The sequence below is a fragment of the Phaseolus vulgaris genome, unplaced genomic scaffold (genome assembly GCF_000499845.2).
Source record: "Phaseolus vulgaris cultivar G19833 unplaced genomic scaffold, P. vulgaris v2.0 scaffold_13, whole genome shotgun sequence".
Classification (NCBI taxonomy): Eukaryota; Viridiplantae; Streptophyta; class Magnoliopsida; order Fabales; family Fabaceae; genus Phaseolus; species Phaseolus vulgaris.
The window spans coordinates 498,123-570,211 of NW_027174082.1; the positions used below are offsets into that span (position 1 = coordinate 498,123).

The 72,089-nt window shown below is 37.0% G+C and overlaps 3 protein-coding genes across 10 annotated transcripts; 1 reads left to right on the plus strand and 2 right to left on the minus strand.

The window, feature by feature from the left end:
* Window positions 1-1,833: 1,833 nt before the first annotated feature.
* Window positions 1,834-34,769, minus strand: LOC137816936 (uncharacterized). 8 transcript variants are annotated; one of them, XM_068620111.1, is made up of 11 exons: window positions 34,580-34,769; window positions 34,361-34,434; window positions 29,341-29,550; window positions 20,252-20,333; window positions 20,000-20,075; window positions 13,298-13,378; window positions 12,342-12,478; window positions 10,203-10,455; window positions 3,612-3,675; window positions 2,641-3,287; window positions 1,834-2,137 (listed from the first exon to the last, which is right to left on the minus strand). In XM_068620111.1, exons 3-10 carry the CDS (start codon window positions 29,528-29,530, stop codon window positions 2,671-2,673), a joined length of 1,500 nt encoding a protein of 499 aa, XP_068476212.1. In that variant the 5' UTR covers window positions 29,531-29,550; window positions 34,361-34,434; window positions 34,580-34,769; the 3' UTR covers window positions 1,834-2,137; window positions 2,641-2,670. The 8 variants fall into 8 exon arrangements, with proteins under 8 accessions (XP_068476212.1, XP_068476213.1, XP_068476216.1 ...); XM_068620112.1 differs by having other exon boundaries at window positions 34,361-34,439; window positions 34,580-34,743; XM_068620115.1 differs by having other exon boundaries at window positions 29,341-29,553; window positions 34,580-34,725.
* Window positions 34,770-41,208: 6,439 nt separating this feature from the next.
* On the minus strand, window positions 41,209-42,175 carry LOC137816928 (uncharacterized). The gene is made up of 2 exons (XM_068620103.1): window positions 41,855-42,175; window positions 41,209-41,727 (listed from the first exon to the last, which is right to left on the minus strand). Exons 1-2 carry the CDS (start codon window positions 42,173-42,175, stop codon window positions 41,209-41,211), a joined length of 840 nt encoding a protein of 279 aa, XP_068476204.1.
* A 5,682-nt stretch (window positions 42,176-47,857) lies between these two features.
* LOC137816904 (uncharacterized) lies at window positions 47,858-59,149 on the plus strand. Its single transcript, XM_068620075.1, has 11 exons — window positions 47,858-48,045; window positions 48,121-48,254; window positions 48,355-48,436; window positions 50,140-50,210; window positions 50,316-50,417; window positions 50,511-50,600; window positions 57,659-57,733; window positions 57,831-57,863; window positions 57,960-58,034; window positions 58,546-58,602; window positions 58,689-59,149. Exons 1-11 carry the CDS (start codon window positions 47,991-47,993, stop codon window positions 58,863-58,865), a joined length of 951 nt encoding a protein of 316 aa, XP_068476176.1. The 5' UTR covers window positions 47,858-47,990; the 3' UTR covers window positions 58,866-59,149.
* Window positions 59,150-72,089: the final 12,940 nt, after the last annotated feature.

Sequence of the window (72,089 nt, forward strand, 5' to 3'; positions counted from 1 at the left end):
TATTACAAAATCACTTATTCAAATTATAATACAATAAACATGAATGAAATGAAATTTTATTCACCTCATCTATTGTAAAATGGGTATCATAGTCCCTTCAACCAATTCACGTTGATGCACAAAATTCATTAATTCTTCCATACTACATATCATTTCTACTTCATCAAATCTTTTTGTAATCAATCCAACCTCCATGTCCATACTTACACCTTCATTCATAAAACATAAATTTTTATTTTATTTTAGTTTTCATAAATTCACACAAGTATTTAAATTAAAAATAACATTCAGTTTTTCTTCCAGATTGTGTAATCCATAAAGCATTTGACAACTTAAAAATGACTTCCGAATTGCATAATCCGTAGGTCAAATTTTAACAACAAAATGAATATCAGATTATGTAATCCATAAGTCATATTTGAAGTTCTAAAATGACTTGTGGATTGGGTAATCTGTAATTCAAATTTTAACAACAAAATGAATTCTAGATATGTAATCCGTAAATCATATTTGAAGTTGTAAAATTACTTTCGAATTGCGTAATTCATAGTTCATTTAATACCAGATTACCCAATCTGGAAGTGTAAGTTTGGGAGGTTCCAGATCCAATATACATACAAATTATAAAATCCATAACGCTTTCATTTTCCGTGTAAGACACCGAATTGTGTGATCCGTTGATCCAGCGGATTTACTAATCCAAAAATGAGTATTTAAGGCACAAGAAGAACTTACCAGAATGACGAACCAACCAACCGTGTCACTGTCGGCACCAATACAATCGTTACCATCGTCGTTATCACAACTACCACCACAACACACCACCTCAAGGAGCACTACACCACCACCACCACACCAAACACCTTTTTCACTCGTGGACAAAATGTAAAACAAAACTTTCATTTTTTATCTTTTTACTGAAGGACAATTTTGATATTTTAAAAATTTATGAAGGTGTCCGAAAAAGTCATGGAGGTGCAGGAAGAAGTTGTCTCAAGAATTCTGTTTTTAGAGCAAGTGTTCAAGCGATGTTGCGTTCTTGTTATTTATCTATCAAGTTGTTATTAATATTAACCTTGAATATTTGAAGCGACAATATTGGTAGGAAATAACAATTGGAATGAAGAGCTAGTAGTGTTGATGTGTGTTAAGTCAATAGACGATGCCATGATATATGATTTAACTGTTTTAATAATAATAAACATTATAAAATATGTTATGGTATAACAAAAATCACGTACTATAAAATTAGACAAAAATAATAGAGAATATGAGCAATATCAAACAATTAAATAATGATAATAAAAATAATGTAAGTTTTGTAAAATTATTATTATCTTTCATTCAAGTGTATTTCTTCCTACATCCCCATCAAATGCGTAAAAAGACCAAATGCCCCCATCTAATCTGGTATCATTCCAGAAAGTTCTTTCCAAAATATATCCAAGAAAATTTATTTCAGAAGACACATTCTGCATATTATACATGTTCTAGAAATCTTAATCCATAAATCTTTTTCGGAAAATGTTTTCCAAAATTTCCAAAAAATGCGTTTTGAAATACTTATAAATTCCAGGAAGAGGTGCCTGGAAGGATTCCAAAAAAAAGCTAATCCAGATGTCATTTAAAAAATGGGTAAAATTGTATTTTTGAATATTAATGGGGTGTAGGAAGAACTTTGTCATTTTAAAGGTTTTTTTCTCACGCACCAACAAAATCGTATACTTGTAATTGTAATGAAATTATGTGTTCTTCCTTTTATGCTGTTTAATTTCACTTCGTTTACTATACCTTTCTCTCCGAAGCTTTTATTTCCGTTTTGAAATTAACATATTTTAACAATTAAAACTTCTATAATTTTAATTTGAATATTTTTACAACTAACATAATTATCCATTCTGAAAATACAAATTTATATTTCAGATCTTTCGATCCAAAATACAGATTTCGTATTCCATATTGCAATTTACAAAATACAAATTTATATTCCAGAACATACAATTTAGAATACACTAATCAAAACTTTTAATTTTCAGATTCTATCTGGATTCCACGTTCCTGTCAAAGGATAATTTGATACGTTTCAAAGTACCAGGGTATAAGAAGAAACTCATGGAGATGCAGGAAGAATTCCCCCCTGAACAAAGGTTGAAGTTTGTTTAGAGACGAGGTTACGATAAATTATAATCATTCATACAAAATAAAAAATTAAATAATGAAAGGATATAATAATATAAGTTATGTTCAAAACAATTTACATTATAAACAACTTCTTTAAAATTTGACTTTTAATTTCTACTTTTTACAAATTGTGACAGTTATTAAAAAAATATAACTTCAACTAAATTATTCTGAATTACAATTAAATAACTACTTGTTTATGTTATACTCATAGAAGATTAAAATTATAATTGACATCTTAAAAACATTTAAATAATTATTAATTAATTTCAATACTCTAATAGGTATTAATATTATAATTTAATCAGTTACTATAATTATAAATATAAATACATATAACATAATATACTAAATAAAAAAAGGATATATTTACTAAATAACACAGAAGAGTACAAATACAGGCATAGCAGAAAAAAAAGTTAAGGGTATGAATTACAGAAATGTATGTTAAGAACCTACCAATGTGCTGAGATCCTATTGATGTCATCCTCACCTCCAACTGCGATGGTGGCGTTCGTCTGACCTGTCCTTAAATCGAGAAGAAAGATCACGGTCCCTGTCATATACGCGGTCCAAGGACGAAAATTGCCTCTCTGAAGAATAATGAAGAGCATGGAAAGAAAAAGGCTTTGGGGGTTCTTCATCATGTAAAGGACTTCTACTCCAGTCAGATTGGAATCTTGAGGATGAAGGACTTCTTGTACCAGAATCATGGCCAACAAACCTAGGATGAAAGCTAAACTTGGATGAACTATGTCCTGGATCCCCTGGTGGACCATCATCCGTAAGATCCCCTCCCAATCTATTCTCCCGATGATGATGATGATGTCCTCGGCTGCCATAATCAGAACTATAATTCGATCTGTGCAGTTGCAATGATAAGTTTCTTGAAATATCTGAACTTGAGGGTTCAACCCCAGAGCCCCACAGTCTCTCATCAGCATTATCTGGAATAGGGGCATTTATTCCTGGAAATTTGACAGTCATTCTCCGCTTTGGTTTTGAAGAATCAGATTCAGTTTCCATAATTTCCCCATCCTCCTGATCTGCAATCTCCCGGTCGGTGTATATCATAATGCCTGAAGGCTGATCCTCATCATCCACATCTAAATCGAAATAAAGGTTATAAAGTTAATTAATTTCATATACCAACTCAAGCAAGATGAAAAGGGAAAGGGATAATCAGTACAGTAAATAGCAAGCGAAAGTGATAAACATAAATTATTGTAAATAACAGTACTAGTTCATTAGGCTGGTGAACTACCTCAGCAGATTTCTCAAACCTATCTAGTAACTTACGATTGTAGCATTAAATTTAAACTTAAATTCAATGCACCTAACCTAGAACACACGATGATCATTTGGGTGTGATCAAAGGCAGAGTATTGTGGAAGAAAATAAGAAATTGAGATGAAAGAAATGCATTTTACCAAGATATCCAGGTGGGTATCCTATTTCTCGCATTCTGTTAAGCCATGGAGGTGGATCAAGCTCCTGCATAAGACAATCTTATTATTAATAAATTTCATAAAGACCGACAATTCTGACACATCTAAAAAATCCCTATAATGTATGGTTTAGTTATACTCCAACATTAGTGCAAAATTCAAACTGCCTATCACGATACAGCCCAATTATGGCATCCTGCCACTTCTTAGGTTATGAATTTATTATCTTAGAAACCGGTTTATGCAGATTGTCAATTACACCTAACATTCAAAGCATATGTTTTATTCCAATATTTTGCTTCGAGATAAATAGCTACTTAACAACTTAGGGGTTGGGTAAGTTGATCTCGTTCAATAGACAGAGTGTTTTGTTAAAAGATAGTGTACACACTACATAAACACGAAAACTAAGTTGATGTTTTAAGGGAAATTTTGCATATTAAAGGAAAAGAAAGAATAGGGTAAATCCCTTGTGTATATTGAACACATAGGGTTATGTTTATATAGGAAAAAGAAACATATGGGCTAAGCCCATTACATAAATATGAGATATCTAACAATATCTATAATATCTCATAATATCAAATAATATCTAATTATATCTAATAATATCTAACACTCCCCCTCAAGCTGGTGCATATAGATCATATGTACCCAGCTTGTTACAAATGTAATCAATCCTAGGTCCTCGTAAGGGTTTAGTAAAAATATCTGCTAATTGATTATTTGAATTAACAAACTCAGTCTTGATATCTCCTGATATAATCTTTTCTCGAATGAAATGACAATCAATCTCAATATGTTTTGTCCTTTCATGAAAAACTGGATTTGAGCTAATATGAAGAGCAGCCTGATTATCACATATCAGTGTCATTTGAGTAACCTCTCCAAATTGCAATTCTTTAAGTAACTGTTTAAGCCAAATAAGCTCACAAGTAGCCGAGGCCATAGCTCTATATTCTGCTTCTGCACTAGATCTTGCCACAACACTTTGTTTCTTGCTCTTCCAAGAGATCAAGTTATCACCAATGGAGACACAATAACCAGAAGTTGACCTTCTATCAGATGGAGATCCTGCCCAATCAGCATCTGAATAACAAACGACTTTAGTATGGTTATTATGACCATATAACAAACCTTTTCCAGGAGAGCCTTTAATGTACTTCACTATACGAATGACTGCATTCCAATGATCTTCACATGGAGAATTAAGAAATTGACTCACCACACTGACTGCAAAGGAAATATCAGGACGAGTAACAGTGAGATAGTTCAATCTTCCAACTAATCTCCTGTACTTCTCAGGATCTGAAAGAGGTTCCCCCTGATTGGGTAGAAGCTTGACGTTGGGATCCATGGGAGTATCAACAGATTTCGAATTCATCAACCCAGTTTCCTCCAAAATATCTAATGCGTATTTTCTTTGAGAGATAACAATACCAGTATTGGATTGTGCTACCTCAATCCCCAAGAAATATCTGAGTTTGCCAAGATCTTTGGTCTGAAAGTGTTGACAAAGGTGTTGTTTTACTTGTGAGATGCCATGGTGATCACTGCCTGTAAGAACAATGTCATCAACATATACTACAAGATAGATACACCCAGCACTCGAGTGACGATAAAAAACTGAATGATCGCCTTCACTGCGAGTCATACCAAATTGTTGAACAACATTGCTAAATTTTCCAAACCAAGCCCTAGGAGACTGCTTGAGGCCATATAAGGATTTGCGAAGACGACATACCAATCCAGAAGACTCCCCCTGAGCAACAAAACCGGGAGGTTGCTCCATATAAATTTCTTCCTGCAAATCCCCATTAAGAAAAGCATTTTTAACATCCAGTTGATAAAGAGGCCATTGTTGAAGAGCAGCCATAGCTATGAATAAGCGAACAGAGGCCATCTTTGCTACTGGAGAAAAAGTATCACCATAGTCTAAACCAAAAATTTGGGTATAACCCTTAGCCACAAGACGAGCTTTGAGACGATCAATAGTACCATCAGGACCAACTTTGATAGCAAAAATCCACCTGCAACCAACAACAGATTTCCTAGATGGTAAAGGAACAAGTTCCCAAGTTCCATTATTCTGAAGCGCATTCATTTCATCAAGCATGGCCTGACGCCAACCAGGATGGGCTAAGGCATCACCTACAGATTTTGGAATTGATACAGAAGAAATAGACGAAAGGCAGGTATAAAAGGGTTGAGATAGTCTATGGTAACTCAAAGCAGTATAATGTGGAGAGGGATTACGAGTAGAACGTATACCTTTACGGATAGCAATAGGAAGATCAGGTTCAACAGTCGGAGGTTCAACTATAGGAGCCGGAGGGGGATGAGGTGTTGGCACCAAAATAGAGTCTGCTGATGGACGATGAGACGGTTGACGACGACTATACACCTGAAGAGTTGGCGGCGGTGGTGAATTGTTAGATGCACTAGGCACAACAAGAGGAATATTAACTTGATTAGATGAAGAAATGGAAGGAGAAGGACAAGACTTAAAGTAAAGGGAAGATTCACTGAAGGTGACATCTGCTGAAATAAAATAACGGTTTAAAGATGGTGAGAAACATTTATATCCTTTTTGTGATCTAGTGAACCCTAAAAAGACACATTTGTGTGACTTAGGAGATAATTTATCAAGACCAGGACTAAAATTATGAACAAAACATGTGGACCCAAAAACTTTGGGAGGTAAAGAGTGGAGAGGGTCATGTGGAAATAAAATAGAATGAGGAATTTTGTTATCTAAAACTGAAGATGGCATGCGATTAATGAGATAACATGCACTAAGAACAGCATCACCCCAAAAACGCTGAGGAACATCACCATGGATTAAAATAGTACGAGTTGTTTCAACAAGATGTCTATTCTTGCGCTCAGCTACCCCATTTTGTTGAGGTGTATAAGCACATGAAGTTTGATGAAGAATACCATGAGAAGCCATAAAATTTTTAAAAGAATGAGAAAGATACTCACGTCCATTATCACTGCGCAAAATTCGGATGGAAATTCCAAATTGATTTTTAATTTCATTGTAAAATATTTGAAATATAGAAAACAACTCAGAACGGTTTTTCATTAAAAATACCCAAGTACATCTTGAATAATCATCAATAAAAGTAACAAAATACTGAAATCCTAAATTAGACTTAATACGACTTGGTCCCCAAATGTCAGAGTGAACTAAGGCAAAAGGAGATGAAGCACGTTGTGAGACACTACGAGGAAAAGAACTACGAATGTGTTTCCCTAACTGACACGACTCACACGATAAAGTAGACACATTAGACAAACTTGGAACAAGCTGTTGCATCTTGGCAAGACTAGGATGACCCAACCGAGCATGAATGAGAGATGGAGAATCCATAATTGCGCCAACATGTGCAGAGATCTGTAGTTGATAAAGTCCATGAGACTCACATCCGGTGCCAATCATCCGTCCCGAACTCCGGTCCTGTAAAGTAACAGAATCTTTGGTAAAAGAAATAACACAGTCAAGGGAACGAGTGAGACGACTAATGGATAATAAGTTAAATGGAGACCCAGGGACATAAAGAACATTATCAATAGATAAAGATGAAAAAAGATTAATAGTACCAACACCATGTGATGGTACCCTATATCCATTGGCCATGGTAACTGAAGGTAAATAACCCGTAGTAGATAAGGAAGAGAAAAAAGATTTATTACCAGTAATGTGATCAGTGGCACCTGAATCTAGAACCCAAGGGCCATGGGAAGTGGAGTGAGTGAGGCCAACAAAAGATGTACCTGAATGTGCAACAGAAGCCGTGGAACTAGGGTTCTGACGATCCTCATACCATTTAAGAAATTCATTGAAAATAGCAGGCTGGCTTGGGGTATCAATTGAAGTATGGTCCATGGTAGAAGGTTGCACAGGGGCAATTTGAGCAACCGCAACAGATCTAGGAGGACGACCATGTAAGGCATAACATCTGTCAATTTTGTGGCCAAGTTTGCCACAATGGTCACACTTGTGACGCCCTTTGCCCGGCTTGTGAGGGCGAGTACGATCATTATGCTGAGATACTAAAGCAGAAGAGTCATCAACATGAGACGTTATATCAGCGGTGTGTTTACCTGGCACGCGCAAAAGGGTAGAACAAGTGGAAGTAAAATTGGGCACAATAGGAGATCCCAAAATTTGATCACGAACGTGAGAATAATCATCAGGAAGACCATGTAAACCCAATAACATGAAGAACTTGGATCTTTGTTCTAGTTCTTGAGAAGGAGTAGAAGCAGGAGGTAATAACTCATTAAAATCATGAAGAAGAGCATGAATTTTACCTAGATATTCTGCCATTGTACCATCAAGACGTTTGGGAGCAACAATTGTGAGAAGATTTTGACACACACCATAAAGACATTGAGTATCATTGGTGTATAATAATTTTGCTTGTTCCCAAACTTCTGAACATGTTTCATAGGTACGAAAAATTTGTTTTAAAGATGAGTGAATGGTCGATTTGATAACAATGCATAATTGAGCATCAATTTTCGACCAACGAACAACCTCATTTTCAGCAAGAGTAGGATGAGTAAGATGATCAACATAACCTTGACTCTTAAGCCATAATTTAATATCTGATGCCCAAGTGTCATAATTGGTTCCATCCAATTTGTCAATGGAAAGATGAACATTGACGTAATTAGTATAAATAGATTAATCCGGCATAATGACTAAAGAAGAAGCCATAGTGGCAGCGGAAGCAGAAGAAGCCATAAAAGATAAGGACAAATCCAGTCACCGGTTAATTGGCGGGAGCAACAAAGATGAAGGCTCCGACAGCGATTCCGGCGAGATTCCGGCGAAGGTCCGGCGAAGGTCCGGCGGAGGTCCGGCGAAGGTCCGGCGAGACAGTGGGGGTGGTGGCTGGAAAATTCCAGTGAATAGTGGATTCACCAATAAAAATTGAACCCTAAACCCTAAACTCTAACTTTATGCTCTGATACCATATTAAAGGAAAAGAAAGAATAGGGTAAATCCCTTGTGTATATTGAACAAATAGGGTTATGTTTATATAGGAAAAAGAAACATATGGGCTAAGCCCATTACATAAATATGAGATATCTAACAATATCTATAATATCTCATAATATCAAATAATATCTAATTATATCTAATAATATCTAACACATTTTAAAAGATGGGTTTCTTGAGTAAATCTAAAACAAAGGGTCACGCGGTAGTCAAATCAAATAAAACCAATATGCCAACATTACATAATTCTACTTTATATTTTCTCTCCTCAATTCACCTTTTCATGTTTTATGTTATGATTATAGAAATAAGGTCCAGATTCTTCACAATAATGAATACACAGATTAGATAGGAATGTCTCTATCTATTCTCTTATATATTTATTATTGTAGAATATCAAATCTCTTTCATTTATTACATTGATTCTAATTTTATCAATATAAATAAAACACGTCTTGTCTCAAACAAATTTTCAGTTCAATGTGTCTCTATTTCCTGTAGTATAAATTTATGTATTAGAAGTACTTCAATTTTCACTTAATGGTACATTGAGAGTCAAAGGATTATCTTCCCACAAATTCGTCGTGATGGCTAGTAGCTTCCTGGCATGACTTATATTTTTCTACCAGGATGTAGTGCAATTGAGAAGTTAAGTACAAGGTAGAAATTCTTAAATCGGAAGCAAATGTCTGCTTTGCCAGACTAAATTTTCAGGTGTGTTCACAGATTTTCAAATTTACATTGACCTAAATCAATCCAATATAAGAAAATTGGTTATCCTTTTCTTTAATATTATTTCAGTTTGATTTTGGTTTTTCAATTCAGGTTGTGCTGCATTTAGTTGGTTCTAAATTAAAAATCTCACCCAATCTTTTAAAAGTTAATCAAATAGGTTGTAATCCAATCTAAAGTGGATTTGATCACTGTTTTCATTATTATAATAGTTTTAAGGAGCCACATATTAAACAATGAAACAAAAAATAAATATAATCAATATATATTCAAAGTATCAAATATCACATCTCATAAGCCAATTACTACATGCTTTAGAAACAGAAGTATTATCGAAAAGAAAGATGGAAAAACTAAATTCAAAATTAGTAAATTTATAAAAATATTAAAATAATGACAATTTAGTTATCATCATAGAGAAAAATAAATTGGTAAAATAATTTTATATATATCTGAGATATACGGTAATTTCATAAATAAAATCACTAACAGTTCTTTTGGACTAAATTGGATTGATTTTAAAATTTTGATTGACCCGATTCAAACCAACAAAACAAAATATTGATTATCGTTTTCTTTTTATATTATTTTCAGTTTGTTTGTCTTTTGGCTTTAAAATTTAATTTTTGCAGCATTTGGCTGGGGCATAACAATTCTTTCTTGAAGGATCCACATTAGTTCCTAAACCTTTTCATGACATCAGCAAGTTGTGTTCATGGCTTCGCTCTAGTGTTCTGCTTTGCTGTTTAAGGGAATGGCTGTCTAATATGATGAAGATTGGAAATGTATTTTAATAAAAACATCAAAACAGCATTTTCAAAACTTACCTCCAGGCCCAAAAGTTGACGCGTTGCATCATCCAGAGCACCTGGCCTCAAACCAGCATACTTTCCAGCAGGAGAATTCTGATAATAGCGAGTTGGATTCCGGGAGGAAGAATTCTGATTCCGTCGGGACTTATGTTGTTTGCGAGCATTACTGACAGCAGTGTTATCACGAGGCCTCTGACACTCTCTCAAAGAGTGGTTGTAAGAACCACAATTGAAACACCGAGCAGCATCATCAATAATCTCTAAACCACTACAATATTTAAGGCTCACGTCACTATGACAGAAACTAGCAGTACATTTTATTTTGAAATATAAATAGCCGCTGCACAAATGAACAGCACACTCAAATAAGCAAATGAACATTTCATCTTGAATTAATAACATACCACCAGAACACAATATGCATACAAAACAAATGTTACCTCAAGATAGGAGTGGGTAAATCCATATTACTTTAATTCTATTTTAATGGATTTCAAATCCAAATCCACATTTTTGGATTTTAAATCCAATCCATTTAATTGGATTTGGGTTGGATAACTTTTTGAATTTTGAAAATCCAAAATCAAGGTGAATCTGGATCAATTCAAGTTAAGATATAGGCCATCCATTTAACCAGATTTGGGTTGGACAATTTTTGAATTTTGAAAATCCAAAATCAAGGTGAATCTGGATCAATTCAAGTTATGAAAGGCAATCCATTTAATTGGATTTAGGTTGGAAAATTTTTTGAATTTTGAAAATCCAAAATCAAGAATCTGGATCAATTCAAATTATGAAAGGCTAGGTTGGACCAGACCTGGGTTAGGTTGGACCAGACCTGGGTAAGGTAGGACCGGGTCTGGTCAACTCAGACCCAAGGCCAGAACCATGTCAAGTTGATCAGGCTATGGTCGGGTCAGGTTGAGTCAAATCATACTCAGTCGGATCAGTTGAGCCAGATGAAAATAAGGCCAAGTTGGCTCAGGTCCATATAGGATTGAGTAAGCCCGACCCAAGTTGGGTCCAATTCAGTCTGAGTTGGATTAGGTCTACATTAGGCCAAATCAGGGTAGGACTTCGTCATACCAAATCAAGGCAAGCCCACGTTGAGCTGAATTGGGTCAAGACCAAGTCTACAAGGCTCAAAGCAAACCGAAAGGTCGAGTCCAAGTCAAGTTGAGTCGACAAGGCCCAAGTCAAACGACTCAACCTGGGACCACGTCAGGCTAAGTCAAGCTGAGTCAGCCTAAGTCCACATCGAGTTGAGTCAACTCAGACCCAAGTCAAGCCGAGTCAATGTAGGCCCATGTCCAATCAAATTGAGCAGAAAATCAATGGAAAATCTAAGAACATGACTACTTTGTATTCCCACTCTCACTAGCAAAAATCTGCAAGATTTGCTTAATCATCTACTATGGTCTGTACTCATGGAAGGAGTGGTCATGGCAATAGAGGAAGACAAAGTGGTTGGTTGTTGATGTCCTAAATGCTCTTATTGTAAGAGAATGAGATATACTCAAGAAAACTCAGCTAAAAGATAGTAAAGTTCTCTTAAGACATTTTTTTCATATTTCTATTCTTAAGTGTTTCATATGCCTATATCTTTCAAGACTCTTATCAAATTCCCACAAGAAAACTTAAGCAAACTTCTCAACATCACACCACATTAAGTAGTGTAGAGCAGCAAAAGAAAAGGCAGAAGACGTGTTAATTTTATCAATTTTACTCAAACTTTGCAAAAACATAATGGCTTTTACAAATAATCTTTCCTCTCCTCACCATTTTAAAAATTTAATGACTTAAATAACCTAACACTATAAGAAGGTACTGCTAATAATAAGATGTATTTCAATGCTTACCCTACTCAATAAAAATGGAAACAAGAATCAATATTAGCAGCACAGAAATTTATGTTACATTTCTTTTTCAGAAATACCAAATTCTATAACTACAGTGATCAAACATTTTATTGCTTCTAATCAAAGGTTTTTATGGACGATGCAACGTCACAATATTGGACAAACAAGAACAGTTAGCACACAGAAAGAAAGTAGATACTTCCACTAATCCTACATCGTCATAATACTATATTTCAAACATTGTATGATCACATGAACCATCCATCTTTAAATAATAAAAAGCAACAGTGCATACCCATCCACATTACTTGAACCATCAGCTGAAGTCAATCCCAAAGTATATCCACGGTCATATAGAGGCACTGAATCGTCAGCTAAAGGATTGAAATCTGTGTTCTTATCATTTCTTGTTTGGTTCTCCATCCAGAATGACTGTTAAAGAAATGCAAAAGAATAATATATGGTATTTCCAAAATAATAATAATATGCTGATCAAAAAAAAAAAAAAAATTGCCAAAATAATATTTCCCTTTTCATGTTGCAAGATAAATAGCCTCAAAACGAAACAAAATGTACAACTAGAGAAATACTAATAACCACACTTTTTGTTATGGGTTAAAATTATTGAAAACTACAAAATCATGAGTGGGATACGGACTCATTAAATAAGAGGGACCCACAAAACTGATTTCCAATAAATTTCAACTAAGTAAAGTGTTAGTGTGTTTCTAGCATTTCTCTTGCACATAAGAGCTAATACAATATATGCCCATTATTCCTATAATTATGATGACAAATGGAATAACTATGGCTCAGACAGGTTTCCACAATCACAACCACAACCATCCTAGTCTACTCAGAATGCAGCTTTTAAGTCACTTATAGGGAAAAACAGCATGAATGACAAATAAAAATATAGAAAAAAAGGATGTAGCAAATATAACACTTGAAGAAGAAATGTAAGAGATAAGGCAATTATTACAAAATGCAGTGAAAGCAGACTTCACACTGCAATAATTGTTGTAAACCTATCTCTATTACTACAATTAATTGCACATAATTACATTTGAGAACCAAAACTAAAACCTTTATTCCGGGACTAACCAGATTTTGACAATGACAGAAATTGAAGAAACCAAGAATAGTTCCAGCAATGCTAACCCTTGAAACTACTGAAGAAAAGTTTCCTAGAAGTGAAAGTTTCACAACCTGAAGTTCTACAGATTCTCATAAAAGACTAGGGAAACTCACCACAGCAGATGTCTTTTCAAGCCCAACATGGAGAGCAGGAAAAAATGTCTCCTCACCAGATTCCATTACTTCACTATCAACCTGAACAGAAAGACAATGTCAGCTTTATCATTCTTTAGAAAGCTGTAAAAGAAAAAAACTGCATTTGTTAATAGCACAATTCCACCAATTTCCTTGCCAATATACCATTTGTCTAAGATTCCTCATATTGGATGTTCATTAGATCTCGAATGTTGTCTATAGGCCATTTGGTCTAATATTTTATTGAACTCCAAGGCTATCCAATTGTAAATGTTATAAGGAGCTGATCCTTTATAATCAAGAATATTGTTATAATTATAGAATAAAGAAGTTGATCTTATTTAATTAGGAATATCTAGATTATATATGCATTATTTAGGAACTTTTTTATTTATTCCTGTAACATAACTTTTTAAAAGAGTATCTAATATCCTCTATTTATTGTATTGATGTTTTTTTCTCAATGTAAACAAAACATGTGTGATGTCTCAGAAGCATAGTTTCAGCTCAATGTTTCTCTCTTCCCTAGAGTTTAGCACGGTATCTGAAAACCGAGCTGGCCTTGCAAACAAACTATCTCTAGAGGATTCTTTTTGCAAACCTTTCTCCCAGGTTTTCTTTTACTATTTCGATGTCCTTTCCTCAAGGTTTTTTTTTCTCTCCAACTTTCCCAAAAAAAAAAGTCTCCCAACACCATATCAACCTCTAGAACAGATTCTCTGATAGTATTAAGAAGATGGACTAGTCTAACTATTCCACTTGGGCTTATGAAATCAGGTTATGGTTAAAGATTGATGCCCAACTTTATAGTGCTATTAAATTCACTATTCACACCTCACTCAAACCTATTTTTTTATCCCCATGAGACGTATGCATTAGTTTGAAGTGAAGCTCGTACACTTCCATTGACACAGTTGTATGGCATGAGCTAAGATCTCTTAACACTTTGTGTTCCATGCTATGAAGCTCAGACACTCCTCTTAAATGGCATGTTGGTGTCGGATACTCGTATCGGACACTGACACTCGTATGACACTTGTAGGACATGTATCCGTGAAGTGTCCAATTCAAAAAAGTATTTGTTGGATTAATGACAATTCTAGTACAGTTCTAACACAATTTTATAAAGAAAAAATACATTAATTTTCTAAAAACTCAAATTTATTGTATAAATTTTTCTTATAATTATAAAAATAAGAAACAAATCATTTTGAACCCGTCATAAAAAACATCTTTCAACTCCAAAAAATAATTTGGAACATACTTGTGCACATAAATCTTTATTGTCAATTTATATAATTCATAATTATATAATATATAGATCCATGTCCCCGTGTCCTACATTTTAGAAATTATACGTATCTCTGTGTTTGTATCGTACTAGTGTCCGTGTCTGTGCTACATTGGTTCCAAGTCATTTTGAGGGCCCTATGTCTACTTATTAAGGTCGACTTCATGTTGGCTTACATGATTTTAATTATCTCCTTCCAGATCGGGTTCCCCACTTTGTCCGTTTTGGTCATTCCCCTTTATAACATCTTCACCCACATATTTTGTACACAACCTCACAATTGTTAGAGATAAACTTTTTTCTCATTCATCCAAATGTGTCTTCATCACACTCTAAAAAAGGGTATCTATGCTTGTCTCTTGATCTTCATAGGTATTATGTGTTTATGAACATCTCTTTCTTTTAATGTATTGTGTCTATGAACATCTTTCTTTTAGTCTGTTTCATATTATACAATTATCCATTCTAATGACAACATATGTAGTCACTTTCCCACCATCATCAATCTTCCTTCATCACCACCAAATGAATGCCATAACTTAGGATGCTTCTCCTGCACCACTTAGTTATATCAACGTCATTTATTGTCTATTAATATGCCAATATAGGATCCATCTATGATGGATAGTGATATAGTGGATGCCACGCCTGATCCTTCCCCGACACCATCTTTCATAGGATCTGCTATCATCTAAAAATGATTGGCCTATTGTTATTTGAAAAGATACATGGTCTACATGCAACCTTTCTCCTCACAGAACAAGCCTTGCAATCATGGTTGTCCTCGTTATCTTCTATTCTGATTCCTAAATCTCCCAGTAAAGATTCATCTCAACCAAAGTGGCAACAGCCGATGATTGATGAGATGTGTGCCCTTCAAAGTAGTAGTACTTAAGAGTTGGTTCCTCTTCAAGCTAGAAAATCAATTGTTAGGTGTTGATTGTTATATTTTCGTACAAGGAGGACCTAATGGTAACATTGATCATTATAAGGCTTATTTTTCAAAAGGATGCACAAATCTATGGCAAAGATTATACTATTGACACTTTCTCTCAAGAGCCAAAGTGGCATCTTCTCAATGTCACTTTTCCATTGCAGCTATTCACCACTGGACTAAGTTTTAGCTTGACATCAAAAGTGCATTTCTATATGTTGACATTGATAAAGAAGTCTACATGCAATAACCTCCTAGATACAGAGTGGTAATGATCATTCTATGTTCTACCATATCCCCAAGTATGTATCTAATCTCATTGTACGTGGACAACATTGTTATCACAAGTAGTGATAAGAAGATTATTGCACAACTAAAACAATATCTTGCCCAAAAGTTCCACACAAAAGATGTCAGTTATTTAAGGTATTTCCTAGATATAGAAGAGGTCCAATCCAAGGATGGTTTGGTCATATCCCCAAAAAAATTATGCTCTTAACATTTTAGACGAAACAGATATTATAAAGGATATGCATGTAGACACACCAATAGATACAAGTGTCAAATATGTACCTAACCAAGGACCACCTTTTTCTAATCCAAGAAGATACAAAAGGTTAGTTGGTAAGCTAAATTACCTATTGAAACTTGTCCTGACATCACCTTTGTAGGCAGCATAAGAAGTCTATTTTCAAACTCTCCTTGTCAAGACCATTGGGATGCAGATCCTAAACCATATTAATGTGGTACGCTTCTACAATCTTCTTCACCCTCCCTGAGTTTAGGATGCTCCTCTAGATTGTATTTTCAACTAATCGCACAAGATCATAGGTGAAGTTCAAAACTCACACTAGCACGACAATTTTTATATTTCTTGCTTGGTGCTTAATGGGTAAGGTTCACAACCTAATACTAGAACTCACAAACTTTTGGGCCATAAAAACCCTAATAGCCTCATTCATTCTCTCTTTTTGGTAAGTAATATGAAGACCTTTTTCTTGAGCCCTCTTTCTTCCTTTTTATCATTTACCATCGAGACAAAACCCAAAGCACCTCTTTAAAGCCCCCTTTAACGACCCGAAATAAACCTATGTCACTTCTCATACAACCCCTTTTACCACCCAAAATAAACCTGCTACACTAGAACTATGTAAAGAAATAAATAATACTTTAATAAGGAGGGAGAAAGGAAATATTTTATTAATTACAATCATGATAATTATATCATGAACTACTTTGTCTTTAACAAGCCCACTATTCAAATAAAATTTTCTCAAATGAATGTTTATATTCTAGGAATATTTTCCTAATTACTATATAGATGTTAGGATATTTTTATCACAATAATCCCCTATTTACAACAACAATTATTTTATTGATAACAATCATACCAATTATATTATCATAATCTTTATTAGTAATAATCAAATCCTTTAAATTAGGGAAATCAAATATGTAAAAATGAATAAAAATATTCAAACGATATTTTTACCAATTGTTACGGAGATATTGAGTATATTTTCATTCTAATAATTTGTAACGTATAACACTCCCCCTGAATTTGATAAATGAATATCAACTATTCCCAACATACGATTAGGAATGTCAACCTTTATTTTAGTGATGTGAGTTGGAACCACAAGACTTTTTTCAAGATTATCCTTCATACACCTTGAGCAAAGGCCCGAATTTCAACTTTTAAACTAGAACAAGATCCCCTATCTTGGTTTTTGCTTCTCCAAGTTACTGGACTTTTTCCAAGAAACTTACAATAAATCAAGCAGATATTTTTTTCGAGAGACGAAAATCCCCTTTTTGGAATACACAACTTTTATTCCAAGGAAATACTTTACTTTTCCCAAGTCTACCATTCAAAATGGGCTGCAATTCTTCCTTTAAAACCAATTTCTTTCTTTCATTATCTCTTGCAATAATCATATCATTCACATATACCAAAATGAGTTTACCTATAAGAGTGTTTTATAAATAACGTATGATCTCCTTGCCTTTGCTTGTATCCTAAGGAAATCATTGCTTTCATAAATCTCTACAACCATGCTCTTCGAGACTCTTTAAAACCATAAAAAGCCTTCTTTAGGAGGCACACCTTATTCCTTTCACTATGAGTTTCAAATCCTAAAGGAATCTCCATGTCTACTAATACTAAAGCGGCACGAAAAAAGGCAATATTAACATCTAAGTCCAAACAAAAATGAGACGCTAAAGTATAACGACTCCAACTCTTTTATCTTTGCTATAGGTCCCAGTGTATTCCATAAGTATGAGTGTATCCCTTTGCAACCAATTTGCCTTTAGATTTGTCTATTGTCCCATATGCCTTATGTTTCAAAACAATCATCTAGAGGACTTAGTCATTGTTCTGAAACAATCAAGTTCCTTTTTACAAGTTTTCATGTCAGACATTAAAATAAACATGTGACAAGGAACCAAAATAATCATATCTACTCAAAACAAATTGAATGAGCTTAGAAGGTTCTAACAACCCTATTTGTGGGCTTTGCAAGGAAAGGCATGTTGGTTATGCGTCGATGGTGAGGGTGTAGCACCACAATTTATGTTGTCAATGCACTTGTCAGAGTTGTGATTGATGGAGTGGGAGAGACCTTTCTGGCCCACCACTAACCTCAATAGCAGTGAACAACAACGCTAGAAGCTATTAAAGTCGTCGCAAAGACAGGGCTCCCAAGATCGAAAAGTATGATAGCAACTCAAACTATGTAAGGAAATTAAAAATTATTTTATTGCTAACAATCACACCAATCATAATCTCATCATGTCTATTTGTAATAATCATATCTTTTAAAATAACGAAATAAAATGTTGAAATAAATAGGAAGATTTTAAAGATACTTTTCCTAATTATTGTGAAAATATTGAGAATACTTTCATCCTAATAATATGCTATTTAGAACAGTTACTTATCATAAAACCCCCTTTTACCACCCAAAGTAAATCCTGAGTACCCTTTTGAGCAACTTGCAACAATCGTTAATTCCTCGTTTATTTTTTTAGTTTCATTATTGTTAAAGATCTCACATCGACTAAAAATAAAGTTAGATTATAATATATAAGTGGGGTGCAATCCTCACCTTACAAGTTGGTTTAGTGAGGATGAGTTAAGCATAAACTCAAAGATGGTATCATAGTCATTCGTAATTTATCCTAGTCAAGTTCATTTGGTTTGTTATATTATCCCTTACCAAGCTCCTGTCAAACCACCCACAATTATCTAATTTTATGCTCAAGATGTTCATTCCTCGATGTGAGAAAGTGTGTTGGAAATCCCACACAACTAGGAATAATGTCAGATAAGTAGGGTCAAATCCTCACCTTACAAGCTAGTTTTGCGAGAATGAGTTAGGCATAAACCCACTTGGTAAGAAACACTATCTCTTCCAATGCTCCTCTTATACGTTTCAACACTCCCTCTTTTCTTTTTTATTTCAATATTCCCTTTCATCTCTTTCATAATTTGGTAGGATCTTACAACACTCCTTTACTGCCACTCATCCTTTACATAATTATGTAGGATCTGATGAACCATGTTACAATCTTCCTAATTAGAATTTATATTTTATTTCACTATTTTGTGTAAGATGTAGATTTTGACTATGACTGCAAGGCATTGATAAGCAAAAGCCTAATGAGCCTATTGAGGGATATAAACCAAGGCCATTCAAGGTTAATGTAAAAAAAACAAAAATAACAGATACTTTATATATTTCTATACAAAGTTATAAATCATAAACTATGTAGGAGTCAATTATTTTTTACATGTAAGTGTTACTATACTTAGTGTTTGGTATTAGTTATCAGTGGAAAAGCTTGGTTGTCTTTGGAGAGTTTTTTGAAGGAGTGGACTCCTTGTTAGGGGGAAACCCTGTGTCTAAGTCTATACTCAGATCTGGTCTACAAACCAGATTAGTTAGTAATAAAAGTTCCAATATTCCATGTATTCAATTCTTGAGTCTAACACATTGTTCCGTCCCATATGATGTAATCAACATCAAAAGATAAATATTTACCGGGTAACAATAATTTTAATAAGGGCTTTTCCATCCAAAAAGGAAGATTCACACACAACCCTCACAAATGCCAAAACTATTCTATAATCCTCCAAAATTGGAAACACCATAACTTAAATCACCTTTATAATTTTTAAGTGAAAAGTTAAGTGTATTTGCATCTGGGATCTTAGACAATCATTAGTAATTATTTGGATTACAGCTAAACAATGATAACAGGACAGATGGACTCCAACTTCATTTCAAATTCTTAACTTTAAATTTTTGTTCTTCTTTTATGTTTTCTTTTCATGATATTTTATTCCCTATCATCTATTTACTCATTTATTTATCATTATGGGAAACCTTATTTCCCTATGAATAATAATAATATTAATGACGATGATGATGATGATGGGAATTGGGCTTACATTGGATGACATAGCATGTTTAGCATGCCATTCTGACCACTGCCGTAGAAGTTCCTGAAGCTTCTGTCTACTAGCCCTGGAACCATTGTTCAAACACTAGTCAAAACTTCAATCAATGAAACCAAGCAACGTGATTGGGACATTTGAAGTTTTAATAGCAAAAAATAACAAATAAAATTATTTTTAACTTTGGGCACACAGATAATGTACCATTATGGGTTTTAATAATTTTTCTGACCAACTTGTACAAACCTTGTTAGGGAAGTATATGTAAAATGAACTGATGGTTGATGTTCATCAACATTAATCCGGGCCCTTTTAACACCTGATACAGCTAGTAAATCTTATTAAGGAAACAATATATTAGCAATTGCACACCAACTTGATATAAAACCAATCTATAGTGTATAATATCTAGGAAGAAATTAGACTGATCAGAACTTATGCACACAAGTAATATTCGATCAAGAACCAACAGGGGTATAGCATATCTTGACACTTAGCTCAAAAACAATATTTTAAGGAAGTGTAAAGAAGTCTAGGGTTTACTGGCCTTTTTGCTGCTTTATTATGCTTGCTAAAGCAATTTAGTCCATTTCTTTTCAATCAGGGGAATTACATCAGTTGCCAAAGATATTTCACAAAGGACATGGTTGTAAACCAGTGTTTTCAATCCCAAATAGCAGCACGTAGGAAGCCATACCCAAAAAGTAGTGTAGTGGTATAGCATTATGGCCACTGCTTAGAAATTTTCTAGTAGGTTTAACACATTCTATAGTACGTGTTGCATAATCAGGAGAATTATGTTATAATTAAGTGCAGATTCCATTCTATATTTATTAGGACAGATTTGTTAGTGATTTGATTTTATTTGATTTGTACAGCTTTAAACACCCATTATTTCTGGCTTTCCTTACCTATTATTTCTTTTCTTAATTAGGTTGTAAAACAGTCTATAAATAGATACTGTAATCACATTTGTAAAACACATCAGAAATACATTCCACCTATTTCTTTCAACTGTATGCATTAAATAAAAAATAAATAAGATTAATTGGACTCAAATTGAGTCCAACAAACCAAAATGTAGAAAAAAAAAACATGAAAATGTTTGGGTTGCAGGGCTAAATTCCTCTGAAACCATAAATCCCTAAGACCACTTCAGTAGCTAGTTATCTGCCACAGCCTATTAGAAAAGGAAACATATGGCAGAGGGAGGTCAGGGGAGGCAAGATAAAAAGTATATCCGGTAATGATACAGACCAACACAGAAAATAAGAGAAAGGAGGTAAACGTGGTATTATTGATACTGAAAAAGGGAAAATACAGTAGGAGGCTACTGTCCAGAGCTATGCTCCTATAGAGAATTAGCATTCTCCATTCTGCAAAACTGCAATATTCTTTTTCCCCCCCCCCCCATTCTCATGCTAGGCTGTGCCTATAAGGATACACGCCTCACACACCCACAAATCCCGTAACTAACTATCACCCAACCTTTTCTTTCTCTCTCTCTCTGCCACCTCATCATGCTCTGTTAGCCTTTTCAATTCTGTTTCTCCTAGTGTACACACGCCATATTCTAGGCCTATGTAAACCTGGATCAGCTTGAACATTCTTTTGGGCCCATGAATCATTTTGGGTTCTATCAATTCCACCTTCTTGAGATACAACCTTGTCCTCAAGGTTAAAAGCGGGAAATTGATTGAGAATTGTGAGTTCATCTTCCCATGTTGCTTCATCTTTTGATTTGCCTTGCCACTTGATCAAACACTGCTTCACCTCGTCGTCCTGCCGAGACTCTGTTCTGCTAGCTAACACCAATTCTGGTTCTGCTGTCTCAACAATTTCACCAGACAGACTCTCAGGAAGGTCTTTCTCCACCTGGCAAGTTCCCACTGCTTTCTTCAGTAAGGACACATGAAATACTGGATGAATACGTGAGCTGTCAGGTAGTTGAAGCTTGTAAGCAACTGAACCAATGCATTCCAACACTTGGAAAGGTCCATAAAATCTAGCAGACAATTTAGGATTGATTCGATGAGCTACGGATTGCTGTCTATGTGGACGTAATTTCACAAAAACCCAATCCCCCACTTCAAATTTCTGGTCATATCGCTTCTTATCAGCTTGAGCCTTCATCCTAACTTGTGCTCTGAGTAAGTGGCCTTTTAATTGTCGTAACGCTTCATCCCGGTCCAACAGCTCCTGCTGAACAGCCTCTACCTTAGTTTCTCCGACAGCAAATCGAAGTAAAGTTGGGGGTTTGCGTCCATAAACGATCTCAAATGGGGTGACCCCAATGGACTCATGAAAGGTAGTATTATACCAATACTCCGCCCAATGCACCCACTGGATCCATGTTCGTGGCTGGTCAGCAATAAAACACCGTAAGTACGTCTCTAAGCAACGGTTAACGACCTCTGTTTGTCCATCCGTTTCGGGATGATAAGCTGTACTCATGGTAAGGTGAGTTCCCTGCAACTTGAACAACTCCTTCCAAAAGTTGCTGACAAAGATAGGATCGCGGTCACTTACAATAGACTTCGGTGTTCCATGTAAACGAACCACTTCCTTGGTAAAGTGTTCTGCTACCACTCTAGCTGTGTACGGATGCTTGAGGGGAATAAAATGAGCATACTTGGATAGGCGGTCCACGACCACAAACACCGAGTCAATTCCCTTCACCTTTGGTAATCCATTGATAAAATCCATGGATAAGTCATCCCAAATTTTTTCTGGAATAGGTAGAGGCTGTAATAATCCACCGGGAGTGGTTGCCAAGTACTTCTGCCTCTGACAAACATCACAACTCCTGACGTATTCTTGAACAGCTCGTTTCATCCCTATCCAATAGATGTTGGCAGCCAACTTCCTGTAGGTACGGTAAAAACCCGAATGCCCTCCTTGAGGGGTGGCATGGAATTCGTGAAACAGCTTTGGGATCCACATGGACTGAGCTGAAATTACTAAGCGCCCTTCATAGTATAAAACCCCTTCTCTATATGAGAAACCAGGTTTACTTGTGGTATTTGCTTTGAGTGCTGCAATGATAGTAGCCAAAGCCTCATCTTGATGAACCTCCTCCATTAACTGCCCTCCGTCACTCCACACAGGGTAAGAAATTAAAGAATGCAACTCCCCTGTCTCGTACATTCTGGACAAAGCATCTGCCCCTCCGTTCGTGGCCCCTGGTTTATAAACAATGTCAAACTGGTACCCCAAAAGCTTGGCAGCCCAATTCTGTTGGTCCATGGTGGAAATCCGCTGATGCAATAGCTGCCGCAGACTCTTTTGATCAGTATATACAATAAATTGCCTACCTAACAAATAAGGGCGCCAGTGCTGCACAGCCAAGACAATTGCCATCAATTCCTTTTCATATGCTGACTTTGTCTGATTTCTTTCACTCAAAGCCTTGCTAAAAAAAAGCCACAGGTCTGGAATTCTGCATAAGAATTGCCCCTACTCCACAGCCCGAAGCATCACTTTCAATGATGAAAGGTTGTGAAAAATCAGGTAGAGCAAGAACTGGGGTTGTTGTCATCTTTATCTTCAAAGTGTCAAATGCTAGCTGAGATCTAGGATTCCAGGTGAATCCATCTTTCTTGGTCAGCTCCGTCAGGGGACGTGCTATCCTCCCATAGTCCTTGACAAATTTCCGGTAATATCCGGTAAGTCCCAGAAAGCCTCGCACACCTTTCACATTTTTGGGAGTTGGCCAATTGATGATACTAGCAATCTTGGCAGGATCCATAGTCACCCCTTGTTGAGAAACCACATGACCCAAATACTCTATTGAACACTGAGCAAAAGCGCACTTCTTCCTGTTGACAACCAACTTCTGGTCACGTAAGATCCTCAACACTGTGGAAAGATGCTGAAGATGGGATGGCCAATCGTGACTGTATACCAGTATATCATCGAAGAAAACCAACACAAATCTTCTAAGCATGGCTCGAAACACCTCATTCATTAGGGACTGAAACGTAGACGGAGCATTCATCAGGCCAAAAGGCATTACCAAATACTCGTAGTGCCCCTCATGTGTGCGGAACGCCGTCTTGTGGACATCTTCACCTCGCACCAACACTTGGTGATACCCGGATCTGAGGTCAAGCTTGGAAAAATACATAGCTCCGTGCAACTCATCAAGCAACTCATCAATCACGGGAATTGGAAACTTATCCGGCACGGTTGCTTTATTCAAAGCCCTATAATCCACACACATTCGCCACGATCCATCCTTCTTCTTCACCAGAATAACAGGGCTAGAAAAAGCACTCTGACTGTGGCGTACTAACCCTGCTTGCAGTAATTCTTTGGTCTGTTTTTCTATTTCATCTTTGTGATGATGGGAATAGCGATAGGGTCGAACATTTACCGGACCTTGTCCTTCCAACAGGTTGATTCTGTGTTCTATTTGTCGCCTTGGTGGTAGTCCAACGGGCGTTGTAAAAATTTCTGCAAACTGCTCCAATAAATAGTCGAGCTGCTGTTTCTGAATTGGAGTCAAACTCGTCATCTCAGTGGTCTGTGCAACTCTGTTCTGGGGCACCAATTCAGAGGCAAAAAACCATTCCTCAACCCACTTACGTGTGTTTCCCACAAAGCTTTGTAAAGCTATTTGTGCAGTATGTTTTGTGCTCTGTCCCTGTACCATGACCCACTCTTTGTTGTGTTGGAATCTCATGGTCTGCTTTCCCCAATCCACCACCATTTCTCCTAAGGTAGCCAGCCACGACATGCCCAAAACCACATCAATGCCTTCTAAATCAAACAGCAAGGTATCCACAAATAATTTAATTCCCTCTAATTCAATTTCCACCTGCTTACATTCTCCTCTGGCTACAACCTTATGACCATCTCCCAAGCGAATTCTCATTTCCTTAGTGAGTTCCACTTCCCATCCCATGGTTTGAACCAACCTCTTAGAAATGAAGTTGTGTGTTGCCCCACTGTCAACTAAAATCACAATGGGTACTCCCTTAATTGCACCTTCCAATTTCATTGTCTGGGGTTGAACAGTACATGTCTGCAGGCTCAATACAGTGCATTCACCATCAATTTCCAGGTTCTCTTCTTCCATCTCCGTTGAAATCAAAGCCTGCGCTTCACCTTCTTCCTCAGATTCTTCTAACACCATTATCCTCAATTGTTTATCCGGACATTGGTGAAGGGGGTGAAATTTCCCCCCACACTTATAGCATAACCCTTTCTGCCTTCTTTCCAAAAGTTCCTGGTAAGGAAGATGGCGGATTCCACGATCCTTCTGTGTTGCACGTGATTTTTCTGTCGCTGGTAGCCGCCCCTGTTTTTCATCGTTGTTTTGGATCATTACCCAGCCTTGACCCTGTTCATGGCCCACAGAAACTGGCCCATTCATAGTGGGGTGGGTCGACTTATTGTATTGACCAGACCTATACCCGAATCGGGGACCCATACCTTTCGACCCAGTGGCAACCCGATTGCGACCCTGCAACTCGTTCTCTACTGCCTTCGCCAATGTAATGAGGCGTGAACGTGGCAACGGCCCCATCGCACGCATACTCCTCACTCTCGCACGAATATCATCGCGCAACCCATGGATGAAATACCCAAAATATTGTTCATCTGGTAATTTTGGGATCTGGGCTATTAAACGTTCAAATTCCAGAACGTAGGTGTCCACTGAACCATTCTGCTGGAGTGAAGACAATTGTTCAAAGACATCTCCCTCACTAGTGCTTCCATAACGCTCCAGCAACTCTTGGATGAGTTTCTCCCAAGTCAAACCAAAATCCAGATGCAGCAGAGAATTGAAGAAATGAATTGTAGATCCCTCCATACAAAGATGGGCTAAGTTCACTCGTACCTCAGGACTGGTTTCCATGACATGAAAATAGACCTCTGCTCTAGCAATCCATCCAGCAGGGTCTTCACCAGTGAACATCGGCAGTTCGACCTTCTTCACTGATTGACGAAACTCGTCCAACAGTTCTCCGTTCAGCTTCAACCATCCTGAGCCAAACGTCGGTCTGCCGGAATCTCCTCTTTCCTCACCGTTCCGATTCTTGTTTCCGCTACTGCCTGTCTCCTTGTCTCCATCAGTCCGCTTCAATTGCAAACTCTGGCTCAGCATCGCCAATAGTTGTTCCTGGTTACTCTCAGCCTTCAATTGCATTGTGTTGAGTGTTGCACGTAGGTTAGCAACTTCATTTTCCAGAGCAGATACTTTGGCTTCCATCTTCTTCGGTGGCATTCGTCAGAATTGTCACACCTCCTAGCACTGGTTTCTTCCTCGCAAATCCGGCAGGTCGGACCAGTTTGATACAGACCAACACAGAAAATAAGAGAAAGGAGGTAAACGTGGTATTATTGATACTGAAAAAGGGAAAATACAGTAGGAGGCTACTGTCCAGAGCTATGCTCCTATAGAGAATTAGCATTCTCCATTCTGCAAAACTGCAATATTCTTTTCCCCCCCCCCCCCATTCTCATGCTAGGCTGTGCCTATAAGGATACATGCCTCACACACCCACAAATCCCGTAACTAACTATCACCCAACCTTTTCTTTCTCTCTCTCTCTGCCACCTCATCATGCTCTGTTAGCCTTTTCAATTCTGTTTCTCCTAGTGTACACACGCCATATTCTAGGCCTATGTAAACCTGGATCAGCTTGAACATTCTTTTGGGCCCATGAATCATTTTGGGTTCTATCAGGTAACAGCACATGGTGAAGTGTCACAAGCTGCCATTTGCAACTTGCAGACGAGAGATGCAATCACGCTGAGATTCATGCCATTCCAGCCATGATACATTCCTTGACAACCATTCTTGGAGCAGCCAGGGATAACTCCATGATGTAATAGTACAATACCACCACTTTCACCGCTATTAACTACATTGTTCTAACCCAATCTACAGCAATTATGACACAGCCAAATAACACCACAGCAGACGGGTGGAAAAGAGAAATTCACCATTTTAACTAACTCCTCCAACAATAAGTCATACATGCATAAATTGGAAGACTGTTATAGCAAAGAACTGACAACCTAGGTCAATACAATAGTTGTTGTTACAGTCCTGAGTCGCTGGAGGAATCAAGGAGAAATTTGGGCCAACAATTAGCCCATGGGCCTTGTGTTTGGAAAGTATACAGAAGAATAGGAAGGGAATTGGAAAAAATGTTGAGTTGGCAGAGAGAGAATTAAAAAAGAAAAAGTTACTTACAAATGGTGGTAAAGGCACCTTAAGAGCAGAGGGAGAATCAAGTTTGTTACAGGAGAAAAAATGCAGAGCCTTGCTCTGGGATAATATTGTGCTTGCTACCGCATTTTTTTGCATCTTTCAGTAACAGTTTCACCTTAATCAACAAAGGACGTTATTTGGGTAAGATAGTCAATATAATCTTGTCCCTTGAGCCAAAGTTTGATATTAGATGCCCAAATGTCACAATTATTGCCATCTAACTTGTCAACGGAGAGTGGGACATTGACATAGTAAAGATAGCAAATTCAGATCGAGTAGCACCCAAAGTCACTATGATCACATGGAAAAGATAGAAGAACTAGAGTTGAGGAGAGAAAACACGTCCATAATCAGGAAAGGAAATGTAAAACGATCTCCAATCACAAAGTTAGGACTAGATTGAGAAAGAACACACAAGGTGAGTTCGACACTTGTGGTCACTGCCAAAAGAAGTGGTCAGACACGCTTGTATGATACACTCTTGCAAGAATTTTTACGCTACTCAACAAGGACACTCAGGATTCTATAGGATGTATAAAAAGGTTGGCAGCAAATTTATAATAGAGTAGGATGAAGGCAGTTTCAAAATTATGTTTGAGCTTGTAATATGTCAACAACAAAAGTAGATGGCTATTTCACCAGGATGGTTGCTACAACCTATGGAAATTCTTGACATGGTTTGGGAAGAAATTTCATTGAACTTTATTACTAGTTTCCCTAAATCAAAGGGATATGAAGCTAATCTTTTTACAGTAGACCATTTTCAAAATATGCACACTTTATACCTCTAAAACGTATTTATAAGGCCCATATTTTGGCTTAGGCACTAGGTTCTGATCAACAATTGGGACCCAATTTTTTATACCAAATTTTAGAATAAACTTTTAATGTTAAAAAGCACAAAATTGAAGATGACTTATTGTTATCACCCAGAGTATGATGATCAAACCAAATTATTGTTGACCAACCACACTCTTGGCCCCAAAGGCTACATTGGGCAAAATATTTGTACAACATTAATTTCCATGAATCTATTAGGGTAATACCCCTCAAAATAGTTTATGGCAAGTCCACCCTAGTGATTAATCATTTTCTACCTTGTGAAGTAAAGATAGAAGTTGTACATTGGGATTTAATTGATCGGGATGAAGATTTAAGACAATTAAAACATATCAATTGTAGGCTACTCGAGAATGAGAGTTCTAACTAGAAATAAATATACAGGATCAACAATTTGAAATGGGTGATTGGGGTTTCTCAAGCATCGGCCACAAACAACAATTTGTTATTTCCAAAATTATTGTCAAGTTTGTTGCCTTGTATTATGATCATTTCTATTCTAGGTGTTAGAACGTGTGGGTGTAATTGCTTATCACTTAAAGCTATCTAAGACATCTAAAATACACCTTGTATTTCAAGTCTCTTCACTTAAAAAGGTTATTAGTAATTATCATGAGGAATTTGAGCTTCCAAAAGGATTTGGAACCGCTCTGGTGTTAGCAACTTTTTTTTATCTATAGCGGCGGGGAAGTCATTAAACAGTTTTTGATACAATGGATGGCAAATCTGCAAAGAAAGCAACTTTGGAGGGGGAATTATCATTAGGAATCAATTTCGAAAGTTCAACCTTGAGAACAAGGCTGATTTAGAACAATTGTCATTTTACAGTCTCGAATAGGATAGAGAAACTTGGGGCAACAATTAGCTTATGGGCCTTGGGGTTGGAAAGTACATTGAAGAAAGAATAGGAAGGGAATCTGGGGGAATGTTGAGCTGGTAGAGAGAAAATGAAAAAGGAGAAAGTTTGTTTCAAACGGTGGTAAGGGGACCATATAGGAGAGAGTGGGAGAGGAGAAGAATCAAGCTCTTGACGGGAGAGAAAATGCATTTTCTCTAGAGGAACCTTGTTATGGGACAGTAGTGTACTTGCTACTATATTTTCCTGAATCTTTCAATAACAGTTTCATATTTTCCTTTCATTCTATCATTATATATTTTTGTTATTTCACACTAATTTTCGTAACAATAGTCAAGCAGCAAACTAGAAAAAACTGAAAAGGGGCAAATAATTATAAACAAGCATTGAATACAAAATTTCATACAAGGATACATGTTCCAACAATCTCAGTGCTTCTCTTGGGACTCCCATCTTCAACAGAGAGACAACCATTCTCAACTAGCACTCCTCCCTTCACTTCCTCAGTGACCACACTCAGCTTCAACCCATCTTCCAATTTCTTCTCCTTATCCAGAGAATCACTCAAGTCTAGCTCCTGGTCCATGTGCTCATCACCACCCATATCCAAACAAACCCTTTTCTCTGCTATGGCAAAAGATTAAAACTTTATCAAAACATTACACCAAATCAATCTCTAAATGGCAAATACTAGTTGTAAATATAATATTCCCTTATGTACCCACCTAATTTTTAGATTTAGATTCATAAGATAACATAACAATTAATATGATAACATCAATAGTTTCCTGTTTGTAAATTTAATTATCTATAGTACATCAATCAAAAATAATACACAGATTGCAAGTTCTATAGATATTTATGTAAAATGCATCAATTTAAATTTGAAAAAAAACAAACTACATAATAATAATAATAATATCCACATAGAACCTAATATTCTTTTCTAATTTACTGACACAACATTGCAACTTGATAGCAAACTATTCTCAGGTAATGCAGCCATGAATTGGGAATCTCCAATTTAACCGTTATTGTGAATGGAACATCACTACAGTGGCACCAGAGCAAAATTTAGGCAGAAAAAGAGTGAGTTGAGGGGTGGAATAGGATTTGGAGGAGTGGGGCACATGGGCTGAAGATAGAAACCTATGACATATTATAAAGAAAGAAAATAAATATAGTATTAATATGCCTTGTGTAGAATACAAACATAGGGTTGTTTATTTATAGATGGAAATAATAATAGAATAATAACATAAAAGACTAACAGAAACTATGGGCTAAGCCCGTTACATTCAACAAGACAAGAAAAAGGAATTGTATTGGTATAGAAAATATGTGTATGGGTTCTGCGCATTGGATCAAATTAACTAAAGCATTATGTTTTTCATGAGACATCCTCTTCAGCATAGACTCACAAGTGAATTTACAATTACTTTTGATGGGAACAAATGGAGGCATAATATTGCTACATAAAAAACTATAAAGCTTCAACTTTATAAGGACTAATCATTTAGATCCTGTTAGGCTTAATTCTATTAGTGGAGGAGTTGTTGGTCAACTTATTAATGATCCAAGCTAAGTGTCCATAATCTGCAAGGATATATAAAAATGAAAAAAAAAAGGCAGAACAGGTGAATAAAAAGACAGAACAGGGAAAGGCTTCAAGAACTTGCTGACTTTGCAAGTTAGATGTGTATAAATGGGTTTCAAGCAAGGTTATCAGACTCGAGAGTTTACTCAGACTCGTGAGAGGTCTATAAACTCGACTCGTAAACCCGACTCGTAGACTCGTAAGAGTCTACTTCAGATAAAAAATTTAATAAAAAAATATTCATATATCAATTTCATATTATTTTACAATTTTTTTATTATGCTGAAACATCAAATCAATAAAAAATAATTTAATCTTAATTCCAATTTTATTTCAGCCATTTTGAATAAAAAAAATCCCCAAATTAGCTTAAAAATAACTCCCAAACCTAAATCCAATCAGCATAAAAATCCCCAAACCCAACCCAATCTAGAAATAATTCCCAACCCTAAACTCAATAAAATAAAGTTAAAAATTCCCAAACCCAACCTAAAAATAACCTAACCCAATTAAGTTAAAAACTCCAACCCAACCCAGCCCAACCCAATCAGGTTCAAAATTACTGACCCAACCCAACTAAAAAATCACTCTCAACCCTAAATCTAACCTTCCCCCAATTAACCCACAAACCCACCTCACACTCAACCCTAAATGAAGAAGACGCGACAGTGCGGCGACAAGGTGGCGCGGCGAGGCACGACAACAGCAAGGCGACGAGGCGAGGAACGGTGACAGTGAAGCGTGACAACGAACATCTCAATCGTTTTGGGATTTTTTCATAACTCGTTGACTCGGCCTTGAACTCGCGAGTTTACACCGAGTTCAACGAGTCTGTCCGAGTCTACACCGAGTTTGCCAAAAAACGAGTTTACTCACGGGTTCACTCGCCAGGCACCAGTCAACTCGTAAACTCGAACGGGTTTAAGGGTTCATCCGCGAGTTTGATAACCTTGGTTTCAAGTATACACATGTAGGAGAAGATCATCAAGTGAGGGAATGAAAGGAAGACAGCTTTGACAAGACTTTTGGGCTGTAAGGTTGGGCAGAAAATATTCTTAATATAGGTTCAGAATAGGCTAAGTAAGCTTTTTCAAAAGTTGTTTTGGGTAGTTCTTGTCTGTACCTAGAATTACTTGTCTTTACTCTTGCCTTTCTCTTCATTGTAACACAAATCTGATGTATATAAATATGAGCACCTAAGGGGAAAACCTTTTCAAGCTCTTAAAATATACTATTCTCTTTTTTCTTTATTTTCTCAAATTGTTATTAGAGCGGGTCGATCCCAATCTGCATATCCTTGTCTTCTCTAGGTTGATCACCACCATCCATTGCCATTTGCCTTTATCTGTCCAGTTTTATCTAGCAGCCACTAGATCTAGATAGCCTCCCTGAGTAATGCATCGCCTTCCCTTTCATTGCAACTCAGGCGCATGAAACCCACTCGCCCTTCCTACCACTAAAACCACTCTGCATTCCCCTTCATATTTGTGACCCTCCATGCTCACTCTCCGGCCTTGGTTGAAGGAAAAAATTTGCCCTTTCTATCGGGTTTTTCCCCCTTCACTGTTGGGCACCACTTTCTCTGTTTTGTGACGAGAAGGCTTCTAGACCAGCATAATGTTTTCAAAGCTCTTTTTTCATTACATCAAAAACACTTAATGGAAAAACTTATTTATCTTGGGTAGCCTTTATGGAACTTTGGTTTCTTTTTGGTCAGGGGTTCCATGATCACTTGGAAAAGGATGTGAGTGAGATCTCATTAGAAAATTCTATAAAACTAAGCACAAAAATCTGGATTTTCAACTTTGTAATCTATTGTGGCAATCGGTGGAACCCAAAATATTGGGAACCATTCAAACTTGCACAACTTTTTGGAAGAAGACTCATGATATATTTTGCAAACGACATTCAGTGTCTCTATGATCTTGTCCACAAGCTAGCATCTCTTAAGCAAGTTGATCATGATATGATATCTTTCATTGCTAATAATCAATTTGTTGTTGAGGAACAAAACATGATTTTAGAAGTTGATTCCCAAGAAGAAATCAAGTTGGACAAAATTTATATGGTTATGATCCTTCATGCAATGAACTTTGATTTTGATCATATTAGGGATCATGCAAAGAAAGTCTAACAACACGGCCTATTCGCCAAGTAGCTCCTAAAGGTAAAAAATTTCACAAATCCACTGAATCTATAGCCATGGTATCTATGCAATGAAAACAGGGTCAGGGAATTAAAGGAGGAGGTGGTGGTACAGGGCATCATCAATGTACATATTGTAAAAGAATGGGTCATATCCAAAAACATTGCTACTCTCTTCATGGATTTTTTGACAAAACAGTCAATGTCTCCAAATCTGAGGTTGTTGAACCCAAGTTTCTTGATAAGGAATATCAAGAATATTTGAGGTCAAAATCCATCAGTCTAGCACAATCATCTACAACTCCAATTTGTCAACAGCTTGCATTTCACAATCTGTGAAAAGTCAAAGTCCATGGACGCTTTTTTTAGAAGTTGTTTTGGGTAGTACTTATTTGTACCTAGGATTATTTGTCTTATAGTCCTCTCTTACTCACCATTGTAACACAGATTTGTTGTATATACATATGAGAATCTAAGATAGAACCTTACAAGCTCTCAAAATATACTATTCTCTTTTTCTTTATTTTTCTCAAGTCATGTATCGAGGATCATGTGCTCTAGGTACTTATTAGAGTTTAGGACTTATTATCCTTCACCTTCAATATTTGTCCTACTTTTGTAGTTGATATTCATTAATATCATTGACTTTCCTCAAGTAATGTAGGTAGGTCTCTATCAGTCTATTACCATCATGGATTATAATTCAAGGACTTAAAAGGAATTATATATACAAAAAGTTATATTGGCCAACTAATTGACAAATATGGAAGTATGCAACCATGTCCTTTATATATGCATCAACATCAATACCACAGATCAAAATGGAAAACAAAGCAAAAAAAGTGTATATTAAAAAAATAGAATCTAATGGAAATTGTAAAAAGAGAAAAAGTTAATAGTAAACCAAAATATTAGCATGTTGTAGTTAGCCAATATGAATTGAAGATCAGTTCAACCATAGAGGAGTGAAACCTATTATATCCAAAATATGAGCCTGTTGTAGTTTAGCATGTATGCATACATGGTTTGGTTTATTTTGAACTAAAAGACTCTACTATAAAAAAGGCTCTCTATTTTATCCAATTCGTTGTGCCAAAAACAATGTAGTTAAAAAACTAAATGGAGATCTTAAAATGTTAGATTTCTAGTTCAGTTTTAACCACTTGAACCAATTTTATCAAAGCAAAAAAAGTGATAAAATTCTCACAAAACAGCATAAAATATATAAACTAATTAAATATGAAAGTTATCAATTAATGATCTTATTATCAGCTTGTTAAATTTATTTAACTTTGTTTTAATTCATTTGGAGTGGTCTAAGCGTTAATTAGGATGAGACTAACCATAACCAAATAAGTACCTAATTCACTGTCAGCACTACTGGATCCTCTTTCGTCAACAAGAATCGAAATCTTTATTCTAACCCAATAAAGTACGAAACTTCTATAGAATATACCAAGCATACATAATCAAAATTAAAGAGAAAATATACACAAACTGGATAATTTTTTGGTGTACAAACTTCATATGGACATTACTCGTTCCCTAAATTGAAATATCAAAACATTTATACAAACCTAAAGGAACATCTTATACACAGCAACGCTAATTAAAATTCGATGATGGGACTCGCACAGAAAAAGAGAAACCAAGGACACAGAACCAGGGAAATGGAAAGGCATGTTAACATACCGAACAGGTCGATTTGCGGCGGGCAACGGCGGCGAGGAACCGATAGTGAGGAAGACAAGGCCACGAGGTGTACACTGTGCTATGACCGTCAAGGTTTAGGGCAAGAAGTGAAGAGGGTTTAGTGACTAATTGTCAAATTTCTACTCGGCCTGCTAAGTGTAGTAAGAGTAGAAGAAAATGCAAAATGAAATTGGGAATGGAGGAGAGAGAAAAAGGTACCCTAAGAGATTTCGGCTAACGACGTCGTACACTTGGCGGAGAAGAGATTGTAATTAAGAATGGAGGAGAGAAAAGGTGCCCTAGGAGATTAGGCCGAACGACGTCGTACACTTGGCGGAGAATAGACTGCAGAAGACGGAAATGGAACCCTTCTGAGTATAGTTGAATTAGGGAGTGGAACTCAAACACTAATATTTTTTACATTTGTAAAAAAATATCATTACACTAAGAAAATAATTAAATTAAAAAAAATTATTCTTACATCCGAAATTTTCTTCGGAAGTAACCTTTTATTAATTAAATTTATATTATTTCATAAATATAAATATTTATAATTGAGTTTTTTTAAATTGTCTTATTAAGTGTATAAAATATTTGTTATTTTTACGAAAGTATTATTTCCTTTTTTATTTGGTCATTTAGACACTTATACCCTAATTGTTATTTTCATCTTTCTCTTCCTAACTCATCAACCAATTTTTTTTTTTCTTTAATATTTTCAAACTTATTTTTAGATAAAAGAAAGTGTGTTGAAGGAGGAAATAAGAGAAGAAAATAGCAAGTTCATCTGTTAATTACAAAAAGAAAGAAGTTTATCAATAAATTAGATATAAGAGAAGTAAGCGAAGTAAGTTTATCGATAAGTTGAAAATTGAAAAAATTGAATAGAAAAATACTTAAAAATATATTTTAAACATTTAATAAAATAAAAAAATATGAACTCAATTAAAAATACTTAAATTTATATTTAAGTATTTAAAAATTTATTAAATCTAAAAAAAATAAAAAAAATCCCATTCTCAATTCATGTACTTGGCTGCTTTTTTTTAAGATAACTAACGAGATAAATTCAAAATTTTGACTTCAAATTTTAATTAATTATTTTATTTAATAAAAATAATTTTCATATTATATTAAATTAATTAATAGAATTTTTAATTTAACAAATATCTTGAATTTGTTATTTTTAATTTATGTTTATATTTAAAAAACCAATAAATTAAAATATCACTTTAAAATGTTAATTTAATAATATTAATGATTTTAATGCTTTACTAAAACTAACAAAATATTTATTATTATTAATTTAAAATATGTTGTTAGTTTATTATTGTTAAAGTAAATTATTATTAACTTTTTGAATTTATTGTTAATAAAAAAAAGTATGAAAAATATCAATTTATCTTATTAATTTAAAGATTTTGATAATAATAATAAATTATATTTTTTAATTTTTTTCATTTTAAATCATATTAAAATAGTTTATTAAAATGACCTCTTTAAACCGTTTGTGGAAGGTAAAATTGATTTTTCTACCTAAGTTTTAATATTGTAGTATTTTTCTACCTATTTTTAGTTCTACATATTAAAACATCAAACGCACCAAAGTCATCAGATGCTGTCATATCAGACGCAAGGGGAAAAACCTATAGAAGAATAGTTTCGATTTTATTTAAAAAGTGATTTATTTTTCTAGTTTGCATATGATAATTTTTAGAGATTTAATGTATAGAGTTAATCAGACGCAATAAATGTGTCATCATGAGAGAGAAAAGGCAGTTAAGTTTGGGAGGAGATATATGAGAATTTTGAGAAATTGAATTTAAAAGAATTTGATATAAAAATATGAAAAAAAGTAGAGTTGTTTAAATTAGATAAATTTATATGCGAAAATGTTTAAATTAAAATGTTGTTATTAAAACATTTTAGTTAAAATATATAAATTTTTTAATCATAAAAAGTTATTAAAAATAAATTAAAGTTATAAAAAGTTAATTTTAATAAGTAGATTAAAGTCTTTACATGCATCGTGGCACTTGAGAATTTCTGCATGCATGTTGTTTAGGGTGCCAAGAAATTTCACAGAAAACATGAAAAAGTGGAGGGCATTTTGGTGAAAGCACACATGCATACATGATTTTCGCTTCGTTTCTCCACATTGCGTGAGGAAGCTTTCAGAGGTGATTCGCGCCTGCGCCTTTCCACGTTTGGTCTCCTTTTCACATCAGGAAACAAGCATGCAAACTCAACATCCCTTCCATCTACGAAAGGAGTGGACCGTTGGAAGCAAACGCATGTTTAACGAGAAATGAACGATGTGGGAAAATCTCACACTTTCTTTGGATTTGAAGATGTACTACAAGAGTGAATTTAAAGTGAAGTGAGGTTGTTTGATTTAAAAGAAAAATAGTCAAAGAAATAAAAAAATAAATCTTGTTTGGTAAAATTTCTTTTAATGTGTTCAAAAGTGTTCTCGTCGGTTGACTTCGAAAGAACTAAATGGGCAAGTTCCTCTTCTGCTTTGTCTCCAATTGCTGCTTCAAGGTGTCACTTCACTGGGACAAAGGTCTTTACCTGTTGATCACACTCTGACGATCAAGTCAGTGAGAGCATTTGCGTCTTAGAGACTTAAGAGAAAACGGGTGTAGTATGGGTAAAAGACACGAGGGTAATGTAAAAACTGTAGAGTGTAGGGAGGGAGAGTCCATCTGTGGTGGTCAATTTTGTTTCTTTTATGTCACGTTTTTCAAAAAAGTTCTCTTGCGTCTCCCCTTATCTATTTTTGAAAAAAAAAACTATTAATTGAGCTCAAGGTTGCCCCTGCCCAATTACACCCTAATAGTTGGACATTTATTCGTGTTTTTAACATTTTGTGCTCACAGCTCGGCATCTCGCCGCCTGTTGAAGTTTTTCTCTACTTCTTCGAGGCTAAACACACGAGCAGTATGTTGTGGGTATCTCTGAACGGCGCCCCTAGAAGAGCTTTGCTCACCCTCTTCTAGTCTTCATATAAAAACTTTAAAGGAAAATTTGTTAAAGTCTGAGCTTCAATAGGAGATCCAACCGTTTTGGATGGATTTCCCCTTTACTGGACCCCCGAGCCTAAATTCCAGAGTATCAGACGTCTGGAAGATTTGTCGCCAAAAGACCAAGAAATTTGCGAGTTCCTAACGAGTTTGAAGGTGGTTTTTGACACCTCCTTCTTGTTGACCAAAGAGTACATCTCTGATGCTCTTAAAGCTTATACTGGTACTCCTCATTTCCTCCCCTTGGTGAAAATAACTTTGATATCGTTATTAATCATTTACTTGTTTTCTTTGCAGGGAGGATGTTGTCTAACATCAGCAAGGCAGAGTTAGTCGAGATGGCTAAAAAGATGAGGGCAACTGCTAACATGCCCAAGGAACTCAAAAAAATAAAGCTCCAGTCACAATCATTCAAGCCCCGACCGAGCAGAATGAGAAAACCACCTCGGGGCTTGTTTTAAAGAGAAAAAGGAAGGTAACCGCACCCCGTACTAAGCACTTTCACTTAGATGGTCGAGCCCCACATCAAGATGTCGCTCACTCAGCTAGCCATGCTTCGCACCAAGACGTAATTGTCATTCAAGAATGCGAAGCGGATAGCTCTAAGAGGAAGAACTTGTGGGATCTAGACTTTCACATCCCCACATATGGTGAAACGGCCTTCCTGCCCAACGAAGATATAGATAGGCTCATGGTCCATGACGAAGATTATATGCTTCGTGACGCCATGAAGTAATTTGGGCAAGCCTTTGCCATGGGTTGTTTGGTCGTTGCTAAGACGAAGGCTCTGTGAGCAATGGAGGACCAGAGAATCCAAGAGAATGTGGAGCTTCACAAAGAGATAAACCGCCTTCAATTTGAGCTCACACATTCAAAGTGATTACATCAAGAAGTTGAACGACTCTGAATTAAGAAGACTAAAAAGGCAGCAAACCGAGCCCAAGAGGCAGCAAGCATGGCCAAGGAAAGAAACAAACTCTTAGCCAAAGTTGACAAGCTGAAAGGGGAACTGACCCGCAAAGACGAGGTCCTTGCCAAGGCCACAAAATCCTTCAAGCAAGATGTTGCCCAACCCTACCTTGTAAGATTCGAGGCCGCTCTTAAACAAGCATTAACGCTCCATCCCGATCTGGACTTCTCGGATCTCGGCCCGGGCAAAACCGTGTCGATGGGCAATTAAGGGATGATTAACTTAAACTTTTATGGTTTGTAATATGTTAAATTCTCTTAACACTTAACAATTTGAACACTTCATGTTTAACAACACTTTTGCTTCTTCTTATGCATAGTGATTTTGAGACCTTTGAAAATGCATGCCTCGTTACTTAACTTATTCTCTTTATTTTAACACAAATCATATAACAAGCTTCTATTAGCTTAAGCGTGAAAGTAAGAACATTTTTACCTTGATAAAAACGTCTACCTTTAAGTAAGTGATGCTTTCACAGTTAGGGCAAACTCTTGCATCAACTCGATTTCATAAACAACCTCCATATTGGGCGACTCTTGGTATGATTATTGAATAGATTCCACGATGCCTCACCTTATAGAGTGCCTACTCAGGTAGATGCCTCTGTCTCAGGCTCGACCATCGTCTTCATACCTATCAAGCAACTTATCTTTACAAGGCATCGATACTCGAACAACCTTGTTCATTCTTTGCAAAGTCACTTTAGCGCATGCCAAACTACATAACTTAACAAATAAATTCAACTCACAGGGTGTCTATGCTCGAGTAGTCGTATTTACTAAGCTAGGTCGTCTTATCATGTACTTCATCAAATAAATTCTTCTTCACATAGCGCCTATACTTGGATGACTCTATTCATTCCGAGTTAGGATGTCTTACCATGTGCAGATGACTCTATTCACAAAAACCAATTCGCAGAGCGCCTATACTCGGGTGGTCACTGTTACGCCGAGTTAGGTCGTCTTACCTTGTCAAGCAATTCATTTATACCAATTTCACGCTTAGGGCACCTATACTCGGGTAGTAGTACTTACACCGAGTTAGGTCGTCTTATCTGACACTAAATCAAGTGAACCGTTAGGCAAACTAATCTCACATGACGCCTATTCTCGGGTAGACTTACTTACGCTGAGCTAGGTCGACTTACCGTGTGCTAACTCGAGTAAATCAATAAAAAAAATTATCTCACAAGGCGCCTATGTTCAGGTAGACGTACTTACGCTGTGCTAGGTCGACTTACCGTGTGCTAACTCGAGTAAATCAACAAACAATTTTTATCTCACAGGGCGCCTATGCTCGGGTAGACGTACTTACGCCGAGCTAGGTCAACTTATTGTGTGCTAACTCAAGTAAATAAACAAAACTAATGCACCATCTTCTGAGAACAAATTCATCACTAGATGACCTCGTTAAAAAACCCTCTCAAGGGAAAAAGAGCATCACCTTAAGCATCAGATTGTTAAAAAAGAAAGCATTAAAATGAAATATCTTAACTGAAGTAAAACTTGAGGTTTGCCACATTCCACATTCGTGGAATGGCTCCTCCTTCCAAGGTGTCCAGCCTATACATCCCATTTCCGAGCACCTCAACTATGTGGAACAGGCCAATTCACTTTGAAGATAACTTATTTTCCAACTGGTAGGGGTGAGCCTTTCGCATCACCAAGTCGACAACCTTGAACTGTCGAGGTTTCGTCTTGGTCTTTTGCTTTAACTTCACCCTTCTCTTTAAAGCCTCTGAGTTAATACGAGCATGTTCACGCACTTTGTCCAACAAATTCAGGTTTACCTTCTTCCCTTTGTTTGATTCCTCAACATCAAAGCTTTGGAACCTAGGAGAATTCTCTTATATCTCCACTGGTATCATGGCATCTGACCCATATACCAAATTGAAAGGCGTCTCTTTGGTTGTTGATTGCGGAGTGGTGTGATAGGCCCACAGAATTATGAGAACTTCTTCTGACCAAGTTCCCTTAGCTTTATCTAACCTCCTTTTCAAACCTCTCAATATGACTCTGTTAGCTGACTCAACCTGGCCATTCATCTGAGGGTGTTTTACCAAGGCGAACACCTGCTTTATTCCGAGCTCCGAGCAAAGCTTACCCAGCTGTTGGCTGGCAACTTGGGTTCCGTTGTCGGACACTAGGTGTCTCGAAATCCCAAAACGACACACAATGTTCTTCCACACAAAATGATGTACCTTGTGAGTAGTTATTTTTGCAACTGGCTCGGCTTCAATCCCCCCTGTGAAGTATTCAATGGCCACCATGAGATACTTCATCTGACGTATCGTCAAAGAGAAAGGACCTAAAATGTTTATTCCCCATGTATGGTAAGGCCACGAACTATAAATTGACCGTAGCTCCTCGGCTGGTGCATGGCACCAATCAATGTGCTTCTGACATTGTTCATAGCGTTGCGCATGTTTCACACAATCTTCCTTCATGGTCGGCCAATAATACCCAATTCGTATGACCTTCAATGACAGGGCTCGTCTTCCTATGTGACTACCGTAAACACCTTCATGGAGCTCGACCATTATGCGAGAACATTGATCTCCATTTACACATGTGAGGATTGGGTGGGTATAACCGAGACGAAAAAGATTTCCATCTATCAAGGTATACCACCCTGCATTCCTCTTAACAATCTTGGCCACCACGGGCTCGACAAGAAGTAACCCCATCAACGAGGTAACACTTGTAAAATGTTATCCAAGTCTCTGTGGTGTCGACCTGCAAAACTTCAGGAAACTCATCCCCCAATAATCCATAGGTAGTTAGTTATTCTTGGGACTTTTAGGGTTTCTTGAATCATCGACTAATGTCTTCTTCCTTTTTCTGAGATGACCCCTAAGACCTCCATATAGTCGACCTCGGCTGATCCTCCTTCAAGTCTCTAGGAACATGAACAAGATTAAACACAGAGAAAGCTGATCTCAAGATCTGCACGTACCTGAGGTATGAAGTTACCTGTGGGTCCTTGGCCTGATACTCGTCTGTTATTTTCCCGGTGACAAACAATGAGTCACTTTTGACTAGCAAGCTTCGAGCTCCCAACTCCTTGGCTAGCAACATCCCCGCTATCAAGGCCTCGTACTTGGCTTGATTGTTGCTCACTTTAAACGCAAACCTAAGGGCTTGCTCGATTAGAAGCTCGCTTAACCCTTCTAAAATGACCCCAACTCCACTCCCTTGTTGATTGGAGAATCCATCTACTGAAAGGACCCAACGAAAGTCATTTGAATCGGGTTTGGAGTCCTTAGACGAATTTTTACCATGAAATAGCGTATACTTGACCCTTAACCAGCCCCTGTGGTTCATACTATATGTCAAACTCGGATAATTCCACCGCCCAACGGACCATCCGACCTACTATATCAGTCATCATGATCACGATGAAGCTCTGAACATAGTGGCGAAGTCGCCGAGCTGTAAACATTACGACTAAGGCGACTTTCTCGATGACTTGATACCGAGTTTCCGGTCCCTACAGTACCTTACTCACAAAATAAATTGCCTTAAGGACTTTATCCTGATCTTGCAAAAGGACTGAGTTGATTTCCCGATTTGTAATCGCAAAATAAAGTCGAATAGGGGTACCTGGAATTGGCTTAGCAAGAACAGGGGGACTGGCCAAGTATTCTTTCAACTTGGTGAAAGCTTCCTCGTATTCACTAATCCACACAAAACGATTGTTCTTCTTAAGACATTGGAAATAGTGGTACCCCTTGTCTTCACTAGTAGACAAAAAATGAGAGAGGGTGGCCATGCGCCCGGTTAGTTGTTGCACCTCCTTCACATTGGTCGGGCTCGTCATCCCTATAATTGTCGTGCATTTGTCGAGCTTCACCTCTATGTCCCTTTCAGTTAGTAGGAAGCCAATGAATTTCCTGCTTCTACCCTGAACACACACTTATCTGGATTAAGCTTTAAGTTGTACTTTGCTATTGTTGTGAATAGCTCTTCCAAATCGGCAATATGTTGGTCCTTCCTATCCGACGTGATAACCATGTCGTCTACAAACGCTTGGACATTTCGCTTGAGCATTGGGGCGAGGATCCAATCCATCAGTCTTTGATAGGTTGCGCCAACATTTTTAAGGCCAAAGGGCATGACCTTGTAGTAGTAATTGGCAGCCTCAGCTATAAAGGTTGTCTTACTTTCGTCCTTCGGGTGCATACGAATCTGGTTATACCCCGAGAACGCATCCAGAAAGCTTAATAACTGACAACTTGAGGCGTTGTCAACCAAGGAGTCTATGCTTAGTAGCGGGTAAGAATCCTTGGGACAAGCCTTGTTCAGATTAGTGAAGTCGACGCACATCCTCTACTTCCCGTTGGCCTTCTTTACCAACACAACATTTGCTAACCACTCAGGGTATTGGATCTCCCTTATGTGGCCAACAACCAAAAGTTTTTGAGTCTCTTCTCGGATGACTAAGCGTTTATCTTCATTGAAATTTCTTCTCCTCTGGACCATAGGCTTGACCCTCTCATCCATGGTAAGCCGATGGCATAAAAAGTCTGGGTCTATCCCGGGCATGTCCGCGGATGACCATGCGAAAGCATTCATATTCTCCGATATTAGATTGACTATCTTATCTTCTAACTCCTGGCACAACGATGTGTCAAGCTTGAACTTATTCCCTTTTATCTACCTTTCATGAACCTCTCCAACAGGTCCAGGTCGCCTCTCATTGACAACATCTACCTCCACAATCCATTATGTCTCTCTTGCCCGGACAACGATTGTGTATGTTCCCCTTCGATTCTTTAAACTACTCTCATAGCATTTTCGTGTCGTCAACTGATTGGACTTTATGGTAATCACCCCTCCTTCAAGAAAAGGCATCTTCATCTTCATATGGGTTGTCGAGGCTACCGTACCCAACCTGTTCAGGGAAGGTCGCCCCAAAAGCAAGTTGTAAGTAGAAGACGCGTTAACAACGATGTACCTGATAGTAATCGTCATGACTGCGCTTTCATCGGAGAAATCCGTCCTCAACTCAACATACCCTCGTACTTCTACCTGATCTCCCGTGAAGCCGACCAAACACTCGTCATATGGCCTCAACTGGTTAGGAGATAACTACAAACTGGTGAACATTCCCTAGAACATCAGATCAGCCAAACTCCCTTGAATGATCAAGACTTTGTGCATGTTCCTTCCCACAATGACAATAGATATCACCGTCGGATCATCCTCGTGAGGAACCACGTCCTCCAAGTCGATATTCGTGAAGCAGAGTGTGGGCTCTGAAAGATGATCGGGTATCCTCGTATCCAAGGAGATCACCGCTCGTGCATATCATTTACGTTTGGAAGTCGAGCTTCCTTCTTCGGAAACCCTCTCGAGATGATGTTCAACTCTCCATGGACCGGTGTCTCATGTGTTTGGTCCCTGATAGCAACCTCTCCCTCTTGTTTTTCCTGGCTAAACACGGGCCGACCCACGGTAAAAAACGTGGGGCAGGTTGACGTTTTCAACCCGCTAACCCGCCCCGCATAACTCGCGGACCAGCAGCGGGGCGGGGCGGGTTGGCCCGCTAGCTTGCAAAAAATAAATAAAAATATTAATTGACTTGATAACAATGGTCCAGTGGAGGAGTGATAACTTTGAGTGAAAGAAAATTAGGTTTTCACTTCAAACACATCGCAATTACGTTGTTCCAAACAACACACACAACACACTATGCACTCTCATTTGCAGTGTTGTCGCTCGCTCCGCTTACGACTCCGCGTGGCTTCGCTTGCAACTGTCGCTCCGCTGCTACACACCGCTACTGCCTCCACTCCTCCTCTACGTTCAAAAAAAAAGCGAGCAAACCCGCATGCGTGGCGGGTCATGAAAACCAGCCCGCATTTTGTATGCGGGGCGGACCGACCCGCTTTGCCACCCCTACCTGGCATACTTAAGAGCTCTTTATAGGATACTCAGAATTTGGACCAAGTTGTTGATTCTTCCCTGGCCTTCACCTTGCGCTCATCTTTCTTGGCTACATATGGTACGTACCTCGAGTCCGTTCTCTTCTCGATGGAGGTTTCATTGACTTGCAACAGTCGATCTCAGTTACCTTCCTTAGGCTTAGATTTCCTTGAGCGTTAGTTGTTGTTCTTCCTTAGTACAGTCTCTTTCGCCTCGATGTGGGCGACAACTCGTTCACGTACCTCAAAAATGTCTCTGATGGATTCCTGATCAACGAATCACTTGACGGTCCTGCCCCTATCCCCTGTTCAAAGGCGACAATCATCATCTCTTCATAATGTGTTTTAAGTCTTACCGTAACCACACAAAACCTATTCAGATAATCTTTCAGTGTCTCTCTCCCTTTGTCTGATGTTGAAAAGGTCGTACAGCCTCGGGAGTTTGACCTTGTTGACCGAAAACTATTCTCTAAACATCCTGAAGAACTGAGGGAAAAAGGTGATTTGACCATCCGGGATCCCACTGAACCATTGTAGGGTTGTACCTGTAAAAGTGCCCATGAACATCTTACATTAGATGGCATCCGATCCTCCAGAGATGAGCATTTGAGCATTGAATGCCATGAGATGATTTTCAGGGTCCTCTATTCTTGTGAAAAAGGTGATTTTAGGTGTGATGCAATGAGATGCCACAGGCTCATCCATGATTTCCTACGAGAATGATTTGGGATTATCTCTCGCTGACAAATTCATAGATCGTTCCGTGGTGGAACGTCGATGCAGGCTCTTTCGTAATTTCTCATTGGTTTGTGTGTGCTCCTCCATAGCTATCCGAGAGGCCTCAATTTCTGCCATCAGACGATCCTGTAAAATCTCTTGCTCATCTCGGGCTTCCGCTTGTAGCCTCTCCTACTCGAACTTGGCTTCTTCTTGGATCTGCTCTTGGATCCGCTCTTGCTCTCTTATGTGCTCCTTGTTCACCTCTTAGAGGGCCTTCATAGCATCCATGAGTTGCTGAAGGCGGGGGCATCGCTTCCTTCAGATCCTTGCGGCCTTGCCTTGTGTTTCTCATCACGTCACAAGGCTCAATAATGTGGATGGGATCAAGTTTTCTCGGGCCCCACGTTCGATGCCAAATGTTCTCGCTAGTTGACTTCGAACATACTGAATGGGCAAACTCCTCTTCTGCTTTGTCTCCAATTGCTGCTTCAAGGTGTCACTTCACTAGGACAAAGGAGGCTCTACTTGTTGATCACACTTCGACGATTAAGTTAGTGAGATCATTCAAATATCAAATCAGTTTCAGTCTAGAGTATTCAGAAACAACATCCCTTTACTAGGGGTCTCAAGCCCCTTTTATAGATATTCCTTCAACTGTTTTCTCCAATCAGAGCAAGATTTCAACAGGAAGAATATAATCTTAACAGAAAACGTATAATCATAACAGAAAAACATAACAGAGCTAACCTAAACGCTTGGACCGAGCCGAGTTCCTTACCAATACAATAAGTAAGGTATTTCTTCCTACATCCCTATATTTTCCAAAATACCAAAATTAGCCTTGCCATTTTTATTTGAAAAGGCACTATTGATGGCTTCCATGGTTACAATTGTTTTGTATGTTTGATTCTTGGCATTGGTAGAGGGTGTGTTAAGGTCTATAGAGAAGGGTGGAGGTGTGACTGTCTTTTCAAATGTTGGTTGACTTTTGGAAATAAGAATTGAGTTTCCTTTAAAAGCTTTTAGTGGTTATGAAGTTAAGAGGTTCATGGAAATCAGGTTTCGAGAGACAATTATGAAATATGTATTCTCGAATTTAAATAAATACACTTTAGAATATGTGATCCAAGAAAAAAATGCACAAAACTCACCCAACAAAAACAATGCATAAAACATCAAACATCAACAACAAAAAGACACAAAGCCTTATACCAGAATTGCAAATCTGGATTCATTATGGACAACATATTCCAACTAACTTCTGGATCAATCATTTCGATTTTGTATGACGGGCAACTGATGGAGAAGTGCCTTCATTGTTTGTAGAATTGTTGGTGATTGGCGGAAGCTTCATGGAGTGTAAACGAAACAAGGTCCTCCTAGGAGCTATGGTGACCTTGAAGGTGCATGAAAGGTAGGGATTGAGAGTGGTGATGCCAACTCTCTTTGGTAAGGGGGAGATTTGAAGATCAATAGCCTAACCTAAGAGGTTTTTGGGCAAGAAGTGAAATTGGCACAATTTGGCAGCAATTCACTAAGTGTATTAATCTTGTAAAACTAAGAGCCAAGACACTCCTTAAATAGTATTGGAGGCCGGTTTACACAAGGTGAAAATGAGAGGGAAATTCAAAGCTATGCAAGGAGTGAATTGACGCCTAAAATTCAGCACATGGGAAGTAAGTTCTAGAATCTAGCATGTGCAAATAGATCTAGAACTTACGCTCCACCTTGGGCTAGCTTGAACTGGTCCTAAGTTTAATTAAAAGTTTAGGAAACTCTAATTAAACTTAGGTTAGCATTTTAGGTACCAATTTGCATTTTTAACAAAATTACAAAAGAAATATTCTATGCTACTTTGACAAGAATTTAAAAGCTATTCTACACTAGGAGCTATGACGTCTTTGAACATGTATAGGTAGGTCTCTCTGCATCAGTGACATTGTTCCAATCCTCTTCAAACTTTCTAGCCATGACCCTAGTGATTGGCCCAATATGACATGATGGTGGACTCTCAGTTGTAGTAGTGTTTGGACCTCTTCCATCAGCAACTCAATCCGAAAACGTCCCATATAAACTAAAGATTTACTAATATGCCAAAAAAATAGAATACCCGTTATGAAAAACAAAACAAAACATATACTTACCTTCTTCAAACTCAAAGTCACGACCAACACTAACCTACCACCACGAAGCCGCCATAAAGCAACCAACTCCACAAAAGAACGCACAAAAATCAACCCAATGCACCGCCGCTTGTTGCCGCAATCCGATTTGCTGTCTCAAAAAGTGACCATACTTTTATTTGCTTTCCCAAAAAATGCAGAGTAGAAAGACAAAAACATTGTGACAGTGGTACACTGTGATGGTGATACAATGTCTCGAGGGTTTTTAAAATTTCACAAGAATAATTTAGCAATTGCACATGAATATGAATGTAGGAGTGTGGGAAAAAAATGTACATAAAAAGTATTTCAATTATATTTTGCACCGTAGGTGAATGAAGTGAAATCAAACCTTTCTTAGGTTGGATTTGATATTGAAGTTATACGCAACATGATTTCTAGGCTAATAAATTAGACTCGCTTTCTTTTCTCTCTCTTTTAAGTAAATTGTCATAAATTAATTTATTGGTAAATTACTTTATAAAAGAAAGATAAATTTTAACTTAATTTTAGTTTACAGAAAAGTTATTTATTAATTTTGTTTTATTATTCTAAAAAAATATAGGGAAAAATTTATTAAAAAATAGTATGATTTTGGTTAATTAATCTTATTTTTTATTTGATTATTTTGCAATTAATATTTATTTGATAAATTAATGTCTACTTTACTTATCCTTTTGTAACTAAAAAAATGTACTTCTTTCTTACACACCCGTAAAATGTAGGGGTGCAGGAAGAAACAGCACTAAAAATATTGAATTGAAAAGTCCTTTCCGTTGAAGAGTTTGTGATAGAAGGAGAAGCGACGAAGAGGTTGGAGAATAGCATGGCGTTGCAAGCAGGCGTGAACACCTCCAAGGTTCTGATTCTGGTTGGTGCCGGTAAGTAAGTGAGTGATTGGGTTTATTACCAACTCCTTTACCAATTAACGTGTTTTGCTTTTGCTTGTTCGTTAGGTTTGAGTGGTTCTGTTTTGCTGAGGAGTGGCCAATTATCTGGTCTCATCGCACAGCTTCAGGAGTTACTCAAGGGCGTCGACGATGCTGAGATTTTACCAGGCAGATATGATGCTGCGCTTATTGCTGCACAGGTGCATATTTCTCATGTCATCTTCATACGCACAATTCTTCTCTATTTCTCTGCCACACACCGTATTCAATTGTTTATTTAACGGTCTATTTTAAGCTCAGATTCGACAGCTAGCGCAGGAGATCAGGGAGTTGACCTTGTCCCACCCTGTCACCATCTTCAATGCCAATTCTTCTTCTTCTGGTACTTCAACTGAATTCTATTGCAATTTCTGTATTTTCCTTTCTTCAGTTGTGATATTAAACATCAGAGGATAAATAATTTACTTTTTAGACCTCGATGAATCCATGATAGAATGCTGCTCTGTAACGTTTTATTTAAACATCTTTCCTCACTGGCTTCGTGATTATGATGTTAAGTTTACCAACCAATGCTCATTTTCTCTGTAGACTTGCTTCTTACATTACATTGTTTAAGAATTATTAATGATAATTGTCTTAGGCTTACCCAAGTACTTAATAAAGACTTAGGCCTTGATTGGATAAACTTCAAGTGTTTAATAGAAAATGAAAATAACATTGTAAAATGAATTAATCTTCTCCTATAAGTAAACAATAGTGTATCCTTAAGGTAAATAAACTTTTGGACTTTAAATTAGCTTTTAGACTTATGGGAGAAGTTTAATTTATTTTTCCTTCTTATTTTTGGAAGTGCTTATTGAAAAATTTATCCAGGCCTTAACCTTGTGAAATCTATTTCTTTTGATCATGCGTTAAGGAAATTGCTAACTTTAAACCATAAACTGTATGCTTTCGGGGTTTTCCAAGATAGCTTCACTCAAACCAAATGCAAATTTATTGGTCAAGTCTATCTACTTATTCTTAAAGAATTGATAATGGCCCGATAACGAGTTTCCTAATAAGCCCACCAAACACTCGCTAGGATAGACTTTAAATGACTCTGATACTATATTAAGAAGTGGACTTTAAGCCTAACTCAACCTCATAAAACCGACTTTTGAGGTGAGGTTTGCACCCACTTATATACTATGAAATGTCCTAATCTCTATTCAATGTGGGATCTCCAACACATCCCCTCACGTCGAGGCTACCAACTTGTGCGTGTGACTATATATTATGGATGGTCCGATAACGGCCTGATAGCGAGTGACCTGATAAGCCCAACAAACACTCGTTAGGATAGACTCGAAATGACTCTGATATCATATTAAAAAGTAGACTTTAAGCCTAACTCAATCTCATAAAATCGGCTTATAAGATGAGGTTTGCACCCACTTATATATTATGAAATGTCCTAATCTCTAGTCGATGTGTGATTTCCAACACTCCCCTCATGCCGAGGCTACCAACTCGTGCATGGGAGGCTTAAAGTCCACTTCTTAATAATGTTAACGTGTTTACACCATATTTATTATTCCATGATAATGGCACACAATGGCTGACCTAAATAATGCTACAATAGTTAAAACACTTAGTGAGATGACTTCTATTTTGAATTTTGTTGTACAGTTATAATTCATACTCTATGCATACAAACACTCAATAAAAATGCTAAAAAATATTGACATGTTCATAATTACCAATAAATGTTATAGAAGTAAATAATAACTTATTGAGAAGGATACCATGACTAACCATAGAGATAAAGCTAAATGGAGTGAATGAGTTTGGGTCTTTGGTGAGATAGATAACCAAAAAGGCCTTAGAGACTTGGGCACGAGATAGATATTCATTTCATTTATTACATATTTGATGTGGTTTTGGACATTCTCAATCTCCTGGCTAGGTGCAGGCAATTTGTGTAATCATGGGAAGTTTGTTTCTGGTGTAAAGATATTTTACTATCTAATGTAAGATTATTTTTTCTTTCACTATGTATATGAGTTCCTGTTCATTATATATGTTGATGTTAATGTTTCAACATAGGGGGCATTTCTTCTTACTTACTACCTGCTGCTGCAATAGGAGCTATGGGATATTGTTATATGTGGTGGAAGGTAAGTGACAATCCAATCATATTTCCTTAACAAGTACATTTAATTAGGAATCAACATATGATGTGATGATGTTGATTAAACCCATATATTTCTCGTCTCTTGTAGGGATGGTCATTTTCTGATGTAATGTTTGTGACAAAGAGGAATATGGTTAATGCTGTAGAAATTGTGTCAAAGCAATTAGAAAATGTACATGAAACATTGGCAGTAAGTAGTTTGTGTTGGCATTTCTATTTTCCTATATGAACATTTTTCATCTTTGGGTGTTGCTGACTCATTTTGGTTATTTAATTTGTGCAGTCAACAAAAAGGCATCTTACAAAGAGGTTGGAAGGTCTTGACTTGAAGTTGGAAGAGCATAATGAGTTAGGTCAACTTATATCTGATGATGTAAGGGAAGTGAATTTTATTTTTTTCCTAGGTAATTTAAGGTGTTAAGGTAATTCATTAAAAAAGTGTTTGATCAAAAGAACTTCGTAGCTCAATAAAATAAGATCAAATGACCATTCTTGATTTGTCTTCTTGGGTGCATCAAGCATTAAGACTAATTGCTTCAGTTAAAGAAAATCATGAATAGGAATGACCGATTCAATATGTTTGTTTTGGTGTATAAAGATCACCATAAGAAATGTAGGCCATACAACTGAAGTCAACTGTCCATCTCGATATCCTTTCCAGTAAGGTAACATTTTTAGTGAAGGTGAAGACAATATCAAGAGATTTAGTTAATTGAGTGACCCAAAGTAAATTAAATGGGCAATTAGACACATAAGAACAAAGTCAACGGTTAAAGATGGAAGGGGTCTAACCTCATTATTGAAGGGGATTGATGATTCTGTGTAGATTGTAGAGCCTTAAACAAGATAATAGTACCTAATAAGTTTCCTATTCCGGTTATAGATGGGTTGCTTGATGAGTTAGGAGGTGCTGATATTTTTTCCAAATTAGATTTAAAATTAGGTTACCACTAGATAAAAAATGCGAGGAAGAAGACATTTAGAAAACGCCATTTAGGACTCATGAGTGGGTTAACCAATTTCCCCCTCAACCTTTTAGGCACTTATGAACGATGTTCTCAAACCATATATGCATAAGTTCGTTTTGGCTTTCTTTGATGATTAACTAATCTTCTTTATTGACATTCACTCACATATGCAATACTTAGAACACATTTTGGAGGTGGTGGATCAGAATCAGTTGAAGGTAAACAAGAAGAAATGTAACTCTAGAATATTTAGGTCATGTAATATCAGAATAAGGGTTCATAACAAATCCTAAGAAGGTAGACACAATGACTCGAGGGTTATTACTGCAAATTTGTAAAGGAGTATGGCAAGATAGCTAAGCCAGTAACTTAGCTACTAAATATGTGGTGATGTACAATGCATGCCCCCTTTGAACAATTAAAATCTGCAGTACCAAGCTTACCTATATTGGCAATATAAATTTTTTTCCATCCATTTACGATAGAGACGAATGCATCCAAATCTCCTGCTTCAGAAAGAAAGACCTTAAGCATTTTGGAGTCAAGGGTTGTCAGAAAGAGCTCAAAAGAAGTTGGTATATGTAAGAGAATTAATGGCAGGTGGTGCAGAATGGCGCCACTGTCTGTTAGGGCGACACCTAGGGGTGGCAATGCGGGCTGACCTACCCCGTATTGGCCTGCCCTGCATTGGCTCGCAAAATGCGGGTCGAGTTGGTCTGCTTGCTTAAGTAAAGTGGGTTGAACCTATTGGTCTGCCTCACATAAGGGATGGCCTGCGGGCCAACCCGCATCAAGAAAATTAAAATTTCATTAAAAATAAAAAATGTTAATGCACTTGTAATATATATAGAAAACACTCGTTATCTTGTCTGCAAACTGTAGGGTGGTAGTGTTGGCGTGACAATATTCAATTTGCATCACTAGGGACCACTTTTTACCTTTTTCATTTGTTTTCATTTTAATAATTTCTCCAGTGGCTTTTATATTCCCCTAATATTCCTACCACACTATAAATTAAAAAGGTGTTTGGGGTGGCAAAAATGGCAGGAGTTAGGAGAGCACGTGAGATGCTTGAGGACATGACATTGATAAGAACCAAAATTTAGAGGAGTTAATTTTGTATTTTTTATTAGGGTGTTCCTTCCAGCACCCCATCAAATTTCTTCCTACACCCCATTAAATTTTTTCCTACACCTCATCAATTTCAAATTTTAATTTCCATAACATAAAAGTCATTTTTTGAAATGGAAATTCAGAAGAGAAAAGGTAATATTTTGGAAAAACCTTTATGGAACAACTATTTTACCTTTTGGACTCTAGAACAACTATTTTGGCTTTTAGAATTCATTTCCTAGAATTGATGGGGTGCATGGAGAAATTTGAGGGGGTACAGGAGGATAGCAGGTTGGCGTGGATTGCAGGTTATGCAGGGCGGGCCTAAGCGGGTCAACAGGCCAAAATAATGAGTTCGTCACGCGTTTTATATAGTGGGTTGCGGGCTGGCCCGCACGACTTGCTCTGCATTGCTACCCCTAGCGACACCTCGTGATACTTAAGTAAAAAAAGTTTGAAGTTTCTCAATGACCAACGTCTATTTGGTGAAGAGCAATTCAAATGGGTTGCTAGATTGATTGGACATGACTTTTGGATCCAATATAAACTTGGAAAAGAGAATACATCGGCATATGCTTTATCTAGAAAAGGTATGTCTATGACAATTACTATTCTTAAATTTGATGATTTGTATTAAAATAAAGGAAAATATAAATATGATAAATCCCTTGTGTTAAGATGCACATATGGTTGTTTATTTATAGATGAAAATAATAATAAAATAACAACAAAATTATAGAAACTATGGGCTAAGCTTGTTACATTCAATACTATCCTCCAAGTTGGTGCATATAAATCATATATACCAAATTTGTTACAAATCTAATCATTCTAGTTTCCCGTAAAGATTTAATAACAATATCTCCTAATTGATCATTCCAATTAACAAATTTAGTTTTGATGTCTCTAGATACAATCTTTTCTCGAATGAAATGACAATCAATCGTAATATGTTTTGGTCCTTTCATGAAAGATGAGATTTGAGCTAATATGAAGAACAACCTGATTATCACACATGAGTAACCTCTCCTAATAGGAATTCTTATGTAAAACTGTTTAAGCCAAATAAGCTCACAAGTAATTGAGGCCATAACTCTATATTCTGCTTCAACATTGGATCTTGTCATAATATTTTGTTTCTTACTCTTCCAAGAAATCAAATTATCACCAATAGAAACACAATATCTGGAAGCGGATCTTCTATCAAACGAAGATCATGCCCAATTAGCATCTGAATAACATACAACTCTAGTATGACTATTGTGACCATATAACAAGCCTTTTCTAAGAGAATTACTTCAATATACGAATGACTGCATTCCAATGATCAACACATGGTGAATTAAGGAATTGCCTCACCACACTAATAAAATATTAGGAACCGTAAGATAATTCAACTGAAGGTAACAAGTTTTCCAAAAGGTAAAGGACCAAGTTCCCAAGTTCCATTGGTTTGAAGAGCACTTATTACATCAAGCATTGTCTGGCACCAACTAAGATGAGCTAAGGCATCACCTACAGACTTTGGAATGAGAAGAAATAGATGAAAGATAGGTATAAAAAAGTTGAGATAGTTGATGGTAGCTTAAAGCAGTATAATGTGGAGAGGGATTACGGGTATAACGTATACCTTTACGGAGGGCAATGGGAAGATCAGGTTCAACCATGCCGGAAGGGGCGAAAGAGTTGATACTAGAAGAGAGTCATTCGGCGGAGGAGGGAAATCTTTATATATACTGGACATAAGAAGAGGATCACAAACAACAAGAATATTATTAACTTGATTAGATGGAGACATAGGAGGAGAAGGAGAAAACTTACAAGTAAAGAGAAGACTCAATGAAGGTGACATCTAAAATAAAATAGCGGTTAAGAGAATGTGCGAAACTTTATATCCTTTTTGTGATTGAGTGAACCTTAAAAAGACACATTTGTGTGACCTAGGAGATAATTTATTAAGACCAGAACTAAAATCATGAACAAAGCATGTGGACCCAAAAGCTTAGATAGATAAGGGGTGAACAGGGTCATGAAGAAATAAATTAGAATGAGGATTTTTGTTATCTAAAACTAAAAATGACATGTGATTAATGAGATAACATGCACATGTTGAGGAACCTCACCATGAATTAAAATAATTCAAGTTGTTTTAACAAGATGTCTATTCTTGCACTCAACCACCCCATTTTGTTGAGGTATACATGAAGTTTGATGAAGAATACAATGAGAAGTCATAATTTTTTTTTAAAGAATGAGAAAGATATCCACGCCCATTATCAATGCGCAAAATTCAAAAAGAAATTCCAAATTGATTTTTAATTTTATTGTAAAAAGTTTGAAATATAGAAAACAACTCATATAGATTTTTGATTAAAAACACCTAAGTACATCTTGAATAATCATAAATAAAAATAACAAAATGCTGAAATCCTAAATTAAGCTTAACACGACTTGGTTCCTAAATGTTAAAGTGAACAAAGGAAAAAAGAGATGAAGAACGCTGTGAGACACTATTTGGAAAAAAACTACGGATGTGTTTCCTTAACTGACACGACTCACGATAAACTTGATAAATTAGACAAACTTGGAACAAGTTGCTACTGCATCTTGGCAAGACTAGGATGACTCAACCGAGCATGAATGAGAAATGGAGAACCCTTAATCGTGCCAACATGTGTTGAGGTCTGTAGATGAAAAAGACTACGAGACTCACATCCGGTGCCAATCATCTGTCCCGAAATCCGATCTTGTAAATAAACAAAATCTTTGGTAAAAGAAATAAAACAATCAAGGGATAGGATGAGACGACTAATGAATAATAAGTTAAATGGAGATCCAGAGACATATAGAACGTTATCAATATATAAAGAAGGAAAACGATTAATGATACCAACACCATGCGAGGAGACCCTAGATCCATTGGCCATGGTAATCAAAGGTAAATAGCTCGTAGTAGATATGAAAGAGAAAAAATATTTATTACCAGTAATGTGATCTGTGGCACTTGAGTCTAGAACCCAAGGGCCAAGGGAAGTAGAGTGAGTGAGACTAACAAAAGATGTACTTGTGAGTGTAACAGAAGGAGTAGAACTAGAGATCTGACGATCCTCATACCATTTGAGAAATTCATTGAAAATAACATGTTGTCTTGAGGTATCATATGAAGGAGTACTAGTTGAAGTTGGGCACATACTAGATGTTTGCGAGGGAGCAACCGAAGAGGCCATAGATGAAGATTAGAGACAACAAAGAAAACCTAAAAGTCAAATAGGCTCCGATTAATAGAGGTGATCCTGTCGATGCGACGACATGTGGCTGAGGCGGTAGAGCGACAGGGAAATAAAAAACAACTCCGGTGAGCAATGAGTTCATCAATAAGGCATAAATATTAACCTAGGTCTAGATACCATATTAAAATAAAGAAAAATAGAAATAGGATAAATCCTTGTGTAAAATACACAAATAGGGTTGTTTATTTATAGATGGAAATAATAACAAAATAACATAAAGTAATAACAAAAACTATGGGCTAAGCTTGTTACATTTAACAATTTGGAATTGGGTGCAAGAGGTTCATCAAGACAACAAATTACAAGACATCATTCAAGCCTTGTTTCCAGAGTCTCATAAAGGATATAAGCTACAGGGAGACAAACTGTGCTATGAAGGAAATTTAGTGCCTCCTCATAGTTCTATTCATATTCCTACCATACTAGAAGAATGTCATGATTCACCAATAGGAGGACATTTAGGTTTCTTCAGAACATTTAAAAGAGTGGTAGCGGTAGTTTATCGGGAAGGGATGGGGTTGAAGTGAAGAATGTTGTAGCTCAATGAAATGTTTGTTAGAAAAACAAATGTGAAACACTTTCCTACGTTGGGTGTAACCTAAGGTTGACCATCCAGATCTGACCTTCCAGTCCAAATTTGACCATCTAGTCCAACTTTGACGGTTTAGTCAAAGTTTGATTGTCTAATTCAAGATTGATCTTTATTCTTTTATTATTATTAGTAGATGAAACAGTCTTATAAGACTCATTAGATAGTCCCTTGTTCTGGAAATTATGTGAGTCAAAATGTTTAATAATTTGCAAGATGTATATTATATAAGTGTCTAGTAAGTAGTTATTTATATGAACATATTACAAATTTCCAGATGTTACACTGGGCTGCTCCATCCCTTGCTGATACCTACACAAGTGTGGGATTCCATTTCCATGGATTTTATTGGAGAGTTACCCAAGTCCAAAGGGAAGAATATTATTTTGGTGGTCGTGGACAAATAAAAAAATATGCTCATTTCAATTGTGAATTACAGGAGTTTATTTTTTTGAGCAAGTTTTGGATGGAGTTGATGACTAAAATGAGTACCATGAACTTACCCAAGTAAATTGAACCTACATGCAAACAGTAAGGTTCATGCAGTATTCCATATATCAGTGGTTAAGAGGGCCTTAAACTCATCATTCACCACAACCCTTACCCCAGTGCTTTCGGAAGAAGGTTGAACCAGAAGACATTGTTTGGCATTTGAGATGGTCCAGGAGACAATGTGAAGGTTCTCATTAAGTGGAAACAGTTGTCAGTTTGCGAGCATAGCTGGGAATTTGCAGCCAACATTCAGGAACATTTTCCTCACTTCCACCTTGAGGACAAGGTGACCTTTATAAGGGAGTATTGGTAGGAGACCTTTGATTAGAAAGGTTTGTGCAAGGAAGAAGAAACCGGTAGCAGAGAATTTAAACCCATAGGTACCTGACAGATTGTTCATTAAGGCTGTTAGGGGTTAAGGAAGATATATAATACAGTTAGAAGAGTGGGGGGAGGAGAGAACAGAAAAATAGTGTAATGTGGAGAGTTTGGTTCTCTTAAGTAATCAGTGGATCAGAACTATTTTCTTTCTAATAAAGTTCATTCTTTCCTCTTAACCTTTCCTTTCTGGTACCAGTGTAACAAAGACACGCTGCAAACATGTTTATGTCGTAAAAGTTGACCCTAACAGTAAAGTCGATACTAGGCTAGTGGCAAAATGATACACCCATTATATAGCCTTGATTATAGTTATGCTTTTTCTTGTTGCCAAAATTACTTTAGTTTGCCTCTCTCTTACTATGGCTGTTATTCATTATTGGCATTTCCATTAGTTAGATATTAATGCCTTTCTCAAAAGTGAATTGGATGTGATTTATAGTTTTTGTATTTTTATTAAGGAGTTACCTTAATGAAAAGAAAGATTTATTTGGTCCTTCAAATGTTGTAGTTGCTGCGGTCTAGTTTTGCAGTTGGTTAAATTCCTTTGGTAAAATTCTTTTAATGTGTTCAGAAGTATTCCAATTTTTTTTGCACGCAGGTGAAAGGAGTGAAGTCAAACCTTTCTCAGATTGGATTTGATATTGAAGTTATACGCAACATGATTTCTGGGCTGGTAAATTGGACTCTTTGTTTTCTCTATCTTTTAAGCGTCCAATAAACTGAAATTGTCCCCTTGTTGATGTTCTAACTTGACTTAATCAACTTGATAGGAAGGGAAACTCGAGCTTGTTGAAGGCAAGCAGGTTATAAATTTATTATTGCAGAGATAGGTTACATTCTAGCAAGTTTTCTTACAAATATTCATATATTTATTTGTGTTTTACCTTGGTATCGTGCAGGACATGACCAATTCAGGTCTCTGGTATTTGTGCCAATTTGCTGATGGATTTAACGACAGACCAAATGGTTACAAGGTTATTTTTTCATCTTTATTTGTGTTTTATCCCATTTATTACCTTATCCAGTGTATAAAATTGTGAGCAAAGCAGAAAGGTTTTTATGATATATGACTACTAGTTATTAGCTATGTAATGTAACACAGATACGGACACGAACATTGATACGACATGGACACGGACAAAGAGATATGTATAATATTTAAAATGTAGGACATAGGGACACAAATCTATGTATTATATAATTATGAATTATATAAATTGACAATAAAGATTTATGTGCACAAGTATGTTTTAGTTTTTTTGGAGCAGAAAGATGTTTTGCATGGCTGATTATGTGTCCTACGAATGTCGTACAAGTATCGGTGTCCGATATGTGTATCCAATACAGACACGCCATTTATGAGAGCCTTATATAAGTTACTAGTTAATACACAATTCTTCTGTCATATTAAGACTTCTGTATCAATGAAATTTTTTGTGATTTCTCATGCAAATATCTGACCCTTGATTTTGACTTATTTGACAGGATATTGCAGAACCGACAACTTGTACAGTAACGACACTTGAGAAGAAAGCACTCAAGGTTAATCAGTTTTGGCATTTTTAAGATCAAGTTTTTCAACTTCTAGTCATACTTGTTGCCTACTTATTTAAAAGTATATGTTTCAGGGTTTACAATTCATTGCTACAACTGGAGACACATCTGAGAATTCATCCATAATAACAAAGAAAGTTGGTCTCATTTCTTCAAATGACAAAGAACCTGCTTCGAAACAAAGAATACACAGGTCATTTCCTCTAGGCATTTCTGTGAGCAAGGGCCTTACTGGATTGGTGAGCGATTAATATTTTTGCGGATGAACCTTCTTGATCGCAATAGGTTCCATACCATTGCTTCTCACATGGATAGCAAATGGTGATTTCAGTATAGTTTTTACGGCTGCCAAAGTTTGTACAACACACCCCCATCTCAAACTTTTTTTTTTTTTTTTTGATCAGCACCCCATCTCAAACTTAACCTTTTTGTATATGTTGTATACGAATTTTTTAATACAGAATACACTGATGTCACAAGATCTTGTATATTCTTTTGTCAAGTGTGGTTAAAATGGTTCTGCAACATTCCTTCAGATATTTGTTAAAATGTGATATGCTAATGATGCCTGGTTAACGGCAGGGTAATGCCAAAATTGTGTTGAGAATCAGGAATAAATATTATATTATATATTTAATGTAGATTGATTTGGAATGTTTGGATATCAAGTTATAGTAATTGAGTATTCTCTAATAGTAACTAATACAATATTCTGTATAAACCAGTTACACACTGTCATTTAGGCACATGGTTTGAGCATCATACGTCTCTATCTTTTTCTTTCAACAACTAAAGTTATCGAGTCATATTTTGAAACATTGTTTTGCTACACTAATGACAAAATATGGAAGAGAGTGGATGAACTATATTGTTAACACAGTCAGGAATTTGTTTATCGCAAAATCTTGTAACAATTGTAAGGTAATTTAGGCTAAGAATGTGGCCGATGTAAACTTAAATGTCGCAAATATACAATGATAACAGACAAAAGTTAAGACATTAAAAAATATCAAAGTATAAAGTTGAGTTTAGAGATAGAGAAGATGAAACAAATATTATCCTGATTTGGTCATAACCATTGTATTTCATTTTTAGCAAAATTTATGAAGATTCTTCACTACTTGTTTGTTCAGAATTCTTACAGATATATAGAAATTATATTTGGCATCTCAATCTTCTTCAAGGACAATTTCTTTTAGTATCACTATCCCTATCCTTTCTTCTTTATTCTTTATAGTTGTGGAAAAAGTTGAAATTGTGCATGGGTGAGAAATATTTTAGATTACATAATTTATAAATTTATTTTAAATTGTACAATATTATGGATTATCTGAAATGTATTTTAAATTGTACAATTCCAAATATATTTTTGTCTAATATTTAATTTTAAATTATGTAATCTACAAATATATTTTATTTTAAATTGTGTAATTTAAAAATACATCCCAAAAATTGTATAATACAGAATACATTTACATATCACTCAACTTGAAAATATGTTCTATGTTGTGTAATATGAAAATTCATAATATATTTGTGAATCTAAAAATGTATTTTGGATTATGAAATTTGAAATACATTTTCAGATTAAATAATATATGTTTCAAATTCTGTAATCTCAAAATCCATATGAATATTTTAGCTTTTTCCAACACGTCTATGGAAGAAATAATGCGCGTTGATGAAGAAATAGCTTTCTCCCCATATATGTTTCTAAAAGTCCAACTTTGCTTTTTCTATTTTATTTGAAGGAAGGGGGTTGCACCTCCATTTTTTTTTCGTTGGAAAGTGTTCGTGAGAGGTTGTCGGTGCCTACGTGTAATTAAAATTTTAAAGACACCACAAGGAATAAAATGTTCTTCTTTTCTCAGTTCACTATACACTCGATAATTTCCTTCTACACACTCAATAGTAAACAAATCGTTCATAATAATTCATCTTAATTTTGTGATTACAAAAATGCGGCAGTGACAAATAGAAACTTAAGTCACCAAAACTTTTAATAAGTTTGTACGTACAAAATATAGTAATAAAAAATATTTTATACATCTAGAAAACATGTTTTAATCTATATAACATTATTATTCTACTCATACTATATACTTATCTCAAATAATTTATATACTTTCCTGTCATATCAAAATATAGTCATATACATGTCCTCTCACTTCTAATATCGGTATCCTATCAAGTAACTTCTTTAGTCCAAGTCTTCTCGACCTTTAAGTATGATGATCTTCTGTCCGTTCTCCAATCCTCCTAGTTGAAGGGGGTAACTACGAAGGCACTCCGACGATCAAGTCAGTCTGAGTATTATATGCAAGTGAGTAGGGGTGAAAAATTACCTTTGGTGCTGGGGTCCCCTATGATATTTATACTTTTTGGATGAGCCTCAATTGTTTATGGGCTTGCATGTGGGTTCAAAAGAGGGTCCAACTATTCCTTAATCATAGTTTATTATTAAGTATGGCTTAATCGCGGTTAATTGTAGGTTTATGAGATCCGTTCGGATTAGGAGAGTTTATTTGGTCTTCTCGGCTATTCGGTCGTGTTGTCCTTTCATCCATCCGGTAGTACATTTGCCCCCAGGCTCAAGTGGAGCGATTTGAGTGTTAATGTAGAGTCTATAAAAGAAAAATTGTCTTATCTTTAGCCTAGATATTCATCCCAGGTCATATGCCCCCCAAGCCCTAGTATAGGAACTATATGCAGGGTCTTATATGGCCGATATGCTGAGTAGTCGTTACCTTGTGTGGTTAACACTTCCTATAGACTTGTCGCCATGTGATTTGCTCATGTATCCTTGAAGTCGGGTAGGGGAGATATTTGCTGCGTTCGAGGTGCATGGATGTGACATGGGGTCATAACGTTGATCTGGACCGTTGATGTTGTAGTGATCCAATGGTGCAGATCAGATGTGATAGTTTGTATTCGCCCTCTTCCCCACCTATAAATAGGGGTAGTGGTGGGTTCGATTTTTCATGCGTGAACCGTGAATTTGCTCCAAGTATCTGTGAGTCGAGTGAAAACTTATCACTAATTTGTGTGTGACAGTCGAAGAGTCTTCAGAGGTAACCATGTCTTCCCTTTCTGTCATCACTTTATTTTCGTCCGTGTCTAGGGGTCCGAGTAGGGGAAGGCCAATGGCCGTTGATGTTAGGTCTAGTGATGATGAGAGCTCTAAGAATTCTTCTTGGGCTATCGGTTCTCTCAGTAGGGACAATTTAAAGCCTGCAATGTCGTCGTCTTCTTCTTTAAGTGTGTATGAGGGGGAGGAAACCCGAGAGGCTGATTATGTATGGGTAGATAATAAGGTTCGTGAGGTGTTTTCTAAATATACAGAAGTATCGATGCTTCAAACTTTCGTTGAGAGTGTAGATATTGTTTTGAAGGGTGTGCTGAATGGTGCCTTAGAATACGTAGATGTAGGGAGTTTGAGATCGTTTGCTTAGGTAGGGGGAGAGAAGCTAAAGATTTTTTCTACTTTTATTCGTGCTTGATCTCGGACATTCATGTCCGCTTTCCTTTTGATGAGTTTACCATTGAGGTGTTGCGTATCTTAAACGTAGCTCCTACACAATTGCACCCGAATAGCTAGGCCGCGCCCCAAGCTTTTCGGTTGCTCTGTGAGGTGCTTAGTCTTAAGGCCACCTCTAGGTCATTTTTACATTTTTTTGGTACGAGACCGGGAGACCGGATAGGTTGGGTATCTTTAGTCGGCTGATTGAAAAATAGCCTCCTTGCTCCTTTCACCACGTCTTATAAGAACTTCAAAGGGAGTTTCTTTAAGGTTGTGATTCAGGAGGAAGGCCAACCGTTTTTCTTTGATGGCAAGACTTCCAGGTTCCCCTTCTATTGGACAAAGGATTTGACACGTTTCCATATGTGGCCGAGAACCCTGATGACCGAGGACGACCTAGAGGTACTGTTAGTCTTGGACGGGCTTCCCCGCAAGATCCCAACCCGGGCTCTCGTCCGTGCCTACTTATCCCCAGATAGAAATGTTGACGTTGACGGTATGTGACTTTACTTGTCTCAACATATTTTTATTCTGACATTGACTTAATCCTTTTTGTCATTTGCTAGCATCATGGCAGGTTTAATGCTGACAGATGGAAATAAAGATTATTTTAAAGAGCCGCGCCTGAAGAGAAAACAACAACTGGCTGAGAGGGTCGAGATAGGTGTTGGAAGCTCCACACCTATTGCAAAAGCAACCATTCCCATTCCCATGGTGTCGACACCTAATAGCACCCGTCCTCCCATCAATCCAAAGAAGAGGAAGGAAGAGCATGGAAAAGACCGTGGTCGTTCCTCTCGACGTCATGGGGAGCGCTCTTCAAGAAAGTCTCCAAAGGGAGGCCGTGTGGCCGGGGGTCAAAGTCACCTAACCCCGATTTCTTGGGTCACGACTTGCAAGTGGCCGAGAAGGTCACCATCAGGCTTAACCCTTACAAACAGGATGCCTAACTCTTGGCTCGTCCTTCCCAAGTCCATGATTCCTTCATGGAGTTGTGTTTGCGCACTCTGATTCTCGGTAAGCGAATGGCTTCAGACTTGATGAAGCGAGATAAAAATATGCTGAGTTGGAGAGTCTACGTGCGCAACTGAAGGAGTCGGCTGCTAACCTCCAATCGACTTTGAGTGAAAACAACAATCTTGATGTGAGTTGATTTTAGGATTGTTCATTTTTTGTGTGACACTTTACTTAGATTGAGATTTTAAGCAAGAATATGGTGAGAAATTTAAGAAGATCCCCACTGGACACGAACTTAACCAAGTGGTTAAGTAAGTGTGAATGTTCTCTTCACAAGAGAAAAAGGAAAAGACAATTATAAGGTGAAAATGATGCTAGAAGGTGCAAAATTAAAGAACAAGGAAATGAAACCAAATAGAATTTCCGAATGGAAACAAGTAAAACCAAACAAGAACATGATACAAAGAGTAAAAATGGAATGACAATGGAAAAATAGATGAAGGAAGGAGAAAGCTTATGTGATGGATTTGAGAAGTGGAATACGCCACTTGGAGTGTGCTTGGCCTCCAAGATAAGTGATGATAGCCGCCACTTGAGAGCTCTCAATACTCACAAGATAAGACCTAAATGCTAAGAGGAATTCAAACCTCACTAACACCTCACACAATTTGTGCAGAGTAACTCTTCTTGTACTAATTTCAACTTGTCAAATACACTAGGTAGACCTCCTATTTATAGGTGAAGGAGGCTTGGAGAACAAGCTAAAGGGGTAGGATGGGAAAAGGGAAAAAATGGGCAGCCTTAGGGTTTGACTAAGTCAAACCCGTATCATAGGCTTGTCCTTCTAGAAACTAGGTCAAAATGCCTTCCAAAAGGGCTAGGAACAAGCTAAAATGCTACGCACACCCCCTATTATGCTAATGGTACCTTATTCTAGCCTATGTTTGCTATTTGGACCCCAGGCTCAATTTAATAACAACACCTCCTATTTATGCTATATGGACCTACTCTATTGAAATTACAAATAGTGAGGCCAACTGATGCTCAACACCCAAAGTTTGTGCTTTGCTCCTAGTGATCCTCTGAGATATAGTAGGTGCTGAGGTCATGGTTGGAGAATCTTACCCGGGCCCTAGGTCTTGAGTCATGCTTCTAGTCTTCCTCCTCAGAGGTTGGGTCGGGTCAGTAGGCCCCCTCTCCTAGCAACTGAAGGAGTCGGCTGCTAACCTCCAATCGGCTTTGAGTGAAAACAACAATCTTCTTGCCCAGAACCAAAACCTGGAGGCCGAGGTGCAGTGATGGAAGGTTTTGTGCGCCAAAGTCGAGAGGACGGGGAAGGAGGTGGCCGATAAGACGAATGAGGAAATCTGAGGACTTAAAGAGAGTCTTTCGGACATGGCCCTCACGAACTACCAAACTGAGGAGAAAGTAGAAAAATTGGTGAAAGAGCTAGAAGTTGTCGAAGACAACGTTTTGGAACATGAGCTTGACTTCCAAAAGGCTTTTCAGCAAGCGGTCTTTTTCTACGACATTCCCTTAGACGAAGGGAAATTCGATGTCGACAAAGACTTTTGTGAGGGTCAACTGATGCCAATTGACCATATACCGAGTGGTCGAGAAGTTGTGTTGGCTCCATCGGGAACTTCTAACGTCGAGAAGATTGACTTAGATAATTAGGTCTTTCTTTATTCTTCTTTTGGATTGGGCACACATGTTTGATCTTTTGTAATCGTGTGGCTCCTTTTTGTGTAATTTGACGGCCTGTAGGCCTTTTAATGAATTCGATTTAACTTAGAACATTTGTTCTTGCTTTTTGTTTTGCTTTCTCTATTTTCTTGATTGTTTACTTGTGCTTCTTGGCAAATGCTGATGTGATTCCACTAGCACAATTAGAATGATTCTTGACATTCTTAGGAATCATCTTGAGTTGGTTAAGAGCTAGGCACTTTATCATAGAAATGGATCAAGGTTCTATGAACAAGAACTCACCAAAACTAGTGCCAAAACAAAAACTCATATAGAAGATCCAATTATTGTCAAATTGAACCGAACAAAAAGGCACAAAAGCTAAGCAAACTGAATTTGAAAGCTGGAAATTAAATTGAACCGAACAAAAGCTGGAAAAAGAAGAGAATAAGATGAAGAACAACAAGGAACATAAAAGAACCGAAGCTACACAAAATAAATCTGAAAACGCCGAACCAAAAACAACAAGGAAACAAGCTAAGACAAGGAATTAACAAAGAAGAAAAGGAAGGAGAAGAGAATTGCTCATGAAGATGGATGTATGATGAATGATCACGCCACTAGAAGTGTGGTTGCTCCTAGATGAGTGTGCTGCCGCCACTTGAGGACACCATGGATCCTTCAAGATAAGACTAGAGAAGAAGGCTCAAAAGCTCTCCAATTCTTACTCCAAATTTGAGTATAGTTTCTTTAGATAAATTCCAATCTGATTTACAAAGAGAGCACCTCTATTTATAGCCTAAGGTGCTGAAAATGCAAGCTAAACAATTCAAATTTCCCTCCTAAAACAATCTAGAACCGGCGCCTATTTACAAGGCATGAGGAAGGTGTGACTTCTTCCTTTACTTTGGCACCTCCTATTCTACTCCTACACCTATCTACTAACACACCCCCCCTCCTAAAGCTCCTAACTAAAACCTAAAAGATGCTATAACAAAAGAGGTTTCTAATGTTTCCCTCTAAGCACCTTCAACCAAAGAAATTACAAAAAGAGAAAATAAATGTCCCCTAGCTCCTAAAGCTTTGAACATGCTTCTTGTAAGCCTTTGAGGTGGGCTTTGACCTCCATGGGCGTCCTCCCTTTGTGCCTCTACCTCTTCTTGATCTTGTTGATTGTCCTCCATGTCCTCTTGAGCTTGATCTCCATCATACTCCCCGAGTTGGAGAGAATTCGACCACGAATTTTGGAGACCTACAGAAAAAGGAGTTAGATCGCTGACATTAAAAGTATGACTACCTAAGAATGTATCAGGCATATCTAACTCATAAGCATTGTCATTAATCCTCTTAAGGATTTGGAAAGGTCCATCCCCTCGAGGCATTAGTTTGGACTTCCTTTGAGTAAGAAAGCGATCCTTCCTCAAGTGAAGCCAAACCCAATCGCCCTCATCAAACAACAATGCTTTTCTCCTCTTATTGGCAAGTTCAGCATACTTGCCAACCTTCTTCTCAATTCTCTTCTTGATGTCTTTATGCAAAGTTTTCACAAAAGAAGCCTTTTCATCCCCATCTTTGCACAAGACATCTCCAAGAAGGGGAATAGGAAGAAGATCAAGAGGTGTTAGGGGATTAAACCCATAGACCACCTCAAAAGGAGAATGTGAGGTGGTAGAATTTACTACACGATTATATGCAAACTCAACATGGGGTAGTAAATTCTCCCACACTCTAGGATTCCTCGAAATAAAACATCTCAATAGTTTTCCCAAAGTTCTATTCACCACCTCGGTTTGACCATCAGTTTGTGGGTGGCAAGTGGTAGAAAATAAAAGCTTAGTCCCAAGCTTGCCCCACAAGGTCTTCCAAAAGTGACTCAAGAACTTGGGATCTCTATCGGAAACTATAGACCTAGGAATCCCATGCAGGCGAACCACTTCTTGGAAGAAGAGGTTTGCAATGTGGCATGCATCATCCACTTTGTGGCAAGGAATAAAGTGAGCCATCTTTGAAAAACGATCCACTACCACAAAAATGGAGTCCTTTCCCTTTGATGTCTTGGGTAAGCCTAAGATGAAATCCATAGATATGTCTACCCAAGGCATTGAGGGGATAGGAAGAGGAGTATATAGACCATGGGGATGCATTTTAGACTTAGCTTTGCGGCAAGCTATGCATTTATCACACAAACTATGAACATGTTTATGCATATGAGGCCAAAAGAAATGTTCATGCAACACATCCAAAGTTTTAGCAACCCCAAAATGTCCCATTAAACCCCCCTCGTGAGCTTCTCTAACAAGAGATAATCTAATAGAGCATTGAGGAACACAAAGACGTTTTCCTTTAAAAAGAAAGCCATCTTGAATAAAAAAGTCTTTGTGTCCTCCCTTAAGACACTCTTGATAGATGAGAGAAAAATCAAGGTCATCATGATAAAGTTCCTTAATGTGATCAAAACCAAGATATTGAGAGGTTAAAAGGTTTAGCAAAGTGTATCTTCTAGAAAGAGCATCCGCCACAATATTTACTTTGCCTTCTTGTGTTTGATCACATAAGGAAATTGTTCAATGAATTCCACCCTCTTAGCATGCCTCTTGTTAAGTTTGTTTTGGCTTTTCAAATATTTAAGAGATTCATGATCACTATGCATCACAAACTCTTTGGGAAAAAGATAGTGTTGCCAAGTAAATAAAGCCCTAACAAGTGCATATAATTCCTTATCATAGGTGGAATAATTGAGATGACTCCTTTCAATTTCTCACTAAAATAGGCTATGGGGTGGCCCTCTTGAAGGAGAACAGCCCCAATACCTATGCTTGAAGCATCACACTCAATCTCAAATGTCTTAGTGAAATTAGGAAGGGCCAAGATGGGAGCATTAGTCAATTTTTCTTTTAAAGTGTCAAAAGCATTTTGTTGTGCTTCTCCCCAATGAAAGACCACATCCTTTTTCACTATGTCATTGAGTGGTGCGGCAATGGTACCAAAGTTTGGGACAAATCTTCTATAGAAAGAAGCAAGTCCATGAAAACTTCGGACCCATTTAAAGATTTCGGTGTAGGCCAATTTTGAATGGCCACCACCTTTGTTTTGTCCACATGGACCCCTTTACAACTCACAACAAACCCTAGGAATTCTATATGATCAAGAGCAAACATACATTTAGCAAGGTTAGCATACAAATGTTCCTTCCTAAGGGTTTCTAAAACTTGCCTAACATGCAACCTATGATCATTCAAAGATAAGCTATAAATGAGAATGTCATCAAAGTAAACAACAACAAACTTACCAATGAAAGGTCTAAGAACATGATGCATGAGGCGCATGAAAGTACTTGGTGCATTAGTTAGGCCAAAAGGCATAACTAACCACTCATATAAACCAAAGTTGGCCTTAAAAGCCGTCTTCCATTCATCACCCGGTTTGATACGGATTTGATTGTAGCCGCTTTTAAGATCAATCTTTGAAAAGATTTTTGAACCATGTAATTCATCCAACAAATCATCTAGTCTAGGTATGGGATGCCTATACTTAATTGTTATGTTATTGATGGCCCTACAATCCGAACACATTCGCCATGTGCCATCCTTTTTTGGCACTAAGATGATAGGCATAGCACAAGGACTCATGCTATCTTGCACCCACCCTTTCTCAATCAAAGCCTCAACTTGTTGGCGAATTTTCTTGGTTTCACTTGGATTGGTCCTATATGCTGGACGGTTTGGTAAAGAAGAGCCCGGTATCAAATCAATTTGGTGCTCAATCCCTCTCAAAGGTGGAAGTCCATTTGGAGGATCTTGAAACACATCTTGGAACTCTTCTACCAAATTTTCCAAGCAATGAGGACTATCAACAAGTGATTCTACTCTAAGAGTTCTAGGGATGGCTAAGAAAAGAGGATGATGAGCCACTATTTCCCTTTCAATGTCACGCCTAGACACAAGGAGTGTAGGCTTAGAACTCTTATCTTTTTTTATCTTTTTTATCTTTTTCACTCTCCCTCTTTTTCTTCATGATAACTTGGTCCTCATGGACTTCCCTTGGAGAGAGAGATTTTAAAGTAACCTTGTGACCATGGAATTCAAAAGATAGTTTGTTGGTAAAGCCATCATGTAAAACTTTTCTATCAAATTGCCAAGGCCTTCCCAAAAGAACATGAGTGGCTTCCATGGGCACAACATCACATAATACCTCATCTTTGTATTTTCCAATGGAGAAATGGATGAGGACTTGTTTATTAACAATTATTTCTCCTACTTCACTAAGCCATTGTAATTTGTAGGGCTTTGTATGAGAAATAGTAGGCAATCCAAGTTTATCTACTACTCTTGTACTAGCCACATTTGCACAACTACCCCCATCCACTATCAAGGAACAAATGTTGTTTTGAATAAGACATCTTGTATGAAAAATATTTTCCCTTTGACTTTCATCAAAAGGTTGTGAAACTTGTCCAAGAAGTCTTCTCACAACTAACAAGTCCCCTTCAAGTGGACATTCACTCTCTTCCTCACTAGATGCATGAGAATGCAATGAATGCTTAGGAGAATCCGAATCATGCTCACTAACTACAATGCCCTCATGCATGTACATACTTCGTTTGGAAGGACAATTTGCAGCTATATGACCATAACCCATACATTTAAAGCATTTAGTATTGGATGTTCTAGTGGGAGACTTAGGTCTAGAAGTAGATGGCTTAGTTTCCTTGGGTTTGAAAGAAGAATCTTTGGAAGGATGTTTAGAAAAAGAATTTTTGTTTCTCCAAGACTTGGAGTAGTATCCATTATTGGAAGCATTTTTGAAAGAGTTTTTCTTAGCAAGTTGGGCTTCCACCTTCATTGCAAGATGAACTAAAGAGCCCAATGATGAATACTCTTTTAAATCAACAATGTCTTGAATATCCTTCCTAAGACCACTCACAAACCTAGCAATCATAGCTTCCTCACTTTCTTCTAATTCAATTTTAAGCACAAGCGTCTCAAGCTCCTTATAATATTCATCCACATTTAGCGTGCCTTGTTGAAACCGTTGGAGTCTCAACATGAGGTCTTTCCTAAAATGTGGGGGCACAAACCTAGCGCGCATATGATCCTTTAAAGAGTTCCAAGAGTCCACGGGAGGACCCTTGTGATAGATAATGTCCTTTACAATTCCATGCCACCATTTCATGGCATAATCACTAAACTCTAGGGTGGCTAGCTTAAGCTTATGCTCATCTTGGATCTCATGGATCTCAAATATTTGTTCACACTTAGCCTCCCAATCTAAATATACATTAGGATCACTAGAGCCATTAAAACAAGGAAGCTTGACCGAAGGAAGCCTAGACTTTGCATCATGATAGAAGCCATTGCCGTAGTGAGTTCTTTCCCCTTGGTGATGATGTCTTTGTCCATGGACTTGGGGTGGAGTTCTCCTTCTCCTATGCTCATCTTCACGGCCAAAATCATTGGACGAAGCTCTTGTTGAAGGTCTATGATGCTCATCATGAATTGAAGGAGATGGTCTAGCTTGTTGCACCTCCATCTTTTGCAATTTCTCCTCCAAGCGTCTAATGGTTCTTTGAGCTTCATGTAATTCACCAAGGATTGAAGCTTTGGAAGGAGAATTCTGCTTGTATGATGCATCACTTGAAAATCCAGTCATTTTGGAAATAAAAACAGCAAACACACAAAAACAGCAAACAAGTTAAGAAACAAAAATTAGCAAAAACAGTGAGTGTGGCCAGCAAGAATGCCGAAGTGAAAAGAGGCAGAAAAAGAGGTCACTCTCAAAGAAATAATGCCCTTGCACCAATCTGATCTTGAGGCCTTGGAATCCTCAAATGAAAGATGTCAAAGCAAGCACACCAATCTCAAAGGCAACCACCACAAAACCAATGAAACAATAAAGACAAACAAGAAAAGGTATAAGCAAAGAAAGGTAATTGCAAAAGGAAAACTATATGTAAGACAAACTCAAAGAGTAAGGAATGAAAGACAATCAAGAAAATAAAGAACTCAATGAGAAAGTAGGCACACAAAAGAATACTTAAGGAAAAGCACTAGAGTAGATGAAGAAAACAAAAAAATTTAGCTACTGGATTTTTTTTTTTTTTTTTTTAAAGCAAACTGTGCTTGATATTCACTGATTTAACTGGAATGATGTAGAGCGAACTGGATTATGAAATTTAAACCACAGAAACTTCAAGATGTTAACTCAATAATGGCACTGGAATAAATTAAAAACAGTAAGCCAATTAATTGAGATAAAGTTTTCAAAATCGCTGCCAGATTACCGTATTCTTTTCGGCAGAATTGTACACTTTTTTTATTTTATTTATCATTTTTTGTGTACTTTGAATTTTTGAATGATTATTTTTTCTACTCTTTTCTAACACTTTGAATATCACAAATCCAGAATTTCAGAATTTTCCAGTGAGTAAATCAATTGCAATAAGGAAAAACAGTAAGCACTTTTTTTCAGAAACTGAGGAATCCTAATAGGAATAAAAAACAGAATTATGAACTAGCAAAGACATAATGAAAAATGATGTATTGGAACTTGTATAGGTCTAGAATACAAGTATGAACTCAATTCTAAAAAGAAAATGCACAAAGGATCAATATCAATTCAAAAAATTATATGACACTAAAGCAAGAAACAATAAAAAACAATAAAAGTACTACTAGAAGTAATGACAATTATGGAATAACATGACTAAGACAAAACGTGACATGATTCAAAAAGAAAAATACTCAAACATATGATAGGCAAAAGAATTAAAACGACAAGTAAACTCAAAATAAGCCTAAAACAGAAACTTAAATTGCAAGAAATTAAAAGAGCTCTTGAAATTAAGTGCTACACAACTCAACAATTAAACAAGAACACACCTAAACTCATGATACCACATGATGTGATTCCACTAGCACAATTAGAATGATTCTTGACATTCTTAGGAATCATCTTGAGTTGGTTAAGAGCTAGGCACTTTATCATAGAAATGGATCAAGGTTCTATGAACAAGAACTCACCAAAACTAGTGCCAAAACACAAACTCATATAGAAGATCCAATTATTGTCAAATTGAACCGAACAAAAAGGCACAAAAGCTAAGCAAACTGAATTTGAAAGCTGGAAATTAAATTGAACCGAACAAAAGCTGGAAAAAGAAGAGAATGAGATGAAGAACAGCAAGGAACATAAAAGAACCGAAGCTACACAAAATAAATCTGAAAACGCCGAACCAAAAACAACAAGGAAACAAGCTAAGACAAGGAATTAACAAAGAAGAAAAGGAAGGAGAAGAGAATTGCTCATGAAGATG

Excerpts from the sequence above, each read along its gene's own strand:
- LOC137816904 (XM_068620075.1), top strand. The coding sequence starts at position 47,991 with ATGGCGTTGCAAGCAGGCGTGAACACCTCCAAGGTTCTGATTCTGGTT. Across the intron at positions 48,255-48,354 it reads CTGCGCTTATTGCTGCACAG|ATTCGACAGCTAGCGCAGGA; the intron begins GTGCATATTTCT and ends TTTTAAGCTCAG. Across the intron at positions 57,864-57,959 it reads AGCTTGTTGAAGGCAAGCAG|GACATGACCAATTCAGGTCT; the intron begins GTTATAAATTTA and ends GGTATCGTGCAG.
- LOC137816936 (XM_068620111.1), bottom strand. The coding sequence starts at position 29,530 with ATGGGTGGTGATGAGCACATGGACCAGGAGCTAGACTTGAGTGATTCT. Across the intron at positions 12,479-13,297 it reads TTGAAAAGACATCTGCTGTG|TCATTCTGGATGGAGAACCA; the intron begins GTGAGTTTCCCT and ends TTTCTTTAACAG. Across the intron at positions 3,288-3,611 it reads ATACCCACCTGGATATCTTG|ATGTGGATGATGAGGATCAG; the intron begins GTAAAATGCATT and ends ATTTCGATTTAG.
- LOC137816928 (XM_068620103.1), bottom strand. The coding sequence starts at position 42,175 with ATGACGAGCCCGACCAATGTGAAGGAGGTGCAACAACTAACCGGGCGC. Across the intron at positions 41,728-41,854 it reads CAATTTATTTTGTGAGTAAG|GTCGGATGGTCCGTTGGGCG; the intron begins GTACTGTAGGGA and ends CTGATATAGTAG.